This window comes from Anoplophora glabripennis, unplaced genomic scaffold (genome assembly GCF_000390285.2).
Source record: "Anoplophora glabripennis isolate ALB-LARVAE unplaced genomic scaffold, Agla_2.0 scaffold268, whole genome shotgun sequence".
Classification (NCBI taxonomy): domain Eukaryota; kingdom Metazoa; phylum Arthropoda; class Insecta; order Coleoptera; family Cerambycidae; genus Anoplophora; species Anoplophora glabripennis.
The window spans coordinates 621,107-679,062 of record NW_019416436.1 but is presented as its reverse complement, the minus strand read 5'-3'; the positions used below and the strand labels follow the sequence as shown (position 1 = coordinate 679,062).

At 35.4% G+C, this 57,956-nt stretch overlaps 1 protein-coding gene and 1 long non-coding RNA gene across 3 annotated transcripts; one reads left to right on the top strand and one right to left on the bottom strand.

The window, feature by feature from the left end:
* Nucleotides 1–7,451: 7,451 nt before the first annotated feature.
* Nucleotides 7,452–55,105, bottom strand: LOC108904344 (E3 ubiquitin-protein ligase HERC2). 2 transcript variants are annotated; one of them, XM_018706860.1, is made up of 54 exons: nt 55,026–55,105; nt 54,584–54,823; nt 54,331–54,499; nt 53,754–54,249; nt 53,529–53,699; nt 52,567–52,822; nt 52,070–52,280; nt 51,895–52,011; nt 51,749–51,842; nt 51,320–51,680; nt 50,507–50,856; nt 50,348–50,450; nt 46,673–46,901; nt 46,418–46,622; nt 45,942–46,243; nt 36,193–36,845; nt 35,957–36,136; nt 35,703–35,880; nt 34,828–35,639; nt 32,892–33,527; nt 32,646–32,835; nt 31,601–31,920; nt 30,853–31,519; nt 30,124–30,657; nt 29,905–30,071; nt 29,646–29,849; nt 29,162–29,351; nt 28,861–29,106; nt 28,603–28,784; nt 28,324–28,521; nt 26,767–26,956; nt 26,504–26,709; nt 26,288–26,449; nt 26,005–26,235; nt 25,220–25,494; nt 25,035–25,158; nt 24,531–24,956; nt 24,348–24,476; nt 23,869–24,181; nt 23,617–23,775; nt 22,709–22,876; nt 21,498–21,746; nt 21,177–21,400; nt 20,848–21,119; nt 20,563–20,774; nt 20,307–20,508; nt 20,076–20,253; nt 19,774–20,027; nt 19,487–19,721; nt 13,181–13,682; nt 12,453–12,951; nt 12,238–12,401; nt 11,941–12,185; nt 7,452–8,071 (listed from the first exon to the last, which is right to left on the bottom strand). In XM_018706860.1, exons 2-54 carry the CDS (start codon nt 54,806–54,808, stop codon nt 7,922–7,924), a joined length of 14,415 nt encoding a protein of 4,804 aa, XP_018562376.1. In that variant the 5' UTR covers nt 54,809–54,823; nt 55,026–55,105; the 3' UTR covers nt 7,452–7,921. The 2 variants fall into 2 exon arrangements, with proteins under 2 accessions (XP_018562376.1, XP_018562377.1); XM_018706861.1 differs by having other exon boundaries at nt 13,181–13,679.
* Nucleotides 37,071–37,758, top strand: LOC108904346. Its single transcript, XR_001964230.1, has 2 exons — nt 37,071–37,182; nt 37,501–37,758. It is a non-coding gene; the product is annotated as an uncharacterized LOC108904346 (long non-coding RNA).
* Nucleotides 55,106–57,956: the final 2,851 nt, after the last annotated feature.

The window sequence follows — 57,956 nt, the reverse complement described above, 5'->3', positions numbered from 1 at the left end:
TGTCATTTTCGAGATGGCAAGAAAGAAAATGGACCTGAATTATTTTTGCACAATATTGCAAAAAGATCATTATTTGATGTCACACCTGCCGAGAAAAAAAATCCTTTAAAAAAGAGGAAATAAACATCTCCCTCTTTGTCAAGTTCTACAACTGTTATTGATAGATCAAGGTACTCTAGTCATATATCTTTTTAATATTAGTTTTGTAGCAACATCATAATTTTTTAGCGTTACTGCAGAAATCAGTGTGCCGGAGGAACCGTTTGTAGAAGCTTCGACATCACGAGAATGTGTTTCCACTTCAGTGAGTGACTTACCAGCAATGTTGCAAACAAATGCGGCTTTAGAAGCAGAAGTTTATTTTTTAAAGCAAGAAAATTAGGGCTTTATTAGTAAAACTACATATATGTCACTCAGATTTAGTTATGAAAATATTCAAGGCAATGATAAACTTATTGTTTTGTATACTGGCCTCCCTAACAAACAAATTTTTGAAGCATTGTTTAATTTTATTAAAGACATACCCATCACTTATTACTTAGGGTGGAAAGTAGACAAAATAACCAAAATTGATCAACTTCTGTTATTGCTCATGAAACTAAGGCTTAATTGTCCTCATCTGGATTTAGCTCAAAGATTTGCTATTTCACAAACCTCTGTTACAAATATTATCCTAACTTATGTTCATGTATTATATGAATTGTTATATAATCAGTTAATGGCTACTATACCGTCACGTCAAAAAAACAAGTCGTGTTTACCTACTTGTTTCAGCAATTTCACAAACTGTAGGATAGTTTTAGATTGCACAGAGATTTTTACAGTGGTTGCAAGAAAATCTATGAATACACAAAGACTTACTTATAGTAATTATAAGCACCATAACACGTATAAAGGTTTAATAGGTGTAGCTCCTAATGGAGTAATAACTTATGTGATTTATATGTAGGATCAATGTCAGGCAAGAAAATTGTTCAAGACTGTGGCATTTTAAAAGCTTTGGAAGCTGGGGACCTAATATTGGCTGATAAAGGATTTTTAAATCAAGACCTCTTACCAGCTGGTGTAAGCTTAAATATTCCACCATTCTTAACAAGTCCTCAGTTTACTCCTCAGCAAGTAAAATGCACTGAAAATATAACACGTGCCAGAATTCATGTGGAAAGAGCTATACGCCGTATGAAATGTTACCACATTTTGAATTTTATGCCAGAGTCTTTGTGTGCTTATGGTGACATAGTTTTCAAAACCGTCGCAGCTTTAACAAACTTCCAATATCCCCTAATTAAAGAGGTGAGCCAACTCTTTCCTGACGATGAGAATTGAGTTATTTTAATTGTCATCTCTTGTAATTTTCTGAGAAACTAAGTAGGTTTAAGTTTATTTACTATAAAATATGAATTTAAAAAGTTGTATGTATTTTGACTCAAGTTGGGTGTATTTTGCTATTTTTATATTTTTATTATCTATTGTGTCCATGGGTTTTGAATAAATAAATAATGTTTAAAATTTATTTTGAAATATATGGTATATATTTACATAAATAAAAGTTTTTTAATATATCCAGATTACTAATCCACTCAGAATCCTTTTTTATCTCGAATATATCAGTATACCGAGGTGTCCATACCACAAAGTGACATCTAGTACTGCCAGTCAGATACATTTGTCCTTGGGCTTGATGGTAATAGTTATGGCTACCATTTATAACTAGTTCCTTATTTTCGTCATAATAATAAAAATATGTCTGGTCATTTAGGGCATCATGTAAATTATCCACGTCTATATTTATATGGACATTTCACTTCTACAAGGGCATCTGAACCCACTAATCCATCAGGGCTAGCTCCCAAAATACCAGATGAATCCAACCTACATAAAAAACAACATAAAGGTTTTATCCATTCTTACATTTTACAATAACTCGCTAAAATATTAAACTGTTCTACATATACATAACTTACCACAGGCCTGTTTGTTCAACAGTGACATTTACAGCTACTGAAAATTCCTTTAAGGACGGGATTTTGTACAAAAAATATCGCCCAGCGTGAGTCACGAAACGGGACCCCGGCAGGTGCTGCTCTAGCGGCCAACGCTTCAAGGTGTGTTTTTTAACCGAACGACGAAGTCTAATAATAAACGCTGGACGTAAACGGCTCGATTTTTCAGGAGCGGCTCCAATTTGTGTACATACAATCTTATAAGGAAAGAGAGTAAAGATTTTATTAATCATTAATAGATTATCGAGGACAATAATATTTTTTTTATTAAGTAGGCAATAATTTTTAGTTAATAAGGTTAAACAATCTTATAATTACCATTCCTTTATTATAAAAGCAGATATAATTTTTAAAATTACATGTAGTTTCTTCTTCAAAAGCTTAAAAAACGTATAACAGGAACAGTCAACAGTCTAATGTTTATATTTTCACGTTAACGATCCGATACGTAAATTAACTGCTATTTTCAGTAAAAATGATATAACTTGAATTATTTTTTTACTTTGGTGAGTCGTATTAATTTAAAAACACTGCCTAATTACTAAAATATATAGCTACTTATATATACTTATACTAACTTGCTACTAATTACGTTTGGAGAATAATATGTATAGTAGGGTGGCACAAAAAAAAAGATTTTTTTTTGTGTCGTGAAAATATGTTAGTTTATCATGTTTTAAGAGCTCCCTCAAAAAATCAGCTCAAAAATTTTTTTTAGAGGTCCCAAGATTTTTAAAAATTTCCAAAATCGTCAAAAATTGAATTTTTTATCTTTCAATTTCAATTCAATAAAAAATAAATTATTAGTTCGTTGATATTTATTTTTTAGAGATCGCTCGAAAACATAGATACACTACTTTGAAAATTAAAATAATTATGAGTGACCTTTAGAAATTAAAATATGGATTTGAAACTTTCAGAATCGAGATTTTTTTCAACCTAGAAAATGATAAAAAAACGGGAAAAAAATTAAACACAAAAAAATTAAATTTGACGATTTTGGACATTTTTAAAAATCTTGAACGACCTCTAAAAAATTTTTTCTTTGACCTGACGTTTTGAGGGGGCTCTTAAAACATGATAAACTAATATATTTTCACAGGAGACACGAAAAAAAAATAATCGTTTTTTTTGTGGCCCACCCTAAATTGTATAGGCATAACATATTATATTATATATTATTATTGTATCTATCAGGGAAATATTATTAAAATTTTAAGTTATTATTAACAAGATGTGTAATGGAATTCCCCTAGCAGGTAAGACCGTCAAGAAATTGTTCTTATCTAATTCCAATATAATGATTCCCACTGCAAAAAATGACTGAGCAAGATACCGTTGGACTGGAATATAATTACTGGTAAATAATATAGGTACATATAATTTCATAAGGGTGCATAAGGGTGAAAAATTTGAAAAAGTCAATTGAAGAACCATACATTCAAGGTATGCACCAGGCTCGGTCCCTACGCAGCAACTCGGCATTGAAATATTTGAAAAACTTGTTCCCATATTTATTTAGCCATACCCATACAGAGGTCTGGTGGGACTAAACGTGCAGCTGGTAGAAATGTATACGCCCAGTTGAAGAATGCGCGTGCGGGCAAATAATGTCCCATACAGTTGCTTTGGTCAACTGCGTCGTGAATTTCAGTTCTAGACAAGTAGCTTGGCAGTGCAGTGCGGGAATGCGGAATTTGGTGTGATTCAGATAATTTTAATTTACTATAGGTACCTTCTATCAATCATTCATATGACAATTGCGAAAGGGAGAAATAAGAGGGATATTTTGTTTATTAATATTATCACAACATGGCATTTTGGAGACCTTTTGAAACGGAACAAAATGAAATTTACCATCAATATAATAAAATTGTTTGAGGACATAAATAATTAAAATATGTTGTTGGTCAAATGAACATATAATAAAAATTTTCTACACATTATATACAAATTATTATAATTTTCTACCTTTAGCAGAAAACTTTTTTAGGGACGCCCATGAAACTCATTCAATTTGATTGCTTGTTTTTTTATGCATGTTCAACTGACTTCGGAAAAACTATACTCTATTGTGTGTTAAAATTTCAGTTAGTTTCGTTATCCCATTAAGTTATTGAAAATGTTGAAAAAATCACGGTTTTCTGCCTATAAAATTGATACCTCTCACTTTAACTCGCCGTAAGTTTCTTTGTTAATTGATAAAAAAAATTCAAATTTTTACTGACGATAAGTCGCACTATAGTCTTTAGTACTGTGAAGGTCATTTGTCTCAAAAGATCTTTTTTTTTTTTTTTAAGCAAAACAGAAGGGGGTCCATAAATATTGCATTCTTTAAAAAAAGAAAAATACTGACTCGAGTAGTAAATAATTGTAAACAACAATCTGAAAAAATTTGTTAAAATAATACAGTTATAAAGGCTATACTATATACTCTGCATCGGACCGTGACCGTAATTGACCATTCCGATACTGTTTTTAAGAATATCATATTTATAACTGTATTATTTTAACATATTTTTTCAAATTGTTGTTTACAGTTATTTGCTACCTGTCAGTTTTTTTTTAAAAAATGCCATATTTACGGAGATAGCACTCCCTTATGTTTCACTTAAAAATAAAAAAAGAAGACCTTTTGAGACAAATGACCTTTACAGTATTAAAGGCTCGACTTATCGTTAGTAAAAATTGGATTTTTTTTATCAGTTAACAAAAAAATTACGACGAGTTAAAGTGAGAGGTACCAATAATTTTATATGCAGAAAACCGTGATTTTTTCAACATTTTCATTAATAACTAACAAATGGGATAACGAAACCAACTGAAATTTTAGCACACAATAGAGTAATAGTGAGGCTATATATGGTCCAAATTTCAAATTTTTTGCCCCAACGTTTTCTTAATATCGGTTTCCAAACTCAGAGGTTTATTTCATTTATTTCGATAGTAAGTGACTAAAAATAAGCAAAAGTTGATTGTCAAGACAATATGAAATTAAAATCGTGTTAGTTATATTTATATTCAAGAATGTATAATTTTTTTGGTCGTAACTTTTTTCATTAAATATCCAGTGGTTTCCTTCTTACCGGTAAGTAGCTTGAAGATTTGTAGATTTGTAGATTGAAGAAGAAATCTATCTGAGCCAGGCTAATTTTTAAGCTGTAAATTTATTTAAACATAAATAACGATTTTATGTGGGACACCCTGTACGTAAAATTTAATCTGTATTCTTAATAAAGAAAAATTAGTACATATTATTGGTTTTTTATGCGTTATATTTTCGTACTATTTAAGCTTTACAAAATCATTACTTAGTACTTAGTACTACTTAGTACTACTAGGTATATCAAAGATAATATTAAACCATTATGCTTTATTTTAGGACGCATTTATAATAAACCAACTCTGTGTTTTCACTTTCATTTTCAAGGGTAGCGACACCTGTGAGAGAGTGTACAAACTAATTATATCGAAAGAAATTAAAAATATCTTGTGAATAGGTAGGAAACTCGACAATTCTAGTTTAGATACATATTAAAAATGGAGTCGTGTATAAAATGTTGTCATTTCACTTGAGGACACAAATTATAGAACTATTAATAAATATTAATCTGAAAATTAAATACAAATGATCCTAGGTGTCCGTTCTAGTGAGTGAAGTAGTTTGGTTATTGTGCCTAACCTAGTTCCGTTGTAAATGGAATATATTGGCAGACTAACAGTATGGTTAAAATTGAGGTACTTTGGCATTTATTTAAATTATTCTTCTGTTCTCATGAGCATTGAAATTTATCTCACTCACTAGCGGGAACCATTGCGAATACATTGATATATAATAATATTCAATTATGTTAGTTTCTTCGATGATTTGTGTCCTCATCTGAAGCTCTGTTACACGGTAAAAATATACATACTAAATCGCCCCCTTAAGGCTTCATGTTCATGAGCCTTCCCCCACTGAACAGCAGCAATCCTTTCAAGACTATAGCCTTCAGCGAGACTTTTAAATAGAGATGGTGGAAATCGGTTTCTTTTACAGGCTGACAATACCATCCCAAACCTACTCGCTGTCAACCTGTGTTTCCTGGCTAGATGCCAGTTGTCGTTAGTATGCTGCCCACGTGTAATTTTTTCAATGGTACAAATGATATCCTGTGATACTGCACACTTTTCAGAAATAAACCGCCCTTTATCGTTTGAGTTGATGTATTCTGCACTCTGCAAAACTGCCTCAACATCGGGAATTATTAGGGTAGCTTCATGGGTGACTTCAGGTCTGAGGAGCCAAGCAAAGCCCACAACATTTGTGTTTCCCAAGTCATTACGCAACTGGGCAATTTCCTTTTCGGTAGCACATCGTTCAACTGCTTTATATATGGCTTCTTGAGTTGGTGGACATCTTTTAGCTTAACTATGTTATCTTCGTGATGACGCTTTGCACGAGGAACACTCCATTGGCACTGCATATCAGTTGCACTTATGTTATAATGTGCATAATAAAGCACAGCTGCCATATGGTGGCAGGAAACAGTACCCCTTGGGCAAGTGCAATATGCGTCTTTAACGCCCTCCTCAAGATCAAATGATATCTAAACAAACAAATCACATTAACGCTTTCATTAAAACATTCTTGGAAACACAAACCTCAATATTGTAATTATGGTTTTCCATACTAGCCTTCACCTCGGCTTTAATCATGATCGGTTGCACTGTTCCATCAATTGTAAATTTAACGACATGTCCACTTCCATAGGCATTTTCGCCCCGAGCCAAAGGCCTATGAGCATCGGCGAAAAATTGGGCTATAAGATGGAACTTTATAATGTGCTTCTCTGCCACTAAAATAGATTCTTTTAACGTTTGTTTAACTAATATTGTATTTTACTTACTTGGATGAAACACATAAAAATAACGGTAACGAAATAATTCCAATTTTCGCCCAAACGTACAATTATTCTGATAAGAAAAGTGAGGTTAGGACACAATTAATTTAGATTTATCCTGTTACTTACGAAAATCTGCACAGAAATGGAAGTCCAAAGATGTATTTCAAACAAATAAAGTTTTTAGTAAATTACACAATAAACAAAAACAAGACTATGAAAAACAAAATAAAAAATATGGTGAAGCTACACGAACACGAATGATGAAAAAGAATTGTTTAGATTCATGTACCTGACTTTTCCCAACAAAGATGGAGGAAATACGTCATCACTAATACTGCGTATTTCGCTGGTTTATTTAATTGAAAAAAGAAAATTACTTAGCTGAACCAAAATAAGTACGAGACTTCTTGAATCAATCTTGTATGACTATTCAGCCATAATATATTGCCAAATTTGTAGAAAACTATTAAAAAGGTGGGTAAAGGAAAAGTTTGGAGTCCAAAAGATTAATTTAAAGGTTATAAATAAAGTCTGAGAGCCATACATGTGAATCATATTTTTATTAAAGATATGACTAGATCAATACATATATAAAATATTAATGTAAAGTGATAATACTAAAAAAAATTAACATGATACTCTATATTCATTACCATTACGATATTTAATAATTCCATTACATTATAGTTAACCACTAGGCATTTAGCGGCATATTTACAGCTGCACTATAACGAAGGTGTAAAAAGTTATGAATTGACGAATTCGAGGAATGTAAAAACAAGTAGCAACGCAATAATTACATATAATAAGAAAAAATGTGTATTGCTTGAAAACTTAATGTTACACTTTGCTGTTCGCATGCTAAGCTCGTGAAGGCTCGCCAAAATAAATAGCTTCGTTCTGATATAAAAGGAAATACTTTATTCCATACAACAACCATCAATTTCATGTTTAAAATAAGATACCTACATTGCCATCACATTTGAATTTGTACGCAAAAAGGAAATAAGTTGGACGGGAGGTAATACGGTTTCAGTTGCTACTGTCCATTTCCGGGTCGCTGTCCGCATCAGAACTTGAACTGACGGCGAGATCTCCCGCCATAGCAACTCGAGCATATTCATCTTTGTCGATGGATTTGCAAAAATGAATGGCATATTTCAGTTTTTGTTGTAAAACGTGCTAAAAACAATGACCAAATCAGGAAAACATTTTATTTCTATAAGGCTTTCTGACTTGTGCACTAATAGTTTTGCTGTGCTCGAAAGTTCAATTTCAAATAGAAGCAAAATTTATATAGAACATTTTCATCAAGAACAAAACGCAGATTTTTAAGAAAGGAAGTTCATTTGCTGGGCTAGTTTTTGGCATCGTAAGAATTACTACAGAGCCTTCATAAATGAATTTATGAATAAATATCGATCATTTGTCTTCTGCCCGTTTACCGTTCTACTATCATATCATATAACTCAGATGTAAAGCCAACTTATATGAACATTTACCAAATGTATAGCTGCAATTTCTTACTTTCTTGTACATACAATGAAAATTGGTTATAACGTCATTGCTTTATACGACCTATTGGATATAACGACTGAATTTGGAAGTCCCGATTAAATTCTATAGAAATACCATATTAAAAATATCGTTTACTACGACACCGTTTACAATGACATCTCGGATTTAACGGCGCGTTTTTATATACATTTACCACAGAATCTATCGGTTATAAGAACCAATGGTGATATATGACCTTAAAACCAGTGCACCGCTCTTTGTCTGCCCCACCGCCATCCACCCTTTTGATACCAGTTAGTACGTTTAGGACAAACAGTTATATGTATTAATTACCACTTTCTATCAGGAAGTCAAAGAGAACAATGTTTAATAAAGAAAAATCACATATAATATGAAAACTAGAAAATGGAGAAACTAATGCAAGCATAGCAAAATAAATGTGACATGTCACACTATGTTTTCAACAATTTGGAAGGATAAAAATAAAATAAAGTCTGTTCGAAACCAATTCACTGAAAATGTTGTACGTGAGATCTACTGAACACAAAGCAAAACATATACATATTTAAAGACTTGTATAGTAACTTTCTCATTTTTTCAATAAACATTTTAAATAAAATATACAGGGTGATCCATTAAGAATGGAAACACTCGCGTACAAAAGTTGTTTATGGACCGATTTGAACTGTTTTTTTTTTTAAAGATAGATCTCCAAAATCTCTATCTTGATGCAAAATTTGAAGATGCAATTTTGATTTTCAAGACCTACTACCAATTTTTTTTCAAGTGAAAAATAGCAAAATTTTGTTAATGATTTTTTTATAAAAAATCTGACTACACCACTGGGTTTGGGAACCCCTCAAATGCATTTGTACCAATTTTTGCAAAAAAAAGTTTGCCCCTAAAAAAAGTTATGACAATATCAGCATCACCAGTGTCGTTGTCGGTGAACCTATCCTTTTATAAAAACTGAATAGAACCCAAAGGGAAACAAAATTAAATAACAAACACTGGTTTAATAATTATTAATAAGAATCATAAAAACCAGTATACATAAAATAAACAAGTTTGTCAAATTATTATTATTTCTTGGTTATTATGCCAAAACATACAAATATTACCTTCTTAGACAAAAATAATTACATTTATAATTTTTTTATTCAGAAAGTCACTGGATTCTATTACCATAATCCAATTCATTGTGAAGAATTTTCCGAAAAAATTACAATATTCCAGAAAATAATGTTGCTTAAAAATAATATGAACAAAATAGCCTACGCTACTGATCCAGATAGACCCTAATATTACGCATAGCACAGTTTTTAAAATAAACAATACTTTTATGGAATATGGTGCTGTATCAAAATGCATTTTAAAAAGGGACAATCAACAGAGAAGACGTATTCACAAGCAGGAAATTTTAAATTATTTTACAAACAATCCTCAGAATAGCCTCAGGATTGCTAGTTTAGATTTACATTTACCTAGAGAAAGTATCCGATGCTGCCTAAAAGAAAATAACATAAAACCCTATAAACCTAAGTTTCTTCACACTCTGGAACCAGGCGATAATAAGAAACGAATGGAGTTTTGTCTCTGGACACAGGGACAATATCTCAATTATCGACTTTTTTTTTAAAATATCTTATTCAGCGTTGAGGCCACATTCACGACGAATGGAATTGTATCATCACAGAACTCGCGGTGTTGGGTTTTAGAAAATCCAGTGGATAATTAATTGCCGAAGACAATATAGTCAGAAAGTTGTTTGGTGTGGGATACTTAACGAGAGAGTCATTGTTCCGTTCTTCTTTGAAGGGAATATGAATGGCGAACAATTTCTACATTTCCTTCAGAACGAATTTTTTAATGCAGTCGATAATCTTCCATTACAAGAAAGAGTAAATCTACATTTTCAGTTGGATGGATGTCCAATACACAATGTGAGACAAGTCAGGGAGTGGCTTAACGAGAATTTCCCCAATCATTGGATAGGTCGAAACAGTCCATTAATTCATTGGCCACCCCGATCTCCAGACCTTACCCCACTTGATTTTTTTCTGTGGGGGCTTTAGTAAGCCCAAAGTTTATATGAAATGACCAAATAACCGGGAGTTATTGTGCACTAGAATAAGGGAAGCATGTGAGGAGATTAACGCGCATCTATTACGAAATGTTGTAAAAAATATAAAAAAACGTTATGAAAAATATATAGAATTAAACGGAGGATTAGTGGAAGCTACAAAAATTTAAATTTAATGACGTGATTAGTGTAAATCAATTTGACAGACTCCTTTTTCATTTTTAAAAATGTAATTTTTTAATCATTACTTTTTTTATCAATTGTTGTTTATATTAGAGTAATTGTTGTTTATTTTGTGTATACTGGTTTTTATGATTCTTATTAATAATTATTATACCAGTGTTTGTTATATAATTTTGTTTTCCTTTGGGTCCTATTCGGTTTTTATAAAAGAATAGGTTCACCGATAACGACAAACTCTGGTGATGCCGATATTGTCATAACTTTTTTAGGGGCAAACTTTTTTCGCAAAAATTGGTACAAATGTATTTGAGGGGTTCCCAAATCCAGTGGTGTAGTCAGATTTTTTATAAAAAAAATCGCTAACAAAATTTTGCTATTTTTCACTTAAAAAAAAATTCGTAGTAGGCCTTCAAAATCAAAATTTCGTCTTCAAATTTTACATCAAGATAAAGCTTTTGGATCTTTAAAAAAAAAACAGTTCAAATCAGTCCATAAACAACTTTTGTACGCAAGTGTTTCCATTCTTAATGGGTCACCTTATATGTAATTGCTTATTACGTCTAATGGTTATAACAGCGGTCGGCAACTGGTGGACCACGGAAGGTAAAATACTGGGCCACCAAACGTTTTTTGAAAGTATAAATTAATCAAATAAATTATTTAAAAAATATTTTTTTTACATTTGAGTGCCATCCTTATCATTTTTTCTAGTATTTTACAATTGTGTGACTGATTTGAGTTCTTAATGGTTAGTAAGCAGATTAAATTTGAGTGTAAATTAAAATAAAAAATTAGTAAGAAATATGAATATTTTTTCTGGACCTCATTAAAAATTTTCAAAAGTATCCGGACCTCACCTAAAATTACTTGCCGACCCCTGGGTTATAACAACCGTAAACAAGTGGTTCCTTGAAGGTCATTATAAGCAATTTTCACTGTATATGCTGAATATAGAAATTACGTTTGAAATACTCTATCAGATTTTTTTCACCACAATTTGCTTATACAATCATGAATAGTTAATAATTAAAAAATTATTTTTTTTCATTCTGTCAAAAATTTATTTACTTAAACTATCTGGAGTAATAACAGGGCTACTGTACTTTGCCACAACAATGGACTACTTTATACGTATGAGTAAATTGATTATCCCCAAAAACTTTCCTCCACATTTCATTCTTGATTTAATTTTTGGTTTAATTCCTTGTAATTTGGATCTCATTATTATTCGCGATTTTTGGTACATAACTATTCAATTTTCACTTACCTTGCATGAGTACCTAGGCATTTTAAGCAAAAAAAAGCAAGTGTAGCTCTCGGGCAAGAAATGATCTGGTGGCGTATACTTGTCTAAAATTTGTATAACAAAGTCCCTCCCTCTAAAATCGGCTATGGTTCTGGGTAAACGTGTTCGGCCCCACACGAACCTCAAGAAAAGTGATCTCTCTTGATTAGTGAACTCCTCCATAACCTCCCAGAACCACTGAATCAATGGAGCGCTACCATCGATACCTGAAATGAACCCGTTAATACACATTCGTTTATCATTACCTTAATTTTTTACCTTTATAAGTAGCGACCGATTTTAACAATGAAAGTGGTATATCGGGCGATCCGCACACCATTGTCTCCAATTCATAACCACTAAATAACGATAAAAGTGGCACGGGTACAACTCTGGACATTCCATCACGTACGGCCTTAACTTGTTCGTCAAATTCGTGCAACCTAAAAATCGTTGGTAAATAAAAATGTTTGATCAAAACGTACACAGATTACCTGAAATTTAAAGCTAATCGGACATATTCGAGTCGATTTTCGTAAGTAATCCTCTTGTATCTCGTACTAAGCGGCACATCTGTCCCGCAAGAAGAGGGCGTTGAAAAGGGCATCTCTAGATTTTGAAATAGTGGCTCATCCGCTGCCATATCTCTAATACATAATAGTCCTGGGACGTAATCTCTATCGATTTCTGTTAAATCAGCAGGTGTCAAATCTATTCCTGCTAGTTGCTTCCAAACTGGTTCTGCGAGATTCAAGCTCAGAGGGGAGCCGGTTCTTATGGCAATGCCCATAAGAACCCCTAAAAATCTGAACATGTTCAAGTTCAGGCATGTTTTCGCAAGAGGGTTTAATATGAAGCAGTCACGGTTCACGCCAGCTTCATCTCTACCATTGGGTGTTGGAATCAGAAGAGGCAGGGATCCGTTTTGTAGTTCGTCACACATTTCCGCTATGCTCTCACTGTAGCCGCCGCCACAGTCATCCACGCTTTCACCTTTGGGAAATTATGGAAAAATTCTAATATTCTGTATGTATAGGGTGTAAATTTAAGGGCAGAGCAGTTTCTTAGGGATAATAGCATATCTTTTCCAGAATAATATGATTTTTTGAAAGAAGCTAAGGTGTTGTAAATGATTTTTAATTTAATCTAAGAAGTGATAATAATCTTATAAAATATATTTCAGTAAAAAAACAGTTCATAGAATCGTTTCCCCTAAACTTACCCACAAACTCAACTTTCCAAACTCTGTGAGGTAATGCCAGAGTTTCCGAAGTCAACAATGGCAATTTGCTGACCATCTGTCCAAAGACAGATTTCATTCCGTCTACTCCGGCCAAGCCTCCTCTTGATCTTGACCTTTTCACTTGAATCCTATTCAGTTCTATAACCGGTCCGTGATGTTTATCTCTAACCATCGTGGCTTGAACGACTTTCCTGAAAGTCGCCTCTTTTATGTTGTAAATTAAAATACTCCTTAATTCATGCAAAGAATCAGGGCCGGTAATGGGAAACATCGTAATGCAGGGGCATATCAATTCAGCGAAATGATGCAAAAGAACTAATCGGCGATGTAATACCCATGGCGGAATATCTTGCAGTAAGTCATATTCTAAGGGAGCGACTGACGGTAATCTAGCACAAGCGGAACTTGCGTTACTTGTAGACCAAGCCAAGGTGTGTGCAGAGCCGCAGGCAACGTTCGTTATTTTCTTCGCGTTTGCCTGCTTAAAAATTAAATTTGAATAATGCTTCTATTTAGTATGTAAGAAAAATAAGTCAAGGTGTATGTTACAAGATGTGGGTGTGTCTCGACATCTGCAAACTATACATGACAAACATCGACATTGAATTAAATTCTTTACTTTACCTTGCAAGCATGTCAAATTCAAAGATTAATACTTGACCGAAACTCAAGAATTCATATCTCAACTACCACGCTGCATATGCTGTTTTACTGTTTAAGAAAATTGATGATACCCATAAATTTTTAAATTGCATTCTGAGTAATAATTCTCTTAAAAATTAAAAACCGAGGACAATGCTCACATACATAGGTTTCACACTGTAGTTTTTAGAAAACTTCTAAAGCTTAAAGTGCTGACACTCTAAGGTGGTTGAATCGGGTGGCCAACTAAGAAAGGCCACCGGCCATATCTCAGAAACGAATCATCACACAGCTTTAGGATTACATTGAAGAAAGTGGCCCTGAAAAACCGCTGAAAAATGTTTGATAGTTTTTAAAGTGTCCGCTAGGTGACGTAATAGCCACGACTAAATAGAAAATTGGTATTTTCTTCATATTTTACTGAAATAAGGGGTATTGAAAATAAATGCAGTGTAATCCTTAAACAATGTTGACTCTTTTGTGTAACACGTTTTGTTCTATCTCCAACAATAAAGTGGTGGGGAGACTTCAAAACAATTTTTTTTTAAATGCCGATTACTCCAGTTAGCCCCAATGGAATTTAACAAATTTGGCCTTATTTAAAGATTACCGTTGCCGCTAGGGAGAGGTATAGACATGCTTACAAATTTCGCGATTTTTCTTAGAAAAATCAAACGGAATGATACAGGATGAAATATAGCATTGAAGGCCTAAGACGTCCGTGAAAACTGCAACTCGATATCTATCGTATAAGTGTAGATATTATCACACAAAGTTTAAATTATGAATTTACGCATCCTGCTGACGTAATATGACTTGCTTATAGTCCACGGGCCCATGTACAAAGAAAAAAATGATTACCAGCAAGTTGTAACTTTGTGTGCAGCTTAAGTTTGACGAGTCTCCCAAGATTTGACTACGAGGAAAATTCAACAGTGGTAAGTTTTCCCGTGATTTTCAAGAAAACATGTCAATCTGGCATAAACATGGTATGTTATGACCAGCACTTTTTTTTTAAGTTTAAATGAGATATATTTTTTTTAAACCCACCAAAAAATTTGTCCGACAAAAATGTTGGTATTTTGATTTTGTCCCCCACCCCAAATATGTCGATTTGGTGACGTTATGGTTGGTGACAACCAGCAAGCTGATTTTTCTGGAGGGTTTGGTAATAAGATTTGAAATGAAAGTATCTTATTGTCCGACAAAATTCTTGAGAAGTTTTTGCAGTCCGACGCCCCAAAGATGTCGACTTAACGACAACATGGTTGGTGATAACCAGCTGTCGGACAAAAGCGTCATTATTTAAAAAAATACAATATTAATCTGAGAATTTAATTGTCCGACAAAATTATCGTTTTTTTTTGCTTGTCTGACAAAATTAAACGATAAAATTTTGCGGTTTCAATACTTACGCATGATGTAGAAGAAAAATTTATATTTAATAAAAAAAATATATGAATAAAAAAAAATGTTTAAATTTCTCAAATTTCAAAATAAATACGACTAATTTAAATATATTTTTTTATACAAGTACAAAAAAATTGTATACAGCTAATAGGTCAAAATTCATGGGTAGACTCTCGAAGCAAAAATATTGCGATTTAGCCGAACTTCCCTCAGTCCAAAAGTTAAGAGTTAAAGAGATTTGGAGTTCTTTAAGTAGAGAAATTGAAATGTGTTCGCATTTTGGTTAAATTTCATAGAGGGCGCTAGCTGCAGTAGATTGAATGTGTTAAAAACGACATAACTTTTTTATACTTTAAAGTATCTCATTTTTGGTATCAAATATTATTTTCCAACTTTTTTTACACAAAAAAGCTACACTTTATAAAACTAGCTGTCTCGCACCGTTTTCGAGATATTTGGCTTCGAAACTTCCAATGCTGTTGAATTAAATTACAATGAAGTACCTACCTATTATTAATTTAGCGGTGAAGGTTCTTAAGTTTAGACGAAAATCAAATAATTAACATATTCCACTTGTCTTATTGCTGTCATTTGTATGCTACTGTCCATTAAGTATTATTCGTACCTAAAATTACATCTTGATTTAAATTGTATGTACATAAATGTGAGATGGAATGCCAAGACTTCCGTTTTTGGGGCTACATGAAATCAGTTGTTTATGGAGAAACTAGAAACAACTGTTAAGAACTTTGGCAGCAAGTTTTAAATGCTGCAAAGTCATTTCGCATTAAGGATTTATACTTTACAACAAGACTATTTTTTAATAAACGCGTTGATAAATGTATAATATTTTTAAAATTGGTTTAATTGGTTTTTCAAGAACAAAATTATGTGTAAACTGTTTGTCAAAACAAGATTGCAAATTTTAATTTAAAAAAACACAAGCAAAAATTTATGCATTTACAGTTACCATTTTTTATAAAATAGTTACAATAGTTTATGGATAAAGTAGGGAGAAGGCTCATTGACTTCTGCGCATCCTATTTTCGAGGGACACTACCAGTGCCGCCATTTTGAACATGAACTGTCATTGTCTATGAACATCAATTTGTTTTGTTTTAATTTTTGAGGAGTGAGCAAGGTTATGTTTCGTGAATTATTTTTTAGTTACTATTTGTTTATATACGTATAATTTACGCCTGGAGCGGCAAATTGGCGCTGTGGACGTTTTTTAATATTCATTACATCGTTTCCACACTAAGGAAAACATTTATCCTTTATTGTTTTTGTTATGTCTTATGCTGTGAAGGGGTGCTTTTTAACATAAGGCGTTTTAAGGAATTACATTTCATCGGTAAGAGTGGTTTTATGAATTTATTTCTTGCAACAACTGTTTAAATAATCTTGCAGCTTTCCGAGGGGTGATATGTTTATAAAATGGGTAGAAAGTCTGAGACTTGATCACGAATTTAAATGGTCAGAGAAATAAAAAAAGATTTTCTGAATGCTGTAAGTCAAATTCGCCTAAAGCCTGATGCAGTTCCAAATTTAGAAGTCTTTTTAACTAATAAAGCCGACGCTCCATCCACAAGTTCAATTGAAACATTACATACCATACAAAATAATGCTCCATTTACTTCATCGATGTCATTAGATGATACGGCAGAGCGTTCTAAGCTTAACCAGAACCATTGGTAATTTTATTTTTTGTTAATACTAATTGTTTTAAATAAATATTATTTTCCCTGGCAGTGTATATTATTATTTTGGTGAATTGTCATCTAGTCAAGATACTTCTATAAGTACTGATAGCAGCACAAGGAGAAAACGTATAAAGTTTTTTCACACCGAACATAGTTATAGCTATGTACATCATAGAAAAAACAGTAATTAGGTTATGCGAGTTATACACGTTACACGTATTTTGTCTCCAACCCCAACCAATAACTATATTGCTTAGCTTACATGTTACATTATTTCAGTATATCACCTGATAACATGAAAAAAAAATATTCAAGACAACTTTTAGTATTCACTGAAAATAAATTGCCACATGAAAAGGATTTCATGATTGTATTTGTTGCTTCTGTGGTACAACAATTTTATAATTGTGCAGGAGAGCTATGTTCTTTAGTTTAATAGAGCACAGTGTTATCACTCGTATGAAAGTCATTTATTAATTCTAACGAAAAGTGTTGTTTCTGCATATATGCGAATAAAATTTTTTAATTATAATATATAATATACTAAAAAAATTCAGGGACATCTAATACGAAAACAACAAAGTCAATATTATTTAATCATCAATAAATAAAATATGTAAAATCATTATTATTTGTTTATACTAGTTTATCTTTATATTTCAAAATAGATTTTTTTTTAGATATTTACCAATTTCTGAAAAAAACCTATTAAAATAAAAATGTTGCTCATATAATTTGATCTTTATTCTTGGTATTGCATTTTAAATTTGCCTCTTCCTGTTCTTATTTAAATTTCCCTAAAATTTGTCTGTGTTGGCAACCACGATGTTCAAAATGGCGACCATTGTTATTAGCCGCTCGCGCAGGTTGTGAGAGCATTCTCCCCACTCTATATCTCTGGGATAATCTAGATAATCTAGATGCTCAAAATGCCGTCCATCATTTTCAGTACAAGAAATTACTCTCTGCTGAGTGGATAGAACAAGTCCACTGAAATACTTTGAATAGCATTTCTTATTCTTTCAATCATGTAGTAGGTCTGGTGGAAAACACAAGCTCTTTTATTCGCCCTCATAAATAAAAATCTAAACATGTCAGATCTGGACACCTGGGTGGCCAAGAGAATAAACTTCCACGCCCTATTCACCCGCCAGGATATGTTGCAACCGTCGCGTTGGTAAAACATATCACGACGAATTGCCAAAGAAGTGGCAATCCATTTCTTAAAAAATTTAGATAACGTTCTCCATTAAGGCTTTTAATAACAATAAAAGGCCCAATTATTTGTATATCAAGAGTTCCACACCAGCGACCCTGATATTGCACTTCTTGCATCCAGTGCCGATTTCCCTCTTCTAGTATGATGACGTCTTTCAGGATATTGCACCGCATAGACCCTAGCAGCAACAGTTGCATTTCTCATGCATTCGAAGAAAATCGCTAACCTGTCAAATACTTCTTCATTTGTAAGAATCGTTTTAATTTTAGAAATTAATTTAAAATCCGAAACACAAATTCAGCTAGAAAAGAGGTAATAAACACAATAACAACTATAACAATTTTTTGATATTATATTATTTCTGCATTGTCTCATTGTCGGAGCTTATTTGTTTTCAACTGACACTTTGTCAATTTCGTAGTCAAATCTAATAATTATTCATAATTTAAACTTTGTGTGCTAATATCTACCATTAGAAGATATCGAGTTGCAGTTTTCACTGACGTCTTAGGCGTTCAATGCTCTATTTCATCTTGTAAAAACAGACATACCATTCTGTGACGTCCTTGTGCACCTCACAACTTGTTAAGTACTGAATTATAATTCTTACAACGGTGTTTTCAATATTAACATTAGCGGCCATTTTAGAAACTAGCAAATATTTTCCAACAATTTTTCAGGGCCACTTTCCTCAAAGTAATTTTTTTCCTAAAGCTGAGCTCATTCATGAGATATGGCCGGCAGCCGTTCTTAGTTGGCCACCCGGTACATTATAGTGCTTTTTTGGCCAGTGCAAAGACAGTGATTTTCATACACTCGGGTAGCAGACCCGCCAGTAAAATACAAAACCTTTAAGAAAATAGATAAATCCACCTCTCCCCCGCACGCCGTTCCTTTATTTGTCGTGCTAAATATGTATATAAAAATATTCAACTTAACTGTCACTCCCCACTGCAAGCTAGTCAGACTGAGCAAAATTCGCATCATGGCGCCTAGTGTGGGGCTATGACAAAGGATAGACAACCAACCTACCTAAATCCGCGACATGGCGCCCAACGAGGGGTTAGGTTGCCAAATGAGCAAATGAATCAAAATTCGCAACCAGAGCCAACGATCTACCTAAATCCGTGGCACTACAATGCTTATAATTGTAACATTCCGAAATTCGTTTGTATCATGTTAAATATGGCCTACTTTTAGTTTTCAATTAGTACTTTGATCAGTGCATACATTCAACAGTTATGAGCGTGAAGGTTCGATTGTATAGACATATCCACATCGAAAACACTGTTTTGACAAATTTATACTTACTTGAAGATGTGATACAAGTCTCGGTCTTAGTATGGCGTTAGTTGTACCATCTCCAAGCTGGCCCTCATCGTTGTCACCCCAAGTGTAAACCTCCCCTTCGTCCGAACACGCTACGCAGTGCAGCGATCCAGTAGCGATACATATTATCTTTTTCCCTTGCAAAGCTGCTACTTTCTTGGGACGTCTCACGTGATCGCCAGTGCCATGACCTAATCTGTGATAGTCACCTTTGCCCCTAGAATATTTATTAAGGGGTATAGCCTGTAATAATTTCTATAAAGACCTACCAAGTGTAAACGCTGCCTGATCTGGTAAGAGCGACGGAAAACTGAGAACCACATTCCACTTTGACAACTCCCAGACCGGCCAGACTCTCTATCTTCATGGGTGTTTTGCAACCGTCAGATCCACCTCTCCCTAGTTTGCCGTAATCCCCGTCACCCCAAGACCAAACGTTATCATCATCCGTTATACACAAAGTTTGTGCGTCTCCTGATCCACACGCTACATCGACGACTTTGTAACCCAAAAGAGCTTCAACCTGGAAAGAAATTGAAGAAGAAATGCATTTACTCTAACCTATCCTTACCAATTTTGGTTTCAACTGATCTTCACTGTCTCCGTGGCCCAAACGGCCGTAACGACCTTTACCCCAAGTGTACAAATGTCCAGACGAAGTTATAGCGGACGAATGTGCCCCGCCACAAGCTATGTCAACTATTTCGTAACCCTGCAGAGCTTCGATTAGTTTGGGAGTTTCACAAGAACTGGTAAAAAAATTTAATTAGTTTCTGTGACCACAACGGTAAGAATAATGTACCTTCTGTTACCATGTCCTAACTTTCCGTCATCACCTTCGCCCCAAGAATAAACATCGTTATCTGCGGAAAGAGCTAGACAATGTTTCCCACCGGAGTTCACAGCTATTTTCTTTATGAAAACATGCTGTATCGATTCTAGCAAGGTAGGGACGAGGACTGAGTCGGTACCACCGATTCCCAACCTTCCACCAGCACCGTAACCTTCAAAAAAATCATTACACCTCTGTAATTTCCGTTAGTATTCCTTCAACTTACCGGTAGCATAAACTTTCCCATCGGCAGTGACAGCGAATAAAGTTTGCTCACCGCCAAGGAGTTGGATGGGTCGTAATGTGGACAATGCCTCGCAGGCAGTAGGAGTCTTTACTTTTGCACCTTCTACGCCACCTAGCTGACCTCTGTGGTTGTGCCCCCAACCGTAAATGGTACCTGAACCACCCCATGAAAGAGTCCAATCTTCTGGACGCCTAGAAAATACATCAGTTGTATAATCGTAACTGTATAAAAAATAAATCAGGATAGTAGCTAGAAATTACTCACCGATTCAACCAAATAAGTAGTTGTTCGTCATGCTCTTTCTTAAACACCGTATGTTTCTCGTGCTCCCAAAATTCCTCCGTATTCTCCAACGAAGGGTCGCCCAATTTCTTCCTGACCTCCTGGCAGAATCCTAAGGGTAATGGGGTACGATGTATCAGCGATTTGGCGACCCTTGCAGCGTGACAGTACCTCCGGAACCAAGACCATTTGTGATTATCCACCAAACCAACCATTTTATCCAATTCAAGATCGCACGCCAGAGCGATCAACACCTAGAAATTAACAAATATAGCACAAAATTTAATGTTACACTAAAAAGTATTTCTCACTTTGAAGAAATCTGAATGCATCAGATGCAATCCTGCTCTGACGGACCCATCTTCGTATTCGTACTGCCTCAAGAGAGCTTGAGGCAACTCTTCCAGTAACGAGCCTAGAGCACTGTCGGGGGCTTTTAATTCCTGCAACTGTGCAGCCACAGCTTCAGCTTGGGCATCATCGCCGACCACCAGCCGGTGTAGCTTTTGTAATGCCCACATTCTTTGAGCTGCAGCTAAAAGTGTAAAGGAAAACTTTTTTAACAACATTCTTTTTACATTGATGAAAAAATTTAAATATGTATGGATTTTCGCAATGTCTTTTACACTTACAAAGGAAGCTGAGTTGCGAACATGCCGCCAATGCAGCAGCCAGTCTCGACATCAAAGAGGTGTCCGCGGCTGGATACAAGCGAGGATCCAACAAGCACATGACCATATCTATAGATGGCTGACTGAGGATAGCACGATCGGAGCCTATTTCACTTAAACCGTGGCTCGACATAACCGGATATACAGTAAACCTCCAACCCCAACCATTGACGGAACTGTCACTGGTAAAAGTCCACCTAAGTTCATCACCTTGAAAAATAAAACAGCATTGTACAGAGAATTTCTTTTTCACTGATATAATTAATAATTCTTTTAACAAGGCATCAATTTCCGAAATATTAAATTACATTAGAAAAATACAAAGCGTTAGGACACGAGTAAAATATTATGGATATAATTGGGCTCATAAAATGAATGCTGTAAGATCCCGACACTTTTTAAAAACTTAATATTGTCGTTTCGAGGATATTTCCAGGCAGCAAGGTCCTAAGGAGCTGTCTTTCTCTATTTATATAAAAAAAAAACTCAAAATTGGATTAAATTGCATTGATCAACTAGAAAATTAGTTTTTAACTTTTTTTTGTCGATAATATTAACTGTTTCTAAGAAACAACACATTTATTGTTTTGAAGACTCTAAGGTGTCTTTTTGAAAAATTACAAACAAATTATGATCTATTTTCTCTGTATAAACTTGATACTTATGTACATGAAAAGTTTATTGGCGAAGACAGACAGGGTCAGGTGGAGACCATATACATTTGTATGAAGACATTTTTTTCTCCTTATTAAACCCCCTTATCGTTTTATAACAGGTGGATCGATCCTAAACTAAGTCAAGGTCAGAGGTCATCGTCACTGTGATTCACAAACTAAACACAGTGCTTTAAAACAATTATACCAAATACTTTCATTAAAATCTTGAAATGATTTTAAAATGTTATAAAAATCCTCTAATCATATGCATTTTTGACGCTTAACATTTATGTCTGAGATATTTTGGGGTTTTAGTTGAACCGGTTTATGAATTAAAAAATTATGCTTTGCCAATGGTGCTAAGAAGTTAATAATAAACCAATCCTATATTTTAAGCTGAACTCGTGCAAATCACGTTCAAATAATGATACATACATCATATTCGAAAAAAAACTACCTTGAAAAAAATTATGGTAAAAAAATTAACGTAACTTCATTAATAACTCCATATATTACCTGGAATTCTGAGTTCCGATGACCAATCGCTCCATTCCCGTCCAGACCTCGTGGCTACAACTCTTCCAGTTCCGTCGGTGATCTGAAGAGGATCGTGTCGACGTTCCGTCGAACATCTCCTGTCGAATTCAACTCGAAGAGCGTCTGCTCCGGGAAGTCTGACGTGGCCTTAAAAGAATTAGTGATGGCAATTGTGAGGTTAATTAGAACTGCATAAAAAAACATCAGTAAATTTACAAGCAATACGCAACAACTAGGTGGTTAATTTTGTTATGCGGTAAAACCTGTATTTACGAACACCTCTGAATAGCGGATAACTGCAAGTCATAGACAATTTTGCTTTCACAGGATGGTAAGTGCCTGAAATTCATTTACTAACTAAGTTCGCACGTAAGGACAAATAGGAAATAACCTGTCAGGTTACAGTTATACAGTTACACGTAATAAGTTTATGCTACTTCAATTTTTTTTAATGTATTTTGATAATTATCAATTATGTAATGTTGTATTTTAATATTAATACGTAAAATAAACTAAATTAGACCCAGGATATTTCAAGATTTCTCGTGAGTGTCCGCTATTAGGAGGTTATACTATATTTATTTATTTATTTTTTATTTTTTAATATATTCACATTTGCAATGACTTTAAATTTCTGATTTGTAGATCAGAACAGAACGTACTCTTTACATTATGTCATTAATTCTGTAAATAAACAGAAATATTTTATATAAAATGTACAAAAAAAATTTGTTTAAATTCAAATATTTTCTTCAGTTTGGGCAAAACTAACCACTGGACAACAACTACGAATGACTAATTAACCTTGTGCCAACACTAAACGATATCACAACCATAAGACATTGACAGAAACGTAAAATCAAAATAGCAATTAAGATGAACCGTACCTCTTAACGTAACATCGTCGACATAAGGATGACTCGATTCTTGAACCACGGGATGCGGCGTACTTGACATTGTCTGAGTACTGTTCGTAGTATCTTCGAGTTCCGTTACGCAAAGTTCTAACAACATAGCTCCTATAGTCTTATTGGCGCTTCCCATCGCTAAAAAATAACATTTACAAAAATATTTTTTTAATTTTAACCAAATTTATGAATATTAAAGGAAAACATTAGTTACTACTGTAATTATCTTACTGATTAATACTGTAGACAGGACTTCTTTGGCTTGTTCGTCTTCGACTCTATCGGCAACGGCCAATTTCAGCAGGTCCACCAATAATCTAGCGTCGTTTTCCGATAACAAGGAAGTGAATTCGTCTAAGCCGCTTATGTCGCCGTCTCCGATGACTTCCGCATGTGAAGTTAAAGTAGCGGCGATGACGGACATCGCGCTTGTCGACATGCGGGAGTGTTTGGACGATATGCTGGCAGAACAACTACTCGCTGTCATGGACTGGATCAGGGCCACGGGATTTTCTTCCGTCTCCGGGGTCGTTTGATTTGGGCTCTAAAAACAGTTTTACATGTGGTCCATTAGCGTATTATTATTCAATATACAAAAATAAATCTTGTTCCCCAGAATACTACTCTGAAATTATTATTTTTTTCTTAATCAAATCAATAGTCGAAATATAATTGGTTTTTAATCTGCACTTAAATCTCTCTTTACTTACATTTATTCCTGTAATTTCGGCGAGAGACGCCGGTGCTTCTCCACCTCCAAAAGCGATTTCTCCATCTTTATTTATTAAGGAGCCATTAGCTAAAGACCGATCCAAAGGTGTGTCGGAAGAACCAGTTTGCTAGAACATCATCAACCATGGAACACAAAAACCTAAATAAATAAGTATAACTACCTTATTATTTTTCATGTTGGTATGGCTGCACAACGCCCTTATGATGGCCTGCCGCAACTGCTGTATATGCATCGCGTTTAGGATATGCTGTAAAGCTTGCTGCTTTGCGGTATTGCTTTCGAGTGACATCACTATGGTACTTAATGAGGGAGCATTTTTGTTCGACATTCGGATTTGTGGTTTTTCGCTGTCGTATAACCCTAAAATAGATGATCCCAGTGGATCTTTGGCTACGGGGAATATCACAGGTTCAACTTTTGAAACAGTTTGAGTGTCTTGAAGCGTCCAAGCTATGGAATGGGAACTGCCACAGGCTACACGGTTTATGTGAACGTCTTCAAGACCGTGGACAAGAGCCGGCTTACGGTTTACGAGGGTTGTCCCATTGCCCTGTTGGCCATGGTCGTTATCACCCCAGGCATAAACCTATTAAATAAAGTAGTTACAGTATGAAATGAGAAAATATTTGTATTCTTGTCGAAGTCTTTGAAATTATCCACTTACCTGTCCAGATTCGGTAACTGCTAAACAGTGTAACGCCCCCACAGCGACATGTATAACTTTTTTGTCTCTTAATGCGTCCACCATCGTTGGTTTCCTCACATGTTGATCGGTTCCATGACCTAATCTGTAAAAAAATATTTGTATTCCATATTTTTTGCGTGAAGGAATTATTCTGAAAATTCTACCTGAAGTAATCGCCTTTTCCCCAGGTCCAAATATCACCAGATCTCGTCAAAGCGAGCGAAAACTGAGCACCACATTCGATTTGAATGACAGCGAGGGAATTGAGCCGTTCGATATTGTGTGGAACGTTGCATCCTTCAGATCCACCTCTTCCTAATTTTCCAAAGTCCCCGTCGCCCCACGAGAAAACCAGCCCTTCATCCGATAAGGCTAAAGTCTGAGCGTCACGGCTCCCACAAGCCACCTGAATGATTCTGTGACCTATCAGGGCCTTAATCTACAAATTAATTGGTTATTTAACGTAACAGTTTTTCTGCTAGAATGTAGAGCAATTTTGATAATTTTGTGAGTTTCCTATATTTAGAGATAGATAAAAAGTAGTTCAGATGTCTCCACCTTTTATGTAAAATAGTGAACAAATTAATATAAAAGCGAAACAAATAATTTCAACTTTTTATAGGTATGTGTGATGTTTTATAATTCACTGACAAAATAGTCAGCCGTCGACTGTTTTTCATGTGCAGCCTCAATGGATCAACATATCAAGATGCGATTTTTGCATTCAGTTTCTCATATACTCATGTATGTTAAAGAGTATGGAGTGTTCATTGTATCATATGAACATCAACGAGCAGAGTTTGTTGTGACCTCTTTGGATAGTATAATAAATAAAATCGAGGACAAGATGTTTGAACTACTGCAAAATATGAGAAACTTCCAAAAGTATTGACGTTGGAACACCCTGAACACATTTTTACAATGTTTCTGAAAAATGTAAATTACAAACCAATTTTGGCTTCAACTGTGTAACATTATCTCCATGCCCCAATCTACCGTATTCGCCCAAACCCCAGGTATAGAGCTCTCCACTACTAGTGATAGCTGCCGAGTGGGAACTGCCACATGCAATATCCCTTATCTTCTTACTCCTAAGCGATTCTATCATACGCGGTTTATCCAAATTCAACCTGTTACCGTGGCCTAGTTTACCGTCCTCGCCTTCGCCCCACGAAAATACCTTAAATAACAATTTTTAAGTATGGTTGAAAATATTAAACCAATTTTTGTACCTTTCCGTCCAGTGTTAAAGCCATAGCGTGCTTGCCACCAGAATGTACTGCTACTTTTTTAACAACATATTGACTTAAAAAAGGAATTGGCCTCGGGCTTGGTACATTGTTATTATGCCCCAGTCCTAAACGTCCGTTTGTACCCTCTCCACAAGCGTACAGCTATGAATGAAGTATTATGTAATTAAAACGTATAAATAATTAAATTTTTCTTACCTTTCCTTCCTGCGACACTATAAACAGAGATTTCGATCCTCCGGCTATATGAATAGGCCTTAACTGACTTAAAAATTCTGAAAATACAGGTAACTTCACTTTGGAACCTTTCATTCCACCTAGTTGATCTTTGTCGTTTAAACCCCAGACGTAAACTTTGCAACCGGACGTGTTTGGGGACGGGAAATCAGTATTCGATTCTTGTGCTGGAATAAATTATGGTTAGGTACCGAAGTAAGATTGAAATAATCAATGAAACATACTCATCGACACCAGTAATGGTCCAGGTGTTGCTTCTTGACTCAAATCCCAATCGTTTGCTAAGAACGATACAGACGTTTTCAGTTCTCCGCAAGATTGTTTTTTAATTCCCACTACGGTTATTCCATGAATTTTGCAGTCTATGCCATTGTTCCGACATTTTATTATATTTATTTCGATAATAGGGTAATGCTAGAAAAAATAATTTTACAAACATATTGAGAGGCAACAAAAAATATATGAATATACAAGGTGATTTAATAGAACCCGGCAATATTTTGAATGAATCATGTAACAGTACATTGTGTAACGAGTGAGGAAAAGTTGCCAATAGCGCCACGCACAAAATTCAAGACGACTTGGGAAATTACTTATTTCACTTCAATGTTCGAATGCTCTGTGGCGGCCGGCACGGCTCGTTCAGGGTTAGAAAATGTGAGAGCGCCGAATTAGCAGGAGTTAAGGGCTAATTTGCTTTGCTTCTAAAAGGTCGAGTAAAAATTTTTTTTTTCGATTTTCTGTCTATACAAGGAGGGACCCAAAAATAACCAGAATTTCTTTGTACTTTATTGTTTTTCAATACAACCTTAATCGCATTCAAAGTACTCTCCGTTAGCCTTTTAAAAACGTTCTCTTTGATATCTGCTAGCATCTTCATGACACTGCATTTTACATGTTCGACATGTAAACGCTTTCCATTCATATCCCTTCTCATCCTCGGGAACAGGAAAAAGTCTGAAGGTGCTAAATTTGGCGAATAGGATGTGTGGGTCAAGCTAGTCGTCTTCGTTGAGACCAAAAACTGGCGAACACTGAGGCGGGAGTGTTGCCGTGATGTAGGAACCACTCGCCAGAACTTCACAAAACCAGACGCAGCCTTTTCATAACCTCCAAATAGAATTGGTGGTTTACTGTCTGGTTTTGAAGGACAAATTCTCAGTGTACGATCCCTTTAATTTCATAAAAACAGATCAACATCGTCTTCACATTCGATTTCACCCGACGAGCTTTTTTTTCGACGAGGTGAGCGAGTTGACTTCCATTGGCTTAACTATGTTTTACTTTCTGGATTGTACCCATAGCACCGTGACTTCTGATGAATTTGTTGAAAAAATTTGGATCGTCTTTGAATGCGTGCTTTATTTCATAACAGGCTTGAACGTGATGATCCCTTTGATCTCCGGTGAGTTTCCATTGCGTTCTTGCCGAGTAAAAAACAAAACTTCACAGCTGCACGTTGTTCATAAGAATCAACCATTTTTTCATGTCACATCTGCACTGCACACGCACACCCACACGCACACCCACCCGCACTCGCCACAGAACTGCCAGAGAAACCACACTAGTCGTTGTCGGATGACGCCGCTTGGCGGAATGACTCAGGAGAGGTCCTACAACTGCCCTCTGGCAGCGCAACCTGATACTACATGTAACCGATGCACAGCATTACGATTCCGGTTATTTTTGAGTCCCCCTCGTGTTAGGACTTTCGAATACATGGTTAAAATTAATGACATTATGACTGAATCACCCTGTATACTGATTTATTAATATATTACCTTATCTAAATTCATTAACAGTAAAACAGATGTATCATGATTTTTTACATTGACAACATTCAATTCCATCAATGAGTTAGAAGAATGGCCACCATTTACGACAATAACAGACGGCATATAACTGTTATCCGCCGGATCTACCCCTACTTTCAAAGTTTTGATTATTATATCTGGATAAATTTCTAGCCTTATCCAATGCTAAAAAAATGCATAGTGATTAAAAAACAAAAAATCAAAGAAACATTTTTTGGGCCATTTTTTAAATTATTTTTTATTTACCTTTCCTTGAGTGCCGCAGCTCTGCCAAACAGAACCGGGTATCTCGAAACGGACAGCATACTTAGAAGAAACGGTGACGTTCTTTACTATTCTGCTCCACTCAGTTACGATTTCGCCATCTGCGTCGATTGTGTCGTGCCTGTAGTACCTACCGGGCCTGCCAGCATATATCTCCGGAGATCCTGAAAGAAATATTACAGTATAAATAAATCATTCGAAGAATACAAATACACAATTCTGTTTTAAAAATATCAGTACCTGGTTCATGTACTCTTACAAAAGAATGTCGGTGACTTCTCTTCGTGTAGAAGCAATTATCGCACAGATCGAAATTCTCGCAAGTTTTACATTTAAATCGGGGACCCCTGATGGGAGTTACACAACAGCTGTTGCACGTAACTCCCTCATGACAAGACGGTACGATTTCCATTTCTGATATTAGGCCCGTCCAATTTTGCTGCTTAGGGAAATCTACTGTCAGGTCATGTCCGTTTGGAGCGATGGCTAAAAACAAAGGAATTATTTGTGCTTAACATCATTTAACAAAGATTTCACTTACCTGTAACAACTCCAACGCTATCATGAGTCACGTATCCCCATTTATATCTAGGTGTGATGACGTTTGGCTTGACTCTCACCTTATCGCCCACTTTAATCGTTGACGGTGTGGGTAGTGACGGTGGGAATCCTAACAGCTCGACGTGGATGAATCTAACCCAGTAGGTGCTAACTTTGTGCTGCCAGTTTACCTAAGGAAATGTTAAATGAGCAGTTTTCATGAGTTTAAAACCTAACAATAATTCAGTCCGGGACATCGACATTTTCAAACACACGAGCCTAAATAACTAAGCCACAGACTATTTCTATGATAGATGACGATGGAGTAATAAACAGTTTTTGGGGCATCCTTTGTAAAAATTTAATTTTTTACTAAATGCAATTTTTTTGTTGAAGTCATGAATGTTATTTTTATTTCATCTTGTGACGTTCAAGTCAAAATAAGTTTGTAGGCAGGCCACCTCAACAAAGCTCAGTCATCATACCTGCAGATTTAAGTCGTGAAGGCCTTCCCTGTCGATTTTAACCACTTTCCCGATATCTCCGAGCTGAACTTCCTCGTAACTCTTGCAACACCTCACCAGCATACCAACTTCAACGTTGTCGCGGACATACATGGCATATTCATCGTTCGATAAGAACTGCGACCTCCTGGAGAAGGACTGTGGTTTTGAGTTATTTTCATCGCCCTGAAAATGAGTTAATTATAATTAAATAACATCACTCAGTTTCCGTAACACATACATATTGAGTTAACGCTTGAGCCCCCAAGGCGTTGTCATAAGAAACAGATTCTGTATCGGATTCATAAACAGAACTTAAAGAATCGCTATCCTCCGCAGCTACTTCGGGATGTTCCAAGAGCCAACTTACCACAGATTCGGGTGTCATCAAGTTTTCAGTTCCAATCGCTGAAAGAATAATTGTTAAAATTATCGCATGAGGGGAAAAAACTGTCATTACCAAGCGATTTTATCGCGCATTCCACAGCTTTCTTTGTAAAGCCCATCTCCATGATCTGCGACACCATAGGGTGTAATGGTACTTCATCCTCTAATTCTCTGCGTTTATTCGTCTTCTCGCTTACAACGCTTTTCACCGAGCATTCGCTATTAGGTGTAGCTAATTCACTGTTACACCTCGTTCCATTCTTAGGAGTAGGTTTATCGTTATTGATACCGGAAGGCGTCTCAAAGTTTCCTTCCGAGGCCAAATACTGGCTCAAATTGAGAGCCGCCAACTGCATTTCTTGTATGTTAAAACCCGGTTTCAACGGACTGGGTCGAGTGGCTTTTCCTAGTAATTTTTGGATCAAGAGTACCGGCTGTTGGTTCAGTTCTTCCTCTATGGATTGCTGTTCCTGCGACTGGTCCATTCCGTTAACAGGATGCTTCAGGATTTTGCGCAGTTTGTATTGATTCATGTGTAGGACGCGGGTTGCGTTCAAAGCGCACAAGATGTTTTGTTGACTTCGTAGGTAAGGTAAATTTACTTGACCTGAAAAAAAATTATCGCGAATAAGTCAGAAAGATGAAAACTGAACAAAATGTATATTATTATTAAGTATATTCAATATTAAAAGATGTGATTATTTAGACCATTCTAAGCCATTTAGGGCATAAATAAAGAATCACCCTTTTTCTCGGAGCAATATTAATTAATCTTGTGCAATTATTATTTTTTCACACTTACCATGGTAGGATTTCTTATCGTGGCTATTCAGAGAACTGTGCCGGATAAGTAACAAATTAGCCCAGGTCTTAATAAAATTCTCACTTAAAGGCATCCGATCAAAGTTAAACTCGGTGACACCGAGTAGTTTTAAATTGCTCACCGGCACTTTCTTAATTTCGCCAGTCTCGTGCAGCTGAATGCACAATTTTCCCTTGGGCGTTACTCTAATTACGGTTCCCTGCCCGCTCTCTATTTCTGCAGTGGCGCCGATCCTTGGCCTAACGTCCCAGGCGCCTATAACGTTCAAGCAAGCCACAACCATATACTGTTGCTGATCGGAAGACGATCCATCGTTCATCATAGTCGTCAGGCAAGCATCACTTAAGAAGTAAGCAGCCAAATTGAGTTTCTGTATCAACATGGCATTCAAAATTTGGTTCCAACCCAACAATCCGTGCAATGTTCTGAGTAGGTTTATGATTTCTTGCCCTAAGGTGCTGCTGTGAGACTGGGTCAGTAACACTAGGGATTTTGTGGCGGTAAATGACTTGTTACCGGTATCGTAGGAGCACGTAAGGACGACTTTACCAAGAATGCTCAGAAGTTTTTCTAAAACTGACGGAATTTCGGAGTTGTCCATGTCCCACGTTTGGAGAACGACTTGCAAAAGACGTATGGCTAAAATCTAAAAACAATAACATTATAAATATTTCTGTTACTTTATTTTTGATTAAAAACTTTTTTGAAATTTCATTTTTGATGTTACCTGTTTCGGTAAGTTAATATCGTTTCCCCCGACAGAATTCGGTGGTATCAGAAAACCCAACAACATATTAATCCAAGGATTGGTACTGAAGGCCCTGGACAGCTGAGGTGTTTGACAGATGGTTCTAACCAATGTTAGATTGCACCACTCTGAGCTGGACGAATTCAAAGAAGCGCAAAACAGGCTGCTCAATCCGTGCACGGTACTGTGATGAAGGTTGTCTTTGCATAACCCCGCACTGAGGGCGATGTTTCTGAGGAAGTTGATGGTCGAGTCGCGAAGCAATTTGATTAACTGGTTGTCTTTTACTAGATGCGAAGCTGAACACATTATTTAGTAAATAAGGAATTGTTTTTAAGTAAACTTGATATGATACTATTTATTTTATTTATTTATGCAGGGAAACCTTATACAGGGTGTCCCTTTTGCTTGTGTAAAGAATCCGATACTAATCACAATGAGCAAGCAATTCCTAAATCCAATCATTTTCAAGAAAAAAATTATAAAATCCCCAAGTTGAAGTAACGCTTCAATTAATTAAGGAACCGTAATTTTGAGCACAAAATAACATAAAGTGCAACGTTTACTACTTCTTGAATTTGTTTATATTTAATTTTAATAAAATTATTAGTTTTCTTAATCAATAAAATAATATTGCACATTACGACAGTAGTGGGACAAAATAATAGCAGTATGCTACTAGCAGAACCGTCAGTTTGTTTTTTGGAAAAAACTGTGTGCCCACACAATCAAAAAATGTTTTAAAATATATGTCATTCAACCCGCCTTTTTTATAAAATTGTTACTTTCAATGTTATTGGAGGTCGCTACTTTTGATTGGGATACCCTATAGGAAAAATTTCATTTGAAAGGATGAATGAAGGATAAAAAGAAATACAAATCATCACAAAAAAATTAACGCTAGATCGAAAACAAGATAATTAAATAAAAATACAAGGAATAATGTAATATAGGAAAAACTGACAAAAAAAGATTAATCACAAAAAAAAACAAAAACTGAAATTAGAAAACCTTTTTTACTAACCGTGATCGCTTGGCTCTTCAGTTTCTGTCTCGGAAGTCACTGGAGATGGCGGAGAAGCCAAATTGAGGTCGTATTTGCCCTCTATACCCATCCTATAACTGTTCGTTGTACCATTAGCCCATTCCACTCTCACCCAGCCATCGTCGCCTAGCTCTCCTATAACTCTGCCTTCCCCTGGGGGATTCCCATCCTTAAAAAATAAATTTCAGTGTTACCAAACGTTTTATATTTATCCATTTCTTTCACCTGATCGCCCCATTTCCAGTCGGCACCTCGAACTACCCTAGTCCCCAATTTCATTAAAGATGCTAATTCGGGTCCTGACAAAAAACTCGTCTTTGGTTTACTATTCTCAATCATATCAGCGTATAATACGTAAAATTCGGACACCTTTCTGACTATGCTCTGATCGGATCCTGCCTGTTTCAACAGTCCTAATACGGAACTGATCACGCCGCTGTTGATAAGAGGATTTAGTTCTAGGGCATTGTATCGATTAGACGCCAATACACCCAAGATAGCCAGAAGCATCCTAGCCCTGGGAATATCTCTTAGTAACGTGTAAGTGCCGAGGTTTAAACTGACTTTAGCATTTATCCCTTTGGTTTTGCCGGATTTACTTGGAATGTCTCTTAGTATGTAGCCCCTTAACGTTTCAATACACCATTCGGTTACCGACAGTTGAAACAGGAGCATCTCGGCTTTTAGATAAGGCGTCACCAATTGTATGTCGTCTAGGCAGTGTTTCATGTACTCGTTCTTTTTATTCAATCCTAAATAGCCGCTTATTATGGCGTATCTCACTGAATTTAACAGATAGGTTTGGTTGAGGAGATGCGATATCATTTGTAGGCCTTCCTTGCGGATTTTACACCGTTTCACCTGAAATATACTATGGTTAATGACAGATGTTGCCTATAGACATCTATATTTCACCAGGGTAACCGTTTTCAACACTTTTGGAAGGTTCTTGTAAAATAGTAGATGTCTCAGGTTTGATTTTTGAAACAATTCGAATGGCAAAAATCCATACAACTCAAGAAAATTTAGATTTGACAACGCATGCTATACCTCCTAACTGGATACAAAAGGTATGAAAATAAGGTTTATAAAATTGAGTTTTTTACGACGGAATTTTAGAATACACACTCATAAGAGTTTCTAAAGGTCAAAGAAAGCGTATGTGTACTCTAAATATGTTCTTTAAAACAATGTAAATGAGGAATCTTAGTTTTTGGATTAATTAATATGACATTGACATGCACTATGACTTTCTTACAGCTTTGTATTTTGAAAAAATTTCTTTTTGTGCAAATACAATATATGATACATCAATCAAAGGGAAATTTTATGCAGATTTCAAAGATTGAACATGTGGGTAATATGATTATAGTACACCAGGAAAATTAGCGAAAATAAAAGAGAAACTCGAAAAAATTCCTAAGCCGAGATATTGCAAAATTTACAGCGCGCATCAATTTGAACTTGTCTTTAAGATTACAATGACGCTTTCAGAATCATGTTTGGTTGAAAATTAACGCCTGTACAGAGGCTTAAAGTTCATAACTTTTGGAGCCTCGGTTATAAACAAATTGAATTGTACGAAACTATTGCGCCTACAACGCCCACTTTTGGCACACTTTTAAAGTATGACAAAACCCTCAACTTGTCATGGGTTTTATAAAATTTTAACAATAAATGCGATAGTTATAAACAAATTTAAAAATGGGCACTTTTCTTGTTTTTTTTACAATAACTTTTTTGTTTATTAACCGATTTTAATTTAACAAGTCTCATTTTGTAGATAATTTTATTCCCTACAAGCTGCCTGTGAGTCACTTTTCGCTAAAATTGATGGTTTTCCCTGCAAAGTGAAAAAACTGTTTTCCTCACTTGTTAAATAGAAAAGTTAGCTAATAAAATTTTTTGACTCACGAGATGAGAGATGTCTTGTATTATGTTCCATGAAACAATTTTACAATAATCTCGCGGATAGGACTTTTTCGAGTAAAAATTTTATTTCTTGGCCTATAACCAAATACCGAATTAAAGAAAAACAATAAAAAAATTTAAAATCCCATTTTCGCCATTCAATTTTTCTAGAAAATAGAAGACAGAAATATTTAAGCTTTTGTACTATGAAAAACACCCGAGAATTTATACATATTGATGAGATACTAACCTGATTATACATGACTTTTCTAAGTCGTTCAACGTCGCATGTAGACTGAAGAACAAACTCTAGAATAGAATGCAGCATATCCATGTTCTCGTGACACACCTTCCTCATCTTCTTGTCAGTCAATTTCGTAACAATCCCAGCAAGCGCTATCTGATTTTCTATCTTCTTTTGTTTGTCCGGTTGGCTCTGCTCGATCCTGGCGGTGTTCTCGATTTTCTCCGTTGCCCATTTCTCGTCCATCTCAGTCTTTATCTCGGTACAGTTCTTGGCGTGTCTTTGGTCGGGCTTCGACGTGTTACAATTAAACGAATCAGTCATAACCCTGCCTTCCACAGAAACCTTCTGGGCGCCGTTTTTAATCTCATTGTTCACGTCGTCAGTCTCGCTTTTCGATTCGGAGATCTTGCTGTCGGAACTGGTTTTTTTCATTGTGGTTTTTGTGATATCTTCCGATGATTTGTGTCGTTCTATACTTTGAGATTGTATAGTCGCGTTTACTATATCTTCCGGTTTCTGGATATCAGAAGTGTGGCGACCGCATTTAAGATCCTTTATAACTTTTTTTACCAAAACTCGTACCCTTGGTTCTTTATAAAGAATATTAACTTTCTTGAAAGCCTCCATTTCTAGGCTAACCGCGGGTTTGACCTCGTACAGTAAGAAACGGCACTTCTCAAGAAGCGGTATGCAGATTTCTTTGTAACTTTTATTGACTTCTTGACGGGTTTTTATTAGATTGAATTTTGCGTGATGGACGATTTTTATAACCTCCGCAATTGCCTTTGGAATTTTCAAGTTAGGTTGCGACGCATCTAGCAAACAAAATATTTATAGTTACAAGACATTTTACTCAGGTTTGTAAAAGGAACACTTACATGCTTCTAAAACGGGTAGCAAAACATAACCGAGTCCTAAGTGTTTTAACAGAACTGCATAAAGAACTCTACCAATTTCCTCTATAGGGTGTTCGAAAGAAAAATCCACTCTAGTTAAGAAATTATTCGCCTTTGAATGCTGCTCTACTATAGCCAAGAAAGCTATTACGTATGAATCCTAGGAAACAACAATAGATTAAAACTATGTTTTTTGGTCCATCTAACTAGCAACTAAAACGAAATTATAAACTTACTGACAATCTGCTCTCCGCTAAAGCGTTTATAAAGGAACTAATCCTATCGTTTGGTTGTTGGAAATTCTTGTGCAATTTCTGTGAAACAACTCTAGGCTCCGTTGGAGTGTTTTCTGCCGTTGAATTTGTGCTCCGGGTCTCACCTTTTTCTTCTTCATAAGGATTTGGAGGCTGATCAACCTAAAATGTGAAATAATTATAGCTAGCAATGCTCTAATAAAACAATTTTATAGTACCTGTAGGCCTCCACTCAAAAACCGTGATGTCAACCAATTACCAGACGCGATCTCTTCCTGCGTAAAGGGCAGACTTTGCCTTAAATTAAACGAATGCAATCCTAGAAGATAACCTAAATTCCTTTCAGCGTCTAATAAAGTAGCACACACCGTTAGGCTATCTAGATTATTCTGCTGCAAGTCCGTTTCGGGTTGGCAGTAATTTCCCACAATATAATTCTCCATGAGTGCCAAAAGTTGGTGGTTCTGCGGGCAACTGTTGAAAATGTGACTTGCGTCCTTTCCTGCGTATTTCTCTAAAAGTTCTGTCATCGATGTATTATCGCATCTGAAATCTTGCACGTCATACACTTTGTTGTTTATAACCACCCATCTCCCGCCATCTAAATTATGATTTTCGAGGTCCGCTTTTCTTATTAATGGCAAGTCATCATGTTGCTTGAGTGAAATATTAATCGGTCTGGCTTGGGTTATACCGGGCCAAGCAATATCGTCCAAATCAAAGACCTCTATGTCGGGAGACACACGAATGAGTTTGTCGAGTGATTTCAGTACATCGCTGAATATATCAAGCCAGTTAATGGAGGTTAGGAACATGCCGACTTCATGTTCGAGGAGAATTAAACTGACAATTAATTCCGGCAAGAGAACGCCTGCAACGGAAAAATGGTAGGTATGGACTGAAGCAAACGCATTCTAGTAAATTTCACTTGCTATTATCCACGAGCCTTTAAACGAAACCGATAAAATGGTAGTCACGAAAAGATAAAATTGAAATTATTCATATGAGTAATGGAAATAATTGAAGTAAATACAAAAGCATTAATTTTACTGATAATTAATAACTATGGTACTAATACTAATGGTGCTAAATTAGTACAAATGGAGTGATAAATATAGGAAACTGGTATAGCTTCACAATAATACTTATCTATATTAGGTCTTATTATTCGAACAAGTCACTGTGTAACTACACTTATTTATTCAAAGGTAAGATTATTGTTATTATTAATCAATTCAAACCATTTATAAAGTTGTGAGAGCAATATATCACGTAGAGCCTAACAGTACGATTATTTTTAAAGCATTTATAACAAATGAATACTACATATTGTAGAAAACATAAGAAAAAAAATTGAAATTAAACATTTACAAAGATATCTTGTAAGGTTATTCAATGATTAATTCAATTGTCGATAGTTCTAAATGAGATACTAAAACGATATTAGAAATAAATGTTGAGGATTAAGGTAACTGTATATTTCTGTATGAAAAATATGAAAACAATATAATAATTTATTTTTTCAGAACTATTCAACATGGCTAGTGCGTTAAGTCTGATACCAATACCGTTTGTCGGGGTGCCCAGATTCTTCTTTAGACCCATCACATTTATGTTGACAGGTTTTGTTAGATTTCTAATGGCAATTGAAAATAGATCTGTTGGAGTGGTGGTTCGTCAACTACTACGACCTTTCAGGATCTTCAGGAGAGTGCCAGGAGTAAATTATTTACTATGACTCATTAAATTGATGTTTACATGAATAAAAAAATATATATCAATAACTTTTTTTTTACTTTTTCCAGTTAAAAATTAAAAACCTCCAGATGTTTTGTTCCGGTGACACACCCACAAGAAATACAAGATATGAATACATTCTGATACTTGCAATGATATATATATTTTTTAAAGCAACCGATAGACATCGACATGTTACTGTTTCATAGTTTATTTTATTTAAAAGAATTAAATTTACGTTTGTGGATTATAGGGCCCGTGACGAACACCCATTCAATAAAAATAACATGCCAAAGAGTAGTACTTAACGGCAGGTGGTATCGAAGTTTGCTACTTAAATTTTGCTTTCTAATAACCTTTCTTTAAAAATTGAGATTTAACAACAATGCATTGCCCAGTTTACAATTGTGCATGCGCTGCGAATAAGACGTGCTTTTATTTGAGGTAAACTACTAAAAAATATTTGAACTATTTAAAAACTGATGTTCTAAGCCAGTTATCAGAATTATTACTTTGACATCTAGATTCTAAATTCATTTTTTAGGCAACATTGTGCACGTCCTTGTTTTATACAGGCTGTTACAAATTCGCTTCTCACTACAGGGATCTCGGAAACGGTAAGAGGTACGAAGTAGCTTAAACGGGGGCAAAGTTGTGTAATCAGGGGACCAACATTATGCCTCTAAAAAATCAAGGCTAACATGATTAATTTTCGAAATATTTGAAAAAACCGAAATTTTGGAAATCCGTTTTTGTTTCATTTTAGCCTTGTTTAAGGTGATATTTAAAAAAGAAGAACACTTTCTTATGGCCACTTTTTGCCCTCTATCAAATAGCATAATCAATTTTTGTATATAACGTTTCGTCTCTCCAGGACCATCATCTTCATTTTTTTAAATACGACCCCAGAAATTTTATTACATTTTTTGCAAGCTTTCATGACCCCCAATACTGTACTGCCTCAGCCCGAACCAGATTCAGACGTTTTGTCTCGAAAAATTCATCAGTGTATTCGTTCCAAATTTTAAATTTATATAAATTTTTTATTTAGATTTATTTGTTTATTGAATTATCGAACACTGCCAGTGTCGTTAGACCCTGTGATATCCGTCTAGTTATTTAAACTATTAAAAACGAAACAAATTTTTTTTGGGAAAAATCCTTGAACAGGTCGATTTTTAATTTAAAAAATACATATTTTAGCATAAAAGGCGATTTTCAACCGTCATTTGTTTTCGAGAAATGACATCGACATTTTTTTTAAATAGCAACCCCCTATTTTTTTTCTTGATTCTGAAAGATTGTTTCATTGTCGATCCGACAGTATTAAAATGTTGCCATCTTACATAGGAAAGTTTTCGAGTAAATGACGATTGAATGTTAGAAAAAATCAATTAAAATAAAGCAAAGACGTTATCAAATTTAGTTTTTCGAAATGCCTGAAGTTTTTTATGGATCACGTAGGTGTAAATCTTTACAAAGTGTCACTGTCATACCGACTTTCTAAGTATTGTAAGCGATATAAAAATTATTGTTGAATTTAAAGTATTATGGCACATTTAACTGTCACACAAAGAATTGAAATTTTAATTCTTATCGGATGCGGGGATAAGACTAGAACGCAGCAGGAAGTTTGCGATTTATTTAATGAAAACCATCCAGATCGCCGTATCAGCCAACCAACAGTCAGTAAGATAGAATCTAAATTTAGAGAAACTGGCAATGTTCTAGATATTTCAAAACCTGGACGTCCAAGCGTTAGTGAAGATCACAAACAGAACATTTTGATAAGTATGGTAGATAATCCTCATAATACTTCACGATTGGTTGCATTAAACAATTAAATTAGTCAGACCACAGTGCTACGTATCCTGAGGCAGGAAAAATATCATCCCTACAAAATTCAACTTGTGCAGGAACTCAATGAAGAAGATCCCAATCGCCGCTTACACTTTTGTGAAATTATGATGGATTTATGTCAAGTAAATAGAGATTTACACCGGCAAATACTTTTTTCAGACGAGGCCACGTTTTGTCTCAATGGTACAGTGAACCGTCAAGCTTGCAGGTATTGGAGTCGGGAAAATCCTCATTGGATGGCAGAGACACAAACCCAACATCCACAGAAATTAAATGTGTGGGCTGGAATAGTTAACAACAGAATAGTAGGGGCCTTTCTTCTTTGAAGGACCCTTACAGGAGAAAGATATTTAGAGTTTTTACAAAATGACCTTGTTCCAGCGCTTGCAGTAATTTTTCCTAACGATAGTGACCCTTATGTTCGTGATGACACCATATGGTTTCAGCAAGACGGTGCACCTCCGCACTATGCGCGCCCTGTTCGAGATTTTCTGGACAACTGTTCTCCTAGGAGGTGGATCGGCAGACGAGGACCGATAGAATGGCCCGCGAGATCTCCAGTTCTTACACCCCTGGACTATTTCTTATGGGGCTACTTAAAGTCCAAAGTGTACGTTAATAGACCACATAATTTAGAAGAACTCCAAAATTGTATTATAGATGAAATACACAGAGTTACTCCAGAAATAATTCATAATGTGCAAGAAGAATTTTTACACAGACTTGCGTATTGTCAAGAAGTCGGTGGGTGGCAATTCGAACACTTCATTTAAGAAGAAAACTTAATTGTATTTGCTTGACATAGGAATTGTTATTTTTTTAATGAATAAAATTTACGTTTTCTAACATTCAATCGTCATTTACTCGAAAACTTGCTATTTAAAAAATAAGGCGATGACGTCATTACTTGAAAACAAATGACGCTTGAAAATCGCCTTTTATGCTAAAATATGTATTATTTAAATTAAAAATCGACCTGTTCGAGGATTTTTTTCAAAAAAAATTTGTTTTGTTTTTACTGATTTTATTCCATACTTTAGGCGCGTACTGTATAAAGAATATCCACAAGTATGGAAAGAGTCGCAAATATGCCCTGTTTATAAAATGGTACTAAGAACGACATAACTAACTACCAGCCCATAGCTATTATAAGTAACTTCTGAAAAATTTTACACAATCGACTTTATTTTCATTTTGAAAAATAAATATCTCTGTACCAACATGGATTTATGAGTGGTCATTCAACTACCTCAAATCTAGTTGAGAAAACCCAATTTATTGCTGAAGTCAGGTTGATGTTGTATATACCGATTTTTCCAAAGCTTTCGATCGGCATTATCATAATTTATTAACATTGAAATTGGAGTCATATGGTATATCCCCTGCTCTATTAACTCTGTTTAAATCTTATTTTAATAATAGGTACCAATTTGTGCAGTATCGAGGCTTTCAATCATGTTCAGGAGGCAGCGACAGAAATTTTGCACCAATTCCTACAAAGCTGATTTTTTCTCATTTTGTCGTTTTGATATCGCAAGTAAACGGAACGGCAGTCTACCGCGCCGATGTGGGGGCAAACATTTATAACAATTTTTGAAACATGTAAATAAATATGTAAATGTCTTATATGTACCTACAAGTGTGAAACTTTTTAGAGTGATCAATTATACCTAAAAATACAGTATAATGATCTACCGCGTCGGAAGCGGGGCCATCAAGAGTCTACCACTCACAAAAGATGTTGAAAAATTAACTTTTTTGACTTATTTCTACAAGGCTGAATTTTTTTTCTCAAATACTTTAGTTTATAACAGAACCAAAGAAAACAGTCTACCGATCATCTAAGGGTGCAAAGCCTTGATAGACGCAATGGAATGCACGATCTCCCGAGGGCAGTCGCTGCGCCAATCCGCTGTAAATCGCTCTGAATAATTATTAATTAGTCATGTCATGTCGGGATTAAATTAAAATCTACAAAGCTGCTTTTTTGTCTATAAGTAGTTTACGATAATTATCGTCAAATAAACGTTTTCTACCTTCGATACATTGAAAATACATTTTTTAAAATAACTGACCTTTTTCTTTTTTAATGTTGGATAATTAAATTTATTTCTCTTTCACTTATAATTTATATCCATGACGTTTACCATAACCACACTGGTGAGCAGCTAGCACCAGGGTTGTCGACTTTGGATTAGCAGTTGTAACCTGCCCAGCCAGCTAGCCCAAGGGGAGGAAAAAGGGGCGCGGGTTCTCAGGTCTTTGAATAATTTCTCGAATATTTGGATTTAATAGCATTTATTCATCATCTAAATTTACAATTCGGTCACCTGTCAACTACTGACTCTACTACCCTCTAAGAAAAATCTTGGGATTCTTTGCTGTTGATGGCTACTCAATTCACCACCGTCTAAAGCGGAGCACACTCACCCCGAAGTTCCCCGGTTTTCACTAACACTTTTTCTTCTTCTGGGTTTCACTTTTTTTCCGTAACCAAAAACCAGGTGACACCCCGTCTGTCTCACCACACTGACATCCCGCTACCTCCCTCGATCAAAACTTAAAACTAAGAGTATCATTGGTTGCCTAACTAAACGGAGTAGGAGCAAAGTGCCCGTTACACAGTAAATACTAATTGGCACAAAAAAACAGAATATGCTAAAACCTGGTAATTTACAATAAAATTGGAAAAAAGTTGAAAGTGGAGTTAACTTGAAGTGTTCTGAAGATACTACAAAGTACTAAGAAAAAAATTATCAATAACTATGAAAAAACAAATAGATAACATTCTGCCTTTTTGTTTGCCAATTTAGTACAATTCACTAATGGTAGTTTGGTTTACGTTTATTTTAAGGATTTAGATTTAACTGATAAAACGACTAACCTTAAAACCAATATAAAAGTAAGGAAATGATCTGGTGACACAACGGAAAGGAATATAGAACAATCATAGATAGAAGAACGGAACGCCAAGGAACTTTAAAAAGAGGTCAAATTACAACTGCCAAGTTAACTTTTGTTTTGCTAATTGTTCACGATCAGGATTGTGGCAGAATTTTCATGATTTTCAATAAAAACATAACAAGGAAATACTAGAGCATATACTAGTTTAAAATTAAAAATACTAAATACTATAGACTAAATTCAAAATTTCAGTACTAAATGGGACGTTCAAAATATCAGATTTAGTATCTTGTATATTGTGTTGGCTATAACGGATGACTCTGCTATAAATTCGACATGTAAAAATCAACAGGCGATGAAACACCGGAAAGGCCGGAGCCGAGACAAACATATTTAGGGAGCAGGAATAAAATCTTTTGAATACCCTGAAAGTGACATCAACTTCTGGATGCAGGGCGAGTCGAAATTTTTCTATCTGTTTCAGGACCGACAGGATCAAGAACCGAAAACGACGACATACACACATACATCTCCCCTCTACTTTCCTTACTCCTCTCCCCTCCCGCGTTAGCTTAACACAGTGCTTCCTAAGCTGCATAGCTGCGTGACCTCACCCACACACGACACCCGCCGGGGGTTTACTCAGATGAGCCGACGAAGAAAGAGGAGCTCCAGAAGGGCCCTTTCCGGCTGGGCCCAGCCAGGACAGGAAAAGTTGCCACGAATTAATCGGCAGTCCGAGATGACGGGGAAAGGGCCTATATCTACGAGGTGTCTGGGCCTACAGCGAAGAAGTGGGTAAAGAGCTATATTCCCGCTCGAATCCGCTCCATCCGAGGTCATATATCCAGCCAAGGATATTGGCTCGCCGTTTGAATAGCCAACCAATATTCGCCGAGCCCAAATAACAGTAAATTACTATACTTTTCGTCATTCAGTATACTTCCAAATTGTTTAAAATTAATAATAAAATCACCGAGATTATTTTGTTATTTAATTTTAAAAAACATACAACAATACATTTTATAAATAATAATATAGGATTGAATAATTTTGAAATTAATATATTGCAGCTGCTTATAATAAATATTGTATCTCCTTAATATTGCAATAGTTTGAAAGCAGCAGTCCTTTCAATAGTTCCCGCACAAAAACTTTAGCCATGTCGACCGAAGCTTTAACAACCTTGTATCGAAGATAGAAGACGTTTATTGACAATAATTATTGTAAACTACCTATAGACAGAAAAGCAACTTTGTAGATTTTAATTTAATCCCGGTATGAGTTATTATTCAGAGCGACTTACAGTGGATTGCTGTAACGACTGCGCTCAGGAGATCATGCATTCCATTGCGTCTATCAAGGCTTTGCACCCTTAGATGATCGGTAGACTCTGTTTTCTTTGGTTCTGTTATAAACTAAAGTATTTGAGAAAAAAAATTCAGCCTTGTAGAAATAAGTCAAAAAAGTTAATTTTTCAACATCTTCCGTGAGTGGTAGACTCTTGATGGCCCTGCTTCCGACGCGGTAAACTATTATTATACTTTATTTTTAGGTATAATTGATCACTCTAAAAAGTTTCACACTTGTAGGTACATATAAGACATTTACATATTATTTATTTACATGTTTCAAAAATTGTTATTAATGTTTGCCTCCGCATTTGCGCGGTAGACTGCTGTTCCGTTTACTTGCGATATCAAAACAACAAAATGAGAAAAAATCAGCTTTGTAGGAATAATTACATCAATAGTGCCGCTGCCTTCCAGACTATGTCAATTCCATCAATCTGCAAGGGTCAATCTTGGGACCACCGTTATTTATTATTTTTATTAATGACTTAACTGAATGCCTCGATGTCAACTATTTACTCTATGCGGACGACCTTGACAGATTACGCAATTGGTGTTCATGTAACAATCTACCTCTGAATGTAAGTAAATGTAAAATTATGTCTTACAGTCGACGCAAAACTAATCTAGACATTGATTATAAAATTGGTGAATCCTTTTTAAATAGAGTTACGCAATTTACTGACCTTGGTGTTACATTCGATACTAGATTATCGTTTGACGAGCACATTAGTTTAGTAACCAAATGTGCTTATAAGAATTTACGCTTTATTTTGGGTAATTCTAAAGGTTTTAAATATATTGTATGCAGCATTTGTACGTTGCAAACTTGAATATGCATCGGTTGTTTGGAGTCCCATTTATAATGTTTGTAATATTCAATTAGAGAAAGTACAACGGAGATTTTTAAAGACAATAAATTTTTTTAGTTATGGATTTTATCCTCCTCGTGGTACACCTCAAGATATATTGCTTTCATGTTTTAATTTTAATAGTCTCTGCAATAGGCAAATCATGTTTTCAATTACATTCCTTTTTAAAATCATAAATAACACTTTAAATGCAAACTCGTTAGTCTCAAGGATTTTACATCATGTTCCTAGATTTAATTCTAGGTTTCACTCTGCTTTACAATATATCACCCCTATATCAAATGATTTCCAATTACCAGAAGTATGAATATCGACTTGATATATTTTTTCATTCTATGAATGACATAAAAAATTGTTTGTCTAGCAAATGTAATCCTTATCTTGTATACCTATGTTTTTTGTTTTACCTTATCCTGTAATTGGGACTTTGTCCCGTTGGATATTGTAACTTCTAAATAAAAAATAATAAAAAAGTATAAGTATATAAAACATTTTTGAATAAAAATAGAAAAAAAGTAATATCACTGAAAACCAACTGAAAACCTGCTGAAAACATCAGTTTTTTAGTTGTCCTGAAGATGTCACAATATGTAGAGTGACGAAACGTCTACAAGTAAAATTAAGTGTTTTCTTTGGAATTTGTCTTAATTCTCAACATCGACTACTAACGCTATAACCAAAATCAAGACTAGTAGCAACATTATTTAATGACATACAAATAAGTTATTGAGCAAATTGATATATTGCAAGCTGTTCACAGCAAACATCTAAAATATAACTCAGTTCTTCAAAGAATCAATACGATTTTCAAAAACGTGACCAATTTTAATGAATAAAGTCTCAAATTATTCATAAATGAGGGTTCTTTAACATTTAAGGGGCCTGCTTCACATTTAGTTCATAGTTAATTATAGCTCCTCTGAAATGTCAACGTGGCATGTTTTCTTCAAATGAATCTAAGAAAATTCATTCATATTGTGTTAGATGCAGCTCGCTTTCACCTTTCAACCTAGCTCGTTTCAGCAGGTTCATCCGTTTGAACGCCCCGAGCAGAGATTATTTCATCTTTTCGCTTTACCTGACACCCGTCTAATCAAATAACTTTACAGATACATTAACATAAAAATAACAAAAAGAACAACAAATAAATAACTTCCGATATCAATGAAAATACGAAAACGAGTATGAAAAATTATTGACGAACCGCAAGAGAATTGAAAAAGAAATACAGTAATTACTCACCTATTATGTCATTCTTCAAGATCTGCATAACGCAAGTTAAGTTTTTCGAATTTATCAGACTTATCTCATAAGCGGCGTTTAACGTGACTATAACGTGAAAACTGAAGCAATCCAGGTATTTCATCAGGAGGGTTTCGGCGGCATCCCGATATTCCACATTTTTTAAATAAATTTTACCAATCAGTAGCCTCTGAAAGCGCTGAAGGAGCTTTAAGCTCGGCGTTGGAGACGCTTTGTGCGAAGGGGGCTTTGCGGTGGCATTGAATTCTTTTAGGGCGGCCTGCGTTACGGTGCTGCTGTTTCTGAAAATGAATATTAAAAATACTATTTTAGGAAAATAATTGTGAATTGACATATAAATATGCAGGCTGTAACTGTAAGTTGGGATTGTTCAAAATATGTGAAAATTCAAAGTTATACCCATTGTAGACCTACAAAAACAGAAAAAATCGCTTTTACCGCTTATTAAAACCTACCGAACTAGCTGCCGAACGAGATACAAAAGCGGAATGGTGATATGGGAGGACTGATCGAAGTTTTCATCGGAATTAGCCAATTCGGTAATATCGTCACCCAGAGCTTCGTTAAGTGCGGTCTCTAATCCACCATCAGCCATTAAACTGGACACGAGAAGATCTGTCATAAATCTGTGTCCCGATTGGCACATTTTTAGGTCCATATCTAAAAGCAAATTATTTTTGATTCGGAAGAATACTTTTTACGATGCTAACCTGTATTTAGCAGTAAAGACGACAAGGTCCTGGCCCTTCCGTTGGCCGTCGGTAGCAAAATGGACCATCCTGCTTGAAGGGTGGCTTGGGCAGTTGTTTGAACCGTTGGCAAGATGTTGGCGGCAGTAGCCAAGTACACGACTTGCGATTTTAGACTTGATAGGAGTTTACTGTTTACTCCTAAACACAAACTTTTTGTGTCCACATTGTTGCTAATAATGCTGTGAAGCTACAAACGAATCAAATTATGTCATTTTGATAACATTTTCCCGTTGATTAAATAATAAATTTTAAGTATACATTTGTACAAGACTCATAGTTTTACTAGAAAAAAAGACATACAAACGCAGATCTACAAATTATTCCTTTTTGAGATATAGTCCGGGCGAATTTCAAAAATCGGGCCTACCTTGAATTTTATGGGCTTAAATTTAAGTAAAAAATACACAGAATAAAAGCCTAAATTTGTTTATTTGTAGATTATTGTATTATTATTATTCATATTGCTTATAAAAGAAAAAAAATAATTGCTCTTTTTTCAGTTTTTTGCTTATATTTCCGAAAATAAGCCTCTAATCGACATGAGGTATACTTATCGATTTTGTTCCTGAGGAAATTTGCTACAAGAATAGGCTTTTGGGAAAGCTTGCAAAATTTTTTTTACATTGTAAAATTAGCGGTGAATAAAAAGGAACAAATTTGACTGAAATTGGATGAAACTACAGGAAAAGATAACTGTTCGGGTGCTCAATAAATACCCGCAATCCGAACCCCCGATTTCAAAATGGGGCCTATTGCAAAATTATAAAGTCGAAAACGCGAGCGTGTATATCTTTTGCCTAGGTTAATATATCAAAATTCGGCAAAAAAGGATTGAAAGGTAATTATATTATCTCGCGTCTGTGTAAATTTCAGATTTTTAAGATGCAAAATAAAAAAGTTATTAACAAAAAACCAAAAGAAACCGTAACTATGGTTTTTTTCTTGGCGATTTTTTAATATACAGATTTCAAACCAATTGCATCAAATAGTGCTTAAAAAAATATGAATTTAAAAAAAAAGCGTCTTGATCCGACCAATAGGAGCCGAGATAATTTTTTTCCTTAAAAACGGTATTCTGCCTATTCTACACTCACCGGCATGAAAAACTGAGCACTTGCATTTTTTTCAAGAAAAGCTTAAATTTCAAAGAATTCAGATGTTTTATTTTTCTAATGCAAACATATGCAAAACAAAACTTTTTAAACAATTTTCAAGAATGCTTTAAAGATTATTTTTTAATTTTGCACAAAATTTATGAAAGCTGAATGATGCAGTAATCTTATTCCTTAAAAGTTCGTAGTGGGCTCTGGATATACGTGTTTTTAAATTGTTTTGTAAACAACAAAAAGTTAAAAAAGGGTGAAAGCAGTGTTGTGAGTTGTATTGCGTTAGTTTAATCACATGAATAATGGCTGTAAATTCTGAAACAGCAGCTGCTATTGTTGCATTGATTCAAGATGGAAGAAATCAGCGATATGTTGCCCAACAGTATCAAATATCGAATAGCACAGTCCATCGCATTTATGGACGTTTTGTGGAAACTGGATCTTACAGCAGTCAACCTGGAACTGGTCCTCAACGGAGAACCAATGCACACGATCATCGTTTTATTGTCATGCAAAGCCTTCGGAATCGGCATGCTACAGCTGTAGAAATCAGAAATCGGCTTCATTACGTTCGAAATACCAACGTAAGTGAAAGGACAGTTAGATGCAGACTTGGAGAAGCGAATCTGACTAGTCATAGACCTGCAACAGGACCGGAACTTCTTAGACGTAAGCGCACTGCACGACTTCAGTTTGCTAGAAATTACCTGCTTTGGGGTGAAAACAAATGGGGTCGTGTCTTGTTCAGGGACGAGTCAAGATTTAGTTTGCAGTCTCCAGATGGTCATGAGAGAGTATGGCAAAGACCACAAGAACTTTTGCCGAATGTACCTTCAGTCCTAGAGTCGGATATCAAGGGGTTATGGTCTAGGCTGGAATTTCTCTGGAAGCGCATACAGAACTCTATATCGTTCCAAGGGGCTCCCTCACAGCTGCTAGGTACATTGGTGAAATTCTCCAAGATTTTGTCGTTCCTTATGCTGGTTTCATGGGAGATGACTTTCTGCTAATGCATGATAATGCTAGACCCCATACTGCAAGAATGACATGACAATATCTGAACGAGGTAAACGTTGCTGTTATGGAGTGGCCAGTATTAAGTCCAGGTGCCAACCCAATTGAGCATGTTTGGGACATGCTTGGACGAATTCAGTCGATTTCCTGCGTCACTAACCTTAAATCAGCTTCAAGATGCTCTTGTGGAAGAATGGGAACTTATTGCCCAAGAGGAGATCAGGAACCTGATTTTAGGCATGCCAAGACCAATTAATGCAATAATTAGAAGTGGTGGGGGTAACACTCATTATTGAAAAACTTTTATTGAACGGAAATTGTTTGAGTTTTGGTTATTTTTGCTTTAGTTTGCCACAATACTTTCTTGCGTTTTTTTTTTATTTTGTTCACATTTTGTTGTAAAACATGTGTGAATCATGAATAAATATTTTCTTATTAAAAATCATAGAAAATATTTTGTTTTGATGGTGTTTACACTAATACAGTACAAAAACATTAAAATCAATTAAAAAAATAAAATTATTTAAAAAACTGTGACTGTTCCGTTTTTCGTGCCGGTGAGTATATTTAATAGTTTGTAATAAACTTGAGCTCAGGAACAAAATCGATATGTATACCTCATGTCGATTAGAGGCTTATTTTCAGAGATATAAGCGAAAAACTGAAAAAAGAGCAATTTTTTTTTTTTTCTTTTGTTATAAACAATATAACGTCAACCTCTACAAATACACAAATTTAGGCTTTTATTCTGTGTAATTTTTACTAAATTTTAAGCCCATAAAATTCGATAGGCCCGATTTTTGAAACAGGCATGTGTTTGGTCTAATTCACCCGGATTAATAAAGTTTAATAATGTATTTGGTAATTTTCATTTGTTTTACAGGTCCTATTTGTTGGCCAACTGGATCACCAGACTTAAAATTATAGTAGTAGTCAACAGGCCACAAGAAGTACAACCATATTACTATCCAAACATTTGAAGATACAAAAAAAGATCACAAGATCAAAATGTTCAACAATAAAACAGAGGTATAATCATTTCTCAAAAGAACAATCAGTGCCATTGCAACAAAAAATTTAAAGGGACTATCGGGGTCGTGGTCCCAAATAAAATATCACCTTGTAGATTACTTTGAACTGTAAATTAAATTCATATACTCTGACCATCTTGGAGAGAGTGGAGAAATGTATCGAATTTGAATAGATTATCTTTGAAAATTTGTAAAATAAATGAGAATGGCTTAACAAATAAAACTACAATTTATAACTTTTAAATGGCTGAAGGACTTTAGTCGATGGTTGGTTTATCCAGTTAAATATGTATATGATCATTATTATTAAAATTTTGTTGCTCTATACCAAAAACGAAACTTTTGTGGACCTATGTTCATTTGAACTACTTTTAATATCCTAGATCGCAGCATCACCATTCACCTCACATAACCACAATTATTTTATTTATAATTATTTTAATAAGCTGCACAGTGTTATATTAAATAAAGTTATTCAATACCTGAAGATGAAGTAAATTAAGAACCGAAGTTGCCAAACATTCCCTATCCTGAGACAAGGGGACATTATTAGCAATAACCTTCTCCAATAGTTGATCTATAAACCTAAAATAATAAAACTTCAAACCCATTCCCTTCAAAATAAAAAAAAAAACACTTACTTGAAAGTATACTCGGTGAGATCGATAACGAAAGGCAGCATCGTTTTGGGCATAAATGAATTAACGCCAGTCCAAGCAAAGCTTTGTGTCGGGCCACAGGCGATTCCTATGACTTTCTGGCCTTTTAAGGCTTCTATGATCCTGGGTTGCTGAACGTACATCTCCGAACTGTCGCAGATCTGTTTGTTTTCGTTCTTCCCCCAACCGTACACCTCTCCTTTATCTGTGAGGACCAAGACGTGGGCCGTGCCGAGACTTACAGCAATAACGCGTTTGTTTTGAAGGGCCTCGATAGGTTCGGGAACACGAACGTGTTCTTCGGTGGCATGGCCAAGCTTCCAACCCTCACCCTAAAATAATAACATGGTATTATTTTTAATAATTTACGAGTTATGTTTCACACATTACTGGAAACGTTTAGAAAGTAGTTTAAGCAATTTTCAAAAGATGGCGCTGTGCTTAATACTGAATTTCAACAGGTCTATCAACCATAAAATACAGGTTGGTATGTCGGTAATAAGCAAATCCCTATAAAGGTAACTACATTTCCCGCAATTTTGTTGCATTTGGAGAATTCTTACAATTTAATTGCCGCGATAGAATTACTGTCTGATAAAAAAATTTCATAGATTTTATCGTGGCAACCAAATCCCTGCAACCAAATGACAATTGCACTGTCGGATACAGGCTTAAAAAATTGTTCAATCAGGGTCAAAATGACTGTAAAAAAAGAGAAAATAATTTATATATCAACGTTAAAAGAAAACTATATATTTTTGCTAAAAAATTTTACCTTAGAAATGTTTTATATACCTTTCCCCAGCTGTAAATAGTGCCCTCCTTGGATAAAGCAATGCTAAAGTGAGGCCCGCAATAAACGTTGGTTATTTCAACATCCTGCAATTTTTCAATCAGGCGCGGTACTTTGGAACCGTCGGATCCCCCTCTACCTAGTTTTCCATAATCGCCATCGCCCCAGCTGTATAATTTCCCTTGACTCGTAATGCACAAGGTGTGGGCATCCCCAGAACCACAAGCAACCTTCACGATATGCTGGCCAGAGAGACCAGCGACCATCGTCGGAATGGCGCAATCTTCGAACGTGCCGTGACCCAGACGACCATAGTTTCCTCTCCCCCAGGTGTATAGAGAACCATTGGCGGAAACAGCAGCACTGAAAATGCCATTAAGTAGAAAAATTGTGTCAAAATTGAAAGGATTAAAATAACAAAATAGAAATACCTATATGTAGCTCCACATTCTATGTCTATGACGTCTTTCCCTACAAGAGCTTGTATTAACGTGGGTTCGTCTTTAAAACTATTATCACCATGTCCTAAAAAGTCAATTTTTACTGACACCATCTAAATAAACCTATTATAACTTACCCAATCTTCCGCCATCACCGTTACCCCACGAGTAAATCTCAAAGTCTTTTGTCAGAGCCATAAAATGTTTTCCTTCCGTATGCGTAGCAATTTTAGTTACATCCTTGTCTTTTAGTACTAAAAATAATAATAACGCTCAAATATGAGTTGTAACTCCACGAAATAACACTTTTACCTTCTACAACCTGTGGGCATTGCGTTTCAGAGGTGTAGTACATATAGTAGACTTTCCCGGAGCACGTCAAAAGCAGTATGCCTCTCTCAGAACAACGCAACTGCTTTATATTTAGTTCGGCAATGGTCTCGCAAACCTGGGGCCCTGTACCTATCAACCACGACAACCATCCCCAGCCCCAAACTCGCTGACCAGTGAAATATGAGGGAGACTGCAAATTAATTCAGTTTTGAATATCGTAGTTGCGACTTCAAAACGCAACATGTGTATTTTATTAAATTGTTCAGTGGAGTTAAAAAACTATTTCTTGGCCTTTTTTATTTAAGAATTGCAACAATTATTTTTAATTTTACTGTAGAAGCTGTTTTTAACCAGATTATGCAGTGTGATATTATTTATCGAATTCTTCATTTAACGTGTTTTGTTAAAAAATATGCATATGTCGCATTTTGACGATGTTAATTCAGAAACGTATGAAAAAAAATATAAATCAGTACCTTACTAAATGATAAGGGGGGTATATGAGGTGTCGCCAGTCTATCTAAGTGTGCCATGATGTAGATCGCAGCTTGTTTAAGGTCAATTTCGCAGGCTTCGTCCTCGGGCAGTTCCAATAGTTCGAGAAAAACTTTGGTGCTGCTAGAATTAACCGTATTTTCTTCTTTTCCACTGAATACCGATTGTGTGGGTTGTATTTCAGAAAACCTTCTAATAAAAGGCATTAGGGGAGCGCTAGCTATGTCCACGTTTGACCTACAAATTAAAAAATTCATTCTTTTGATTTAATTCCACTATAAAATTTACAAAGCATTTAGTTCATGCATTAAAGTTAATAAAAATTGCGCTATTTTGATTTTGTTTAGAAAAAGAACAAATAATGGGAAAGGGCAAAAACAACCACAATTTTTTGTAGTTTTCTCCATTATCATAAAATGTTAAAATTGTCTGATTTTTATAATAGGATGTACCCCTGTGCGTGTATCAATTTCCAATACAACAAATATTAAAAATTCCATCCCTCTCTACGAAAATGTGAGCGACTAAAATTTATCATTATGTTCTAAGTTCAAAGATAAATGTTTCCTGCATACCGCATGCCCCTTTTTAGCAGAACATTTTTTTCTTATTTGTGAACAGAGAATCTAATAGGCTTGATAATTGATTATAGGACATACTGTGTATCTATTTTAAAGAAATTTTTTTTAACTTAGTTCACCGTTTTATATTTACCAGGTTATGTTACTAGATAAAAATAAATAAATCCTTTGAATTCATGATAAAACGAAGTATATAATAATAAACAACAAATAATTTTGTCTTTCTACATAAATTTGCAATGGGAGTCTTTTTGCAACTGTCAAAAATGGAGAAATTACAAAAATATTTCAGAAATGAGAAACAACTCTTTTATAGTTAATGTGTTTATCTTATCTTATTGTATAATCTACTAAAGACATACCTATTATCATTCATATGCATACGGTTGTCCCACAAATTTAAAAGCAATAAAACCATATCCAGTATGCTACTAAGAGTTCCCTTTTGAAAGGCAAATTCAAGAAGTAAGTTTAAGGATGTGTGTTGATCCTCGATAGGAACATTGCAATATTGCCTGCTACTCGTAATATCTCTGTAAAAAACAATGCTCGCACAACTTTTTTAATATTTCCAGTTATGAACTTACCCCGTTACAACCTGCCTCAAAAATTTTATGGACCGCTCAACAACCTCCAACCAAACAGGAGAAATATTCTTCTGGTTGTAGAGCGTCGCAACTGGTAACATTTTAAGCGCATCTAGAGATTCATTTAACAATTCACTACACAGATCTATATCTTCGCCAAGCCTCCAGGCTCTTCTTAGAAAAGCAAACGAAAAATTAAGAGCTGCCCTCGAACCTACCCTAGCTAGCCCTATGGCAGGATCTAGAGTAGTAAGCTTGTTTTTGCATTTATTTATAGATTTGGCATCGTTTGGATCTATACTACTTTTCCTAGCGACGTAGCCATTTTCAAATTCCACTGAATGAGGTATTCTGTTTAAAGCGATGAAATATCTTTTTAAAATAAACAAACGATAATATAATCTAGTTGACGATAGTGTAGAATTGGATGCCTCTGAACACAATAACTTTTGCTCATGATTCAAACTTAAAATTCCCTGTGAAAGTTGGTAGACACCTAAAAAGCGAGATGTGACACAACAGACAATGGAGATCAATAAATTTATTTCTCAAGTCTACAAATCATAGTAAAACTTACTTGGTTGCGGACCCCATGCCCATCGGTCAAGCAGAGATTCCATGGATGGTATTTTTTCCTTTTCAGGAACATTCTGTGAAGATGCCTCAGCATCAAGTTTCTGGCAAGGTTGGCAGTTACAACCGCTATGCGGACCACAAATGCCATCACAGCAGGTACAAGTTAATACCTGAAATTTAATTGTAAAACAATTTATTTCCAGATACTACAATAAAAACATGCAACTAATTCACTAAATTTTGCAGGTGCTTACCCTCTGACCACAGTAATATTTGCCAAATTCTCCTTGTTTTGCTGTAACCCCGGCACTATTTAGCAACCCCTCGGAGAATTCCCCAGTTAATTCTCCATCAGCTATTAATCCGTTCCAACAATTTATTAAATTATCTTGTCCACTAAATAAAGTTTCTAAATTGGTTCTAAGCCATTTAATATCGAGTCGAGGCTGAGGCCTCAGTGTTGTCTCAGCATGAGACATATTTTAAATAAATATCTGCAAAGTAAATTCATAAGTTAGATATCTAAGAAAAGGTGGGTGATTGACAACTACTGGAATAATTTGACATCTGCGGCTACTGCAATCAAAAAGGTTAAATAAAACTTAGTATCATATTACAGAAAATTACTTATTACGTGAAGACTAATATTTTATAAACTATTAAAATAAATAACTATTATTTACAAATACCAAATACCTGTTAATAAATGTCATTATTTTTTGACAAGGCTGACACTGCTGACAGCACAAAATATATAATAGAGCTGACAGATTCAGCCATGTTTTTTTAATAGAATTTAATTTCAATTTATAGATATGTTCCGATTTTCAAATATCATCTTTACACTTTACTCTCATAGAGTAGAATTTCACTCTAATGACGTCATGGTTGAATATATTTTAGAAAGAACGTCTTATAGCTGTTTTACATTGACAATTTATTGATCAATTAATTCATGAAGTCGCTTCATCAAGAAATTGGACAAGTGTAATGCACCAAATCTGCTGTCAAATAACTTCATGAATTTATTCATCATGTTCTTGACGAATTAGAGCATGTTCTAATTTTTGCCAATTTCTTGTGAAATTCAGAAGTACTAACCCAAAAGATTTCCAGCCCCAGATCAGTAATGACGAGCCGGCGAAGTAAGAAGAGCGCCAGAAGAAAGGGCCTTAGCCGGCGGGGCCCAGCCAGGACAAAAGGAGGTCCCATAAAGCGCCTACACCGGCCGCATTTGCGATCGGGGTAGACGACGGATGGGGCCCACCTACGAAGGCTGTCCAGGCCTACACTAGATGAGGCAGGATAAAGAGGGATAATCCCCCTCGATCCCAAATCATTGAGGCCAATTTTTAGCCATGGAATAATGGCGCGCGATCCATTTTAATTGTTACAGCATTTTAAAACGTCCAAGTTGTGTTTTTTTAATTTATAAATTTATTATAGCCATGGAATTAGACCCCTCACCTACGCTTATGCTATGACGTTTCGACTGGTAAATCAAGTCCGTTTACACCCAACTAAAAAAGCATTTCCCTATTCCCTACCAAGACAGAGATAGAATATAGATCGACTTTCAGTGTAACTCAGTCTATAGACGATTATAGATTCTATCGATGTGCGTAGCGAGCGGCACAAAGATAAATAATATTGAACCGTATAAAAATCATTTTATATTTTATACGCATTACGGTAATAGTGTTTTTATATTATGTCTGAATCACTCTCTATATAATTTCGGCCGCGGAGAGAAATATTTCTAGTTTTGCTATCGCAGTCCCTTATTTGAAAAAAAATTAAAATGGCGAAATCTGTTAACCGCATAGTGTTCTCGGACTAACAAATATTTTTAATAATCGGTTTATATCGCGAAAATTAATGTTTGTGAGATGTAAAGTAACCATATAAAAATAATATGAAAAGAAAAACCGTGATCGTAAATATTGCTGAAAAAATAGATATGTATAAGTGAAGAACTCGTCAAAAAAAAGATAGCTTCCATATGAGAAAAAAGAAAAATAATGATAGACAAGGTACAGAGACGGGCACAGATAATATTTACTGTCCAAGTCAAAACGAGGTCTATTTAATAAAGGTGTTTTCGCCCAGTACCTTTTTTTTCATGTATTTTCGTTTAGATAATAACTGTTTCTTCAATAATAAATTACTAAACAAGTGGTAATACCATTTATCATTAATTTTTTATTCGGCGCCATTTTAAAAAAGAACATATTACTGAAATTTAAGAGAATAGTCAATCAGTACATAGCAGTAAATCTATCACAGTAGAAAATCCCCCCTCTTAAAAATCGCTGCGATAACAGTCAACTGTTATGTGAAACTGCCTCTTTAGATTAGGAAATCCTAATCTAAGGAATATGTAAAATTGTGTGGCGTCGTGCTAGTTTTGCATTGTTTTTTTTTGATTTGTTCCTTTCAAAAAGGCACATTCAGTAGAATTTTTTTTGCATATTCTAAAAGTTTACCCTTAATTAGTTAGTATGCCAAAAATTAATTTTTTGTTTTAACGAGAAATGTGTGAAATAAATTAATGAAAACAGAGCGCGGAAAAACTTTGAGCAACCATTGCCTGACGTCATAATACCTGTACCGGCGACTGGCAGAGCACTCCGCTCGCGCTCCCTCTCATCCCACTGTGTTAATACATATGGTGTGTGGTTCGCTTGGTAGTTTCGTTAATAATTGTTTTTATGTCCAAATAGGTCGAAACCGAGGATTGTACAAATATTGTATAGTTCCAGGCTGCAAAAGTACCTCAGGATCGACTCCGAATAAAATATTTATTTCATTACCGAAAAATGAAAAGTTTGTGTGATGTTATCCATAGTTTCCCCATCCACGGTATGCAACTCAAAACTACCTTCGTTTTTCTTTGGTTTAACATTTAGAGCACAATTTTCAACTTTATGCAGGAAAAAAAATTCTACCCCGTCTAAACGTTCGTGTTCACAAAAAAATCGAAACACGTCGGCAAGATGAGGGGCCTATAAGCAGTTAAAAACCACCCTCGTTTTTCTTTGGTTGCCCGTATAGGGGGTTGTTAATATTATTATTTGAACATTTAGAGCAGAATTTTAAAATTTATGCCGAAAAAAAAATGTCTACCCCATCTATACGTTCCCGTCCACAAAAATTTCGAAATACGTGGCGAGAGGGACCTATAAGCAATTTATTTAAATAATAATATTTTACAACTCCCTAGACGAGCAACCAAAGAAAATCGTGGGTGGATCTGAGTTGCTTCAAATACTAGTCAAAGTTCAAAGTACTACTCGCGCCATTATTCCATGGCTAGAAATTGGCCTCAATGATTTGAGATCGAGGGGGATTATCCCTCTTTATCCTGCCTCATCTCGTGTAGGCCTGGACAGCCTTCGTAGGTGGGCCCCATCCGTCGTCTACCCCGACCGCAAATGCGGCCGGTGTAGGCGCTTTGTGGGACCTCCTTTTGTCCTGGCTGGGCCCCGCCGGCTAGGGCCCTTTCTTCTGGCGCTCTTCTTGCTTCGCCGGCTCGTCTGTGTAAACCCCGGGGGTAGTGTCATGTTTATGTGTGGTATGGTTGGGTAGGGTAGTGCGGCTATGCAGCCTGGGATGCGCTTTGCTAAG

Coding starts and splice junctions, on each gene's coding strand:
- LOC108904344 (XM_018706860.1), bottom strand. CDS start 54,808: ATGTCTCATGCTGAGACAACACTGAGGCCTCAGCCTCGACTCGATATT. Junction 35,640..35,702: donor GCTACCCGTTTTAGAAGCAT/GTAAGTGTTCCT, acceptor TTTGTTTGCTAG/ATGCGTCGCAACCTAACTTG. Junction 31,520..31,600: donor ATATTAACTTACCGAAACAG/GTAACATCAAAA, acceptor TATTGTTTTTAG/ATTTTAGCCATACGTCTTTT.